Source organism: Tamandua tetradactyla, chromosome 16 (genome assembly GCF_023851605.1).
Source record: "Tamandua tetradactyla isolate mTamTet1 chromosome 16, mTamTet1.pri, whole genome shotgun sequence".
Classification (NCBI taxonomy): domain Eukaryota; kingdom Metazoa; phylum Chordata; class Mammalia; order Pilosa; family Myrmecophagidae; genus Tamandua; species Tamandua tetradactyla.
The window spans coordinates 19897547-19969635 of record NC_135342.1 but is presented as its reverse complement, the minus strand read 5'-3'; the positions used below and the strand labels follow the sequence as shown (position 1 = coordinate 19969635).

Sequence of the window (72089 nt, the reverse complement as noted above, 5' to 3'; positions counted from 1 at the left end):
ACATGGTGGTGTCTGCTGGCTTTCTCGTGGCTCTACAAAAAGGGACTCTATCCAAAATGTTTCCTCTTTTAAAGGATTCCAGTAAGCAACTCCACCTTCAGTGGGTGGAGACACACCTCCATGGAAATCATCTAATCAGTAGTTACCACCCACAATTGGGTGGGTCACATCTCCATGAGAACAATCAAAATGCTCCCACCCAGTAATACTGAATGAGGATTAAAGGACATGGCTTTTCTGGGGCCCACCACAGATTCAAATGGACACAGTTGTTTATCCTTGGGGTTTTAGAAAGTGACAACCCCATCTTTTCCAAGGGCCCATGCACTAGCCTTGCTTTTTTTCCAAATGCTGAGCTGGGTTGGAACACTGGGGCATGTTAGAGGGACTACCACTTCTTGGCTCTACTCTCTCCAAGCTTTGGGGCAGCACCTGGGATTTCTGCCATCTCCAGGGCCCATGCTCAATCCCTTGAGAACAATGTGGGGGCAACCAGACTCTCCCTAGCCCCAGCTCTTCCTGAGCAACAAAGTGGAAGACCCACCTTCTGCTTATGGGGCAAAATCACCCTTTCCATGTGTATGGGTGGGTCTGCTCTCCTGACCTAAGATTTCCTGGCTCCAGACCTTAGCTTCTATGGTCCTGCCTCTGAAGCCATTTTTTTTGGTTCGATTTGTCCCTTTTCTGTCCATTTTAGTCCAGGCTTGCTGTGGGTCTGTGCATACAGATCTTGCAAAAAAATTGTTGATTTCCCATGTAATGCAAAGATCAAAGCCATCAGACAACAGGATTTTCCACAGTTCCTTTCTGGATAACTCCATCTCTAACCCTCGCTTGTCCTACAATGGGTGGCTTTTGCTTCTACATTTGGTTAAGTCCTCATGTGGTGCCCTATTCACTGGGTATCACTTTCCGGAAGTCCAGAATTTTCCAGACCATCAATTTCTGTTTTCTTTGTAACCAAAAGTTCAGTTCCCACCTTATTTCATTCTATCACATTTTACTAAAAGCTGCAAGGAATAGTCAGACTACATTTTCCACATTTAGTTTGGAAATTTCCTCAGCTAAGTAAGCCAGGTTTTTGCCTTTAAATTCTAACCTCAATTCAACAATAGTACACAATTTTGCAAGATTCTGTGCCACTTTAAAACACAGGTCACCTTCCTTCCAATTTGCAATGGAACATTCCTCATTTCTATCTGTTCTAGTTTGCTAGCTGCCAGAATGCAATATACCAGAAACAGAATGGCTTTTAAAAAGGTGGAATTTAATAAGTTGCTAGTTTACAGTTCTAAGGCTGAGAAAATGTCCCAATTAAAACAAGTCTATAGAAATGTCCAATCTAAGGCATCCAGATAAAGATACCTTGGTTCAAGTAGGCCGATGAAGTTCAGGGTTTCTCTCTCAAGTGGAAAGGCACATGGCAAACATGATCAGAATTTCTCTCTCATCTGGAAGGGTATATAGTGAACACAGCATCATCTGATAGTTTCTTCTCCTGGCTTCCTGTTTCATGAAGCTCCCTGGAGCCATTTTCCTTATTCTGTCTTACAGCTGCATAATATTCCATCTTATGTAAATGTCACAGTTTGTTTAGCCAACTGTCTGTTGATGGACATTTTGGCTGTTTCCATCTCTTGGTAATTGTTAATAATGCTGCTATAAACATTGGTGTGTAAATGTCCATTTGTGTCCTTGGCCTCGTGTCCTTTGAGTAGAGACAGCATATAGATGGGTCTTGTTTTTTAATCCATTCTGCCAGACTATGTCTTTTGATTGAAGAGTTTAATCTATTAACATTCAGTGTTATTACTGCATGGGTAGTACTTTCTTCTACTATTTCGCCTTCTGGATTTTATATGTCATATCTAATTTTCCTTCTTTTTACATTTACTCATAGTCTTCCTTTCTACACTCTTCTCCACACCTCTCTCTTCTGTCTTTGTATCTGTCTCTAGTGTTCCCTTTAGTATTTCTTGCAGAGCTGGTCTCTTGGTCACAAATTCTCTCAGTGATTTTTTGTCTGAAAATGTTTTAATTTCTCCCTCATTTTTGAAGGGAAATTTTGCTGGATATAGAATTCTTGGTTGGCAGTTTTTCTCTTTTAATAATTTAAATATGTTATCCCACTGTTTCGCCTCCATGGTTTCTGCTGAGAGATCTGCTCGTAGTCTGATTGGGCTTCCCTTGTATGTGATGGATTGCTTTTCTCTTGCTGCTTTCAAGATCCTCTCTTTTTCCTTGACCTCTGACATTCTGATTATTAAATGTCTTGGAGTATGTCTATTTGTATCTATTCTCTTTGGGGTACGCTGCACTTCTTGGATCTGTAATTTTAAGTCTTTCATAAGAGTTGGGAAATTTTCAGTGATAATATCCTCCATTAGTTTTTCTCCTCCTTTTCCCTTCTCTTCTCCTTCTGGGACACCCACAACACGTATATTCGTGCGCTTCATATTGTCTTTCAATTCCCTGAGTCCCTGCTCATATTTTTCCATTTTTTCCCTATAGTTTCTGTTTCTTGTCAGATTTCAGATGTTCCGTCCTCCAGTTCAGAAATCCTATGTTCTGTCTCTCAAAATCTACCATTGTAGATTCCAAAGGTCGCTGGCTGGTGGACTCTGCTTCTCATGGCTAGGTCATTCTCTGCTCTCTCAGAAATCTCTCTCTGAATCTCCCAAAATGTCTCCTCTTTTATAGGACTTCAGAAACTAGTCAAGACCCACCCAAATGGGTGGAGACACATCTCTAATCCAGTTTAACAAACACTCTTGATTGGGTTATATCTCCAGGGAGATGTCCTAATTACAGTAAGTATTGAATAGGGATTATTCTGCCTTTACAAAATGGGATTTAGATTAAAACATGGCTTTTCTAGGGGACATACATCCTTTCAAACCAGCACACTCTTTTATAGGATTCTAGTAAAGCAATCAAGATCCAGATGGAATGGGTGGAGACACGTCTCCACCTATTAAGTTTAATACCCACACTGATCGAGTCACATCTCCATCTAACAAAATTTTCAACTTTATAGATGAAAACAAAGTTTTCAACATACAGTACAGAAAAAGGATTAGATGAAACGGCTGCCTTTACAAAATGGGATCAGGATTAAAACATGGCTTTTCTAGGGTACATACATCCTTTCAAACCAGCACACTGTCTTTAAAGTCCACATTTCTACCAACAGTCTCTTCAAGGCATTCTAGGCCTTCTCTATCAAGATCCTCATAACTCTTCCAGAATATTCCCCTTATCTGTTTAAAAAGCCATTCCAACATGTTTGGTATTTGGAAACTGCAGCAACCCACTTATCTGGTACCAAAGTCTATATCAGTTTGTTAAGCTGCCAGAATGCAATATACTAGAAATGGAATGGTTTTTAAAAAGGAACTTATAGGACTTCCGGGTCAAGATGGCGGCTTAACAACATGCACATTTTAGTTTGTCCTCCAGAACAACTACTAAATAACCAGAAACAGTACAGAACAGCTCCTAGGGCCACATCAGTGACCAGACACACAGTGTACCCCAGTCTGGACCAGCTAGACTGGCTGCAAGGACCCCCCAGAAACGTGAGTTCCCAAAGCTGTGGCGGCCAGCACCCTTCCTCCACAGGCTGCTTCCCAGAGGGGAAAGGAAAGGACTTTACCAGCAGCAGGGGCTGGGCACAATCAAACGACAATTGTGGAATTAATTAACAAATTCTGACTACTAAAAATAGGCCCCCAGCTTAGGTGAACCTGATCAAAGTGGAGGTTGCTCATTTTTGCCCTGGTGCCAAGGGGGCAGGACTGACAGAAAAAGGGGGAAAAAAAGAGAAGGAAACAGAGGTTTTTGTGGCTGTGTATCTACAAAGGCTTGACTGCCTCTGGATACAGTGGCAGGACTTTTCAGGCTGCAACTGCCCCAGGCATAGGCAGAAGTGAGCTCTTTTGGGGGCTTATCTGGAGCCTGTGCCTTCCCCAGGGGAGGGGTGATGCCCCACCCAGGAATTCAGACACCAGGGCTTGGTAATTTGAAGCCATTAAAACCAGTCTACAACCTCTCCTCTGTCTCCACCACGCCTCCAGCAGGGAGAGTCTGCCAAAATTAAAGGTACCGCATCATCTTATGCTGGTGGGACTGCAGTCAGACAAGCATCACATACTGGGCAGGATAAGAAAAACAGAGTCCAGAGACTTCACAGGAAAGTCTTTCAAACTGCTGGGTCTCACCCTCAGGGAAAATCAATGCAGGTGACTCTTTCCTCCTGATAGGAGGCCAATTTGGTCTGGGAAAATCTGGCTGGGGTCTATAATATCTAATTAGACCCTCCTAAGTGTGTGTGGGGGAAATGCACCACACAGCAGGGCAAGAAACAAGAAAACAAGAACTGAAAAATTTTCCTCTGTTAAACAAAACTTAAGCTAAAGGTCCAGATAAAGCCGAATGGAATGTCAAAGAACAGATAGACAACAAATTCATCCAGCAAGAAAACCCCAGGTAAAAGCAGTGCAAGCAATCTCCAGAATAAACTAATTAAGGTAATTAAATGCCTAGATGCCAGCAAAAAATAACAAATTACACTAGGAAAATTGAAGATACGGCCCAGTCAAAGAAACAAACCAACAATTCAAATGACATACAGGAACTGAAACAATTAATTCAGAATATACGAACAGACATGGAAAACCTCATCAAAAACCAAATCAATGAATTGAGGGAGGATATAAAGAAGGAAAGGAAAGAACAAAAAGAAGAAACTGAAAGTCTGAAAAAAACAAATCACAGAACTTATGGGAATGAAAGACACAGTAGGAGAGATGAAAGAAACAATGGAAACCTACAATGGTAGATTTTGAGAGACAGAACATAGGATTTCTGAACTGGAGGACAGAACATCTGAAATCTGACAAGAAACAGAAACTATAGGGAAAAAATGGAAAAATATGAGCAGGGACTCAGGGAATTGAAAGACAATATGAAGCGCACGAATATACGTGTTGTGGGTGTCCCAGAAGGAGAAGAGAAGGGAAAAGGAGGAGAAAAACTAATGGAGGATATTATCACTGAAAATTTCCCAACTCTTATGAAAGACTTAAAATTACAGATCCAAGAAGTGCAGCGTACCCCAAAGAGAATAGATACAAATAGACATACTCCAAGACATTTAATAATCAGAATGTCAGAGGTCAAGGAAAAAGAGAGGATCTTGAAAGCAGCAAGAGAAAAGCAATCCATCACATACAAGGGAAGCCCAATCAGACTACGAGCAGATCTCTCAGCAGAAACCATGGAGGCGAAACAGTGGGATAACATATTTAAATTATTAAAAGAGAAAAACTGCCAACCAAGAATTCTATATCCAGCAAAATTTCCCTTCAAAAATGAGGGAGAAATTAAAACATTTTCAGACAAAAAATCACTGAGAGAATTTGTGACCAAGAGACCAGCTCTGCAAGAAATACTAAAGGGAACACTAGAGACAGATACAAAGACAGAAGAGAGAGGTGTGGAGAAGAGTGTAGAAAGGAAGACTATGAGTAAATGTAAAAAGAAGGAAAATTAGATATGACATATAAAATCCAGAAGGCGAAATAGTAGAAGAAAGTACTACCCATGCAGTAATAACACTGAATGTTAATAGATTAAACTCTTCAATCAAAAGACATAGTCTGGCAGAATGGATTAAAAAACAAGACCCATCTATATGCTGTCTCTACTCAAAGGACACGAGGCCAAGGACACAAATGGACATTTACACACCAATGTTTATAGCAGCATTATTAACAATTACCAAGAGATGGAAACAGCCAAAATGTCCATCAACAGACAGTTGGCTAAACAAACTGTGACATTTACATAAGATGGAATATTATGCAGCTGTAAGACAGAATAAAGTTATGAAGTATGTAACAACATGAATGGACCTTAAGGACATTATGCTGAGTGTGATTAACCAGAAACAAAAGGACAAATACTGTATGGTCTCACTGATATGAACTGACATTAGTGAATAAACTTGGAATATTTCCTTGGTAACAGAGACCATCAGGAGATAGAAATAGGGTAAGATATTGTATAATTGGAGCTGAAGGGATACAGATTGTGCAACAGGACTGAATATAAAAACTCAGAAATGGACAGCACAATATTACCTAACTGTAATACAATTATGTTAAAACACTGAATGAAGCTGCATACGAGAATGATAGAGGGAGGAGGGCTGAGGCATAAATGAAATCACAAAGAAAGATAGACGATAAAAACTGAGATGGTGTAACCTAGGAGTGCCTAGAGTGTATAATGATAGTGACTAAATGTACAAATTTAAAAAATGTTTTTGCATGAGGGAGAACAAAAGAATGTCATTACTGCAGTGTGCTGAAAATAGATGGTACTTAATAGTTTAAAATTTCAGTTAATGTGTGAGACTAAAGCAAAAAAATGTTTATTTGGTACTAATCTATACTTTGACTAGTGCATCTCCTAATATAACTTATATAGATAGTTGATTGAATACCTTAAGTACATTGAACTTTGTATAGGACATGAGATTTTGTTAGTTTGTCCAGGTGATGCCATGATGAATCCCAGAGCAATCTGATCAGTGAGGGGAAAAATATTTGCAAAGTCCCCTTCAGGGAATGGCGAGAAAGGGGGAAAACTCAACTTCCCCAAGTTGAATTCTTGATATTCTCACAAGCAGTGTGGACAATCAAAGCTATAGGCTGAGCCCCAGTCTTGGGGTTTGTTCATATGAAACTTAACCCCACAGGGGATAGGTCAAGCCTACTTAAAATTAAGCCTAAGAGTCACCCCCAAGAGAACCTCTTTTGTTGCTCAGATGTGGCCTCTCTCTCCAGCCAACACAGCAAGCAGACTCACCACCCTCCCCCTGTCTACATGGGACATGACTACCAGGGGTGTGGATCTTCCTGGCAGTGTGGGACAGAAATCCCAGAATTAGCTGAGATTCAGCATCAAGGGATTGAGAAAAACTCTAGAATGAGCTGAGACCCAGCATCAAGGGATTGAGAAAACCTTCTTGACCAAAAGGGGGAAGAGTGAAATGAGACAAAGTGTCAATGGCTGAGAGATTCCAAACAGAGTTGAGAGGTTATCCTGGAGGTTATTCTTATGCATTAAGTAGATATTACCTTGTTATCCAAGATGTAATGGCGAGGCTGGAGGGAACTGCCTGAAAATGTAGAGCTGTGCTCCAGTAGCCATGTTTCTTGATGATGATTGTATAATGATATAGCTTTCACAATGTGACTGTGTGATTGTGAAAACCTTGTGTCTGATGCTCCTGTTATCTACCTTGTCAACAGATGAGAGGAACATATGGAATAAAAATAAATAATAGGGGGAACAAATGTTAAAATATATTTAGTTTGAAATGCTAGTGATCAATGAAAGGGATCAAAGTAAGGGGTATGGCATGCAAAATATTTTTCTTTGTTATATTTTTCTGCTGTCTTTTTATTTCTCTTTCTGAATTGATGCTAATGTTCTGGGAAATGATCATGATGATGAATATGCAACTATGTGATGATATTGTGAATTGCTGAGTGTATGTGTTGGGAATGTTTGTGTTTCTTGTAATTTTTTTTAATTAATAAAAAATTTTTAAAAAGGAACTTATAAATTACAAATTTTTAGTTCCAGGCCTATAAAAATGCTGAAACTAAGGCATCAAGGGAAAGAGACCTTAATTCAAGAAAGGCTGATATGTCAGGTACACCTTGGTCAGCTGGGAAGTCATGTGGCTGGCATCTGCTGGGGTCTTTGGTGGCTTCTGCTTTCAATCAGTACCCATGAGCATCATCTTTCTTCATCTACAAAAGTCTCTGATTGTGTGGACTCTGTCATTTTCACTCTGCAAACGTAGGCATCTGCTCAGCTGTAAGCTCTCTCCAAAATGTTTCCTCTTTTAAAGGCTCCAGTAAACTAAACAAGACCCATCTTGAATGGTTGGAGTCACATCTCCATCAATGAAAAGGTCACACCCACAATTGGATGTGCCACATCTCCGTGGGGATAATCTAATAAAAAGTTTCTGCCCTACAGAATTGAATCAGGATTAAAAGAAAAGGCTACCCTCACAAGATAGGTCAGGATTAAAACATGGCTTTTCTGGGGTACATGATCATTTCAAACCCGCACCCCTAGGAATGCCGTAGACTTAATATTTTCTATTTTCAAAAAATATTTTCATTGACAAATCTTTACACACACACACAATCAATGGCTCACAATATCCTCACATTGTTGTGTGTTAATCATCATGATCATTTTTTTAGATCATTTACATCACTCTGGAAAAATAAATAAAAAGAAAAAAGAAAAAACTCATACATACCATACCCCTTACCCTCCTCTCATTTACCACTGGTATTTCCATCTACAGTTTATTTTTCCCCTTATCCCCTCTATTATTTATTTATTTTATCCATATTGTTTTACACATCTTTCCATACCCTAGATAAAAGGTGCATTAGACACAAGGTTTTCACAATCACACAGTCACATTGTGAAAGTTATATCTTTATATAATCATCTTCAAGAATCAAGGCTACTGGAACACAGCACAACAGTTTCCCTCCAGCCACCCCAATACACCATAACTAAAAAGGGTTATCTACATTATGCATCAGAATATGCATCTCAGTCATGAGATCTATTGAAGAATACCTATTGTATGAATACGGCCAGCATTTCAAGCAGAGCTCTAATTATCAGAGTTATCAAGAGAATACATAGCAGAGAAAGTTTATAAACAGGATTTCATATACAACAGAATAAGGTCAGAACTTAAGCAAAAGTATAGTGATGGACATAACAAAATCCATGTGCACTAAATGTAAGCTCCATAAGGGCAGGGACTTTGTTTATAGCTCTATTACCATGAACTCAGTGCCTGAAACTAGTGGGTGCATTTTTATAATTGCTGCTTTAAAATCCAAAAAAACAGGCACCTGTTGATTGTCTTTTCTCATTCAACTTATTATTCTGCTTCTTGGTAGGAATGGTGTTTTTTTTTTAAATTGTGTCCTGGATATTTTGGGAATTCTGGTGTGAGAGTTTGGGTCTCATTTAATTCTTTGTTGACACCTGATCACCCTGGATGAAGCATGCAGACCCTGGTGGAGGTTCAGCTCTAAGGGTCCCACTGATATTAGGGGAGGGAGTGAGCAGATTCTTTCTGACACTAGTGAAAGTGAGGGGGTAGGGATTGTAGCTGACAATAGTGAAGCTCTGGTGGTAGAGGTTGTAGTAGAGGGCTGATTCTTTTTTTTTTTTTTCATGGGCAGGCACTGGGAATCGAACCCTGGTCCTCTGGCGTGGCAGGCGAGCATTCTTGCCTTTACAAAATGGAGTCAGCCCGAGGGCTGACTTTTGACACCTTGTTGCTGCTGAGTAGTAGTGAGATTTCAGCTCCCCATTCAACTCTGATGATACCACCATGGTGAAGAAATTTGAGTGCTGACTAGGTCCTCTTTGTTCTGCCGCATAACTGCAGTGGCGGAGTGGGGGCTGGACGGGTGGAAATTCAGCTCTCCATTGCCCTGCTTACACCATCCCTGAGAAAGAAGTGTCAGCTCACATTATTTCCTTGCCACTAGATGGGAGTGTTGGTCTGAGCACACTTTGGAGTCAGTCAACCTAAGGGAGGCTGGTAAGGGATTGCTGACCTGCACCACATTGTTGCTGCCAGGTTGGAGTGAAGATTCATCTCCCCATTGGAAGCTTCTGATGTCACAGGGCATAGGGGAAAGGTAGTTTTTCTATTAATGTTTGGCTACAGCAGCATTTGTGTTACCAATAAAGGGTTTCTGCCTGCTAGGCCACTCTTTTCACCATATTTTTCTTGAAGGAGCCGGAATATTTTTGTCTTGTCTTGACCTATTGGTTCCCAGTCGCAGACCTCTCTAGCACCTCACCTGGGATAATTGCTAGGTAAACTCACTGCCATGCCATTCCTTGAGTCCCTATGTCTCTAGCCAGTCCACCTTTCTATTCTTTAGAGTCTTCTTATATTTATTTGTTGTATTATGCTAGGGCTTTACAGTTTGAAAAGGGAGCAATGGGCTACTCCATGCAAGCTGGATCAGCTCACTTATTTGAATCAGGAGCCAAACAGTCTACACATGACTTTTGTTTGTTCTGTATAGTAATTTTCTCTTAGTCAAGAGCAGCTTATTTTTTTAATATCTTTTTCCCTACCATTGAATATGAGTCATTTATTTTGCATAATCTCTCACACTTGGGATGTGTCTTTTTGCTTCTTTGTGCAGTTATTTAACTTTTTCCTCTACCTCAATAAACGGAAGTTATATATATGACATTTTGATTAAATATAAATTAGGCTTTTGACAAGAATATTTCAGAGATTGTGCTATGTACTCAAATGAGGATTTTAAGATTTTGCATTCATAAGTGTTTACAGGGTATATAAAACATTTTTTAATCTTTTTGTTTCAATTGTAAATGAATAGAACTCCAGGGAAAATGTACCTTCATTCCAATACATTTATTTTTCCTCAAATATCTGAAGAGAGAATTTACTTGGTTTCTTGCTTGAATTGCCCCCCCATAGCAGATGGGGCTGAAAATTAATTAATAGAAACTTTAATTTCTATTAATTAATTTTATAATTAATATGTGATTATATTATAAGGAGCTATCCTACTGGCAAATTTGAAAACAAGGACCAGTAAATTCACTGATACATCATGAATTTCTAGGAAATTGTTCCCAATATATACAAAATGATGCTTCTCCACCATGAGTAAGCAATAGGGTCTCAGGTTTTTTTGAAATGACAAGTATAGTAAATATCCAGAAAAGACAATAAATAAAGTTATTCTACCTTTGCATGTTAATATAGGAGTCCCTAACCCAGAGTCTTGGAGAAAAGCCTGTGTGATGATTAAGGCCCAGAATTTTCAGAGACAATATAAAGGAATCCATTTTGGAAAGCAACTCTGTGAATTTGATTGGCATAACAACAGTTTCAATTAGACTTCACATGATTTTGATGGTTCCCAAAAAGCACAGAGGAGAAAAATCTTGTAGATACACTGACTCTTAGAAAGATTTTATGAAGTCATCATGAAGACAACATATTATGGTCCATGTAGTGCTAACCCTATATATATGTAATGACTTGTCAAATTAGGTTTAGTAATGGTTCATGTCTCCATACTCAATTGAGAGTTCTCAGTAGAGAAAGATTTTAGAGATGTGACTAATGTGGAAAAGACTCCAGAAAGAGTCTTTCATTGAGGCCTATAAAACTGAGTTTATACTTTTTCTAAACATCAATGTATTCCCTCAGGGAAGAAACAATATAAATATAATGAATGTGGCAATGACTTTAGAAGGAAATTGTCTCTTCATAGCCATCATTAAATTCACCTGGAGAGAAGTCTTACAGTGTGATGTGCATTATATGGACTTGGTTTTAGGTCACTTATTTGTGTTCATTAGGGATAACGAAGAAATTCTATGCAGAGGAGTATAGGGAGGGATTTGATCAGGGCTCCCATATGGTTCACTGGGAGATATACATTGGAGAGTGTGTTGGACAGGGTTCTCTTGAGAAACAGAATGAACAGATGTATGTAAATATGAGATTTATAAAAGGGTCTCATGCAACCATGGGGATATGAGTCTAAAATTCATAGGGAAGGCTGTAAGCTGTCAACTCCAAGGAAGATCTTCAATGAACTCACTAGGAGTAGCTGGCTGGATGAAGTGGAAAGAGAGATTTTCTCTTCCGAATTTTCCTTAAAAGCCTTCAGGTGATTAAGTGTCACACATTGCAGAAGACATTTCCTTTAGCTGATTGAAGATGAAATCAGCCATGGATCCAACCAATGTGCTCAGGATTTAAGTCCATGGAATGTCCTTACAGCAAATTATAGGCCAGTGCTTACTTGAACAGACAACTGGGCACCATCACCATCACAGTCCATCGCTTGTCAACTTGGCAGCTGTACACATCACCTTAAACTGTACTTAATCTCTAAATAGAAAACAATAACTGTTTTTTCACCTAGCAATACTCAACTGTCTTGTGTACAAGTGGAAATGCACTGAATCTCTGCATAATAGGGTGCAGGTCCTTGGGTAATATTCCTTCTTAAATTTAATATCCTATAGCTTAAATAATTTAACATGAATAATTTAATTTATGTCACATGATAAAGGGGATAAAATACAGAGGAAAACAATAAACAACAATGGCATGGTCCCCTTTAGAAAGTGCTTACAAGAAAACAGGGGAGGAAGGGCCAAGATGGCGGCTTAGCAATGTGTGCATTTTAGTTCGTCCTCCAGAACAACTACTAAATAACCAGAAACAGTACAGAACAGCTCCCAGAGCCACAACAGTGACCGGACACACAGCGTACCCCAGTCTGGACCAGCTGGACTGGCTGCGAGTCTCCGGAACCGTGAGTTCCCTAAGCCGCAGTGGCTGGTGGTCGGTGCCCCTCCCCCACAGGCGGCTTCCAGGAGGGAAAGGAAAGAGACTCTAACAGTAGCAGGGACTGAGTCCGACCAAACACCCATTGTGGCATTAATAAACAAATTCTGACTACTAAAAATAGGCCCCCAGCTCAGGCGAAACCAGTCAAGGCGAAAGTCGCTTTTTGGGCTAACTGAAAAAGAGGAAAGGCGATGAAACAGGTTTTTGTGGCTGTTTCTACGGAGGGTTGGCTGCCTCTGGATTCAGCGGTGGGACTACTCGGGCTGCAACTGCCCCAGGAATAGGCAGAAACAGACAGCTTTCAGGGCTGTCTCCCACGTGTGCTTTCCCCAGGGGAGGGGTGAAGCTCAACTTAGGTGGAATCCCTCTCTCAAGGAATTCAGACCCCAGGGCTTGGTAATTTGAAGCCATTAAAACCAGCCTACAACCTTTCCTCTGTCTCCACCACGCCCCCAGCAGGGAGAGCCTTCCAAAGTTAAAGGAGCCACAACATCTTTTGCTGGTGGGACCCGCAGACAGACAAGCGCCACATACTGGGCAAGATAAGAAAAACAGAGCCAAGAGACTTCACAGGAAAGTCTTTCAACCTGCTGGGTCTCACCCTCAGGGAAAACTGAGGCAGGTGACTCTTTCCCCCTGATAGGAGGCCAGTTTAGTCCGGGAAAACCCGGCTGGAGTCTGTAATACCTATGTAGACACCCCTAAGGGTGGGGAGGGAAAAGGCACCTTACAAGCAGGACAAGAAACAAGAAAACAAGAACTGAAAAATTACCCTCTGTTAAACAAAACTTAAGCTAGAGGCCCAGAAAAAGCTGAAATGAAGGTCAAAGAACAGATAGACAACAAACTCATCTAGCAAGAAAACCCTAGGTAGATAAGTGAAAGCAATCTCCAGAATAAACTAATTAAGGTAATTAAATGTCTAGATGCCAGCAAAAAATAACAAAACACACCAGGAAAATTGAAGATATGGCCCAGTCAAAGGAACAAACCAATAGTTCAAATGAGATACAGGAGCTGAAACAACTAATTCAGAATATACGAACAGAAATGGAAAACCTCATCAAAAACCAAATCAATGAATTGAGGGAGGGAGGACATGAAGAAGGCAAGGAATGAACAAAAAGAAGAAATGGAAAGTCTGAAAAAACAAATCACAGAACTTATGGGAATGAAAGATACAGTAGAAGAGATGAAAAACACAATGGAAACCTACAATGGTAGATTTCAAGAGACAGAGGTTAGGATTAGTGAACTGGAGGATGGAGCATCTGAAATCCAAAAAGAAACAGAAACTAAGGGAAAAGAATGGAAAAATATGAGCAGGGACTCAGAAAATTGAATGATAATATGAAGCGCACAAATATACATGTTGTGGGTGTCCCGGAAAGAGAAGAGAAGGGAAAAGGAGGAGAAAAACTAAAGGAGTAAATTATCACTGAAAATTTCCCAACTCTTATGAAAGACCTAAAATTACAGATCCAAGAAGTGCAGCGTACCCGAAAGAGAACAGATCCAAATAGACGTTCTCCAAGACACTTACTAGTCAGAATGTCAGAGGTCAAAGAGAAACGAGGATCTTGAAAGCAGCAAGAGAAAAGCAATCCATCACATACAAGGGAAGCCCAATAAGACTACATGTAGATTTCTCAACAGAAACCATGGAGGCGAGAAGACAGTGGGATGATATATTTAAATTACGAAAAGAGAAAAACTGCCAGCCAAGAATTCTATACCCAGGAAAATTGTCCTTCAAAAATGAGGGAGAAATTAAAATATTTTTAGACAAAAAGTCACTGAGAGAATTTGTGACCAAGACCCCAGCTTTGCAAGAAATACTAAAGGGAGCACTAGAGACAGATATGAAAAGACAGAAGAGAGAGATGTGGAGAAGAGTGTAGAAAGAAGGAAAATTTAGATATGACATATAAAATACAAAAGGCAAAATGGTAGAGGAAAGTACTACCCAAATAGTAATAACACTAAATGTTAATGGACTGAATTCCCCAATCGAAAGACATAGACTGGCAAAATGGATTAAAAAACAGGATCCTTCTATATGCTGTCTACAGGAAACACATCTTAGACCCAAAGATAAACATAGGTTGAAAGTGAAAGGTTGGGAAAAGATATTTCATGCAAATAACAACCAGAAAAGAGCAGGAGTAGCTATACTAATATCCAACAAATTAGACTTCAAATGTAAAACAGTTAAAAGAGACAAAGAAGGATACTATCTACTAATAAAAGGAACAATTTAACAAGAAGACATAACAATCATAAATATTTATGCACCGAACCAGAATGCCCCAGAATACGTGAGGCAAACACTGCAAATACTGAAAGGGAAATAGACACATCTACCATAATAGTTGGAGACTTCAATTCCCCACTCTCATCAATGGACAGAACATCTAGACAGAGGATCAATAAAGAAACAGAGAATTTGAATATTACAATAAATGAGCTAGACTTAACAGACATTTAAAGGACATTACACCCCACAACAGCAGGATACACCTTTTTCTCAAGTGCTCATGGATCATTCTCAAAGATAGACCATATGCTGGATCACAAAGCAAGTCTCAATAAATTTAAAAAGATTGAAATCACACACAATACTTTCTCAGATCATAAAGGAATGAAGTTGGAAATCAATACTAGGCAGAGTGCCAGAAAATTCACAAATACATGGAGGCTCAACAACACACTCTTAAACAACCAGTGGGTCAAGGAGGAAATTACAAGAGAAATCAGTAAATATCTCGAGGCGAATGAAAATGAAAACACAACATATCAAAACTTATGGGATGCAGCAAAGGCTATGCTAAGAGGGAAATTTATTGCCCTAAATGCCTATATCAAAAAAGAAGAAAGGGCAAAAATTCGGGAATTAACTGTCCACTTGGAAGAACTGGAGAAAGAACAGCAAACTAACCCCAAAGCAAGCAAAAGGAAAAAATAACAAAGATTAGAGCAGAAATAAATGAAATTGAGAACATGAAAACAATAGAGAAAATCATAAGACCAGAAGTTGGTTCTATGAGAAAACCAATAAGATTGATGGGCCCTTAGCAAGATTGACAAAAAGAAGAAGAGAGAGGACGCAAATAAATAAGATCAGAAATGGAAGAGGAGACATAACCACTGACCCCACAGAAATAAAGGAGGTAATAACAGGATACTATGAACAACTTTATGCTAATAAATACAACAATGTAGATGCAATGGACAACATCCTAGAAAGGCATGAACAACCAACTTTGACTCAAGAAGAAATAGATGACCTCAACAAAGCAATCACAAGTAAAGAAATTGAATCAGTCATTATAAAGCTTCCCAAAAAGAAAAGTCCAGGACCAGATGGCTTCACATGTGAATTCTACCAAACATTCCAGAAAGAATTAGTACCAACCCTGCTCAAACTCTTCAAAAAAATTGAAGTGGAAGGAAAGCTACCTAATTCATACTATGAAGCCAACGTCACCCTCATACCAAAAACAGGCAAAGATATTACAAAAAAAGAAAATTACAGACCAATCTCTCTAATGAATATAGATGCAAAAATCCTCAACAAAATTCCAGCAAATCGAATCCAGCAACACATTAAAAGAATTATACATCATGACCAAGTAGGATTCATCCCAGGTATGCAAGGATGGTTCAACATAAGAAAATCAATTAATGTAATACACCATATCAACAAATCAAAGCAGAAAAATCACAGGATCATCTCAATTGATGCAGAGAAAGCATTTGACAAGATTCAACATCCTTTCCTGTTGAAAACACTTCAAAGGATAGGAATACAAGGGAACTTCCTTAAAATGATAGAGGGAATATATGAAAAACCCACAGCTAATATCGTCCTCAATGGGGAAAAACTGAAAACTTTCCCCCTAAGATCAGAAACAAGACAAGGATGTCCACTATCACCACTGTATTCAACATCATGTTGGAAGTTCTAGCCAGAGCAATTAGGCAAGAAAAAGAAATACAAGGCATCAAAATTGGAAAGGAAGAAGTAAAACTATCACTGTTTGCAGATGATATGATACTATATGTCCAAAACCCTGAAAAATCCACAGCAAAACTACTAGAGCTAATAAACGAGTACAGCAAAGTGGCAGGTTACAAGATCAACATTCAAAAATCTGTAGTATTTCTATACACTAGTAATGAACAAGCTGAGAGGGAAATCAAGAAATGAATTCCATTTACAATTGCAACTAAAAGAATAAAATACTTAGGAATAAATTTAACTAAAGAGACAAAAGAGCTATACAGAGAAAACTACAAGAAACTGTTAAAAGAAATCACAGAAGACCTAAATAGATAGAAGGGCATACCGTGTTCATGGATTGGAAGACTAAATATAGTTAAGATGTTAATTCTACCTAAATTGATTTACAGATTCAACACAATACCAATCAAAATCCCAACAACTTACTTTTCAGAAATAGAAAAACCAATAAGCAAATTTATCTGGAAGGGCAGGGTGCCCCGAATTGCTAAAAGTATCTTTCTCACACTGCCTGACTTTAAGGCATATTATGAAGCCACAGTGGTCAAAACAGCATGGTACTGGCATAAAGATAGATATATTGACCAATGGAATCGAATAGAGTGCTCAGATATAGACCCTCTCATCTATGGACATTTGATCTTTGATAAGGCAGTCAAGCCAACTCATTTGGGACAGAACAGTCTCTTCAATAAATGGTGCCTAGAGAACTGGATATCTATATGCAAAAGAATGAAAGAGGACTCATATCTCACATCCTATAGAAAAGTTAACTCAAAATGGATCAAAGATCTAAACATTAGGCCTAAGACCATAAAACAGTTAGAGGAAAATGTAGGGAGATATCTTATGAATCTTATAATTGGAGGCAGTTTTATGGACCTTACACCTAAAGCAAGATCACTGAAGAAAGAAATAAATAAATGGGAGCTCCACAAATTTAAAAACTTTTGTGTATCAAAGAACTTCATCAAGAAAGTAAAAAGACAGCCTACACAATGGGAGACAATATTTGGAAACGACATATCAGATAAAGGTCTAGTATCTAGAATTTATAAAGAGATTGTTTAACTCAACAACAAAAAGACAGCCAATCCAATTACAAAATGGGAAAAAGACTTGAACAGACACTTCTCACAAGAGGAAATACAAATGGCCAAAAGGCACATGAAGAGATGCTCAATGTCCCTGGCCAATAGAGAAATGCATATCAAAACCACAATGAGATATCATCTCACAACCACCAGAATGGCCATTATCAACAAAACAGAAAATGAGAAGTGCTGGAGAGGATGTGGAGAAAGAGGCACACTTATTCACTGTTGGTGGGAATGTCAAATGGTGCAACCACTGTGGAAGGCAGTTAGGCAGTTTCTCAAAAAACTGAATATAGATTGCCATATAACCCGGCAATATCATTGCTAGGTATCTACTCAGAGGAAATAAGGGCAAAGACACAAACGGACATATGCACACCAATGTTTATAGCAGCATTATTTACAATTGCAAGGAGATGGAAACAGCCAAAATGTCCATCAACAGACGAGTGGCTAAACAAACTGTGGTATATACATACGATGGAATATTATGCAGCTTTAAGACAGAATAAACTTATGAAGTATGTAACAACATGGATGGACCTTGAGAACATTATGCTGAGTGAGACTAGCCAAAAACTAAAGGACAAATACTGTATGGTCTCACTGATATGAACTGACATTAGTGAATAAACTTGGAATATGTCGTTGGTAACAGAGACCATCAGGAGATAGAAATAGGGTAAGATAGTGGGTAATTGGAGCTGAAGGGATACAGACTGTGCAACAGGACTGGATACAAAAACTCAGAAAAGGACAGCACAATACTACCTAACTGTAATGTAATTATGTTGAAATACTAAATGAAGCTGCATGTGAGAATGATAGAGGGAGGAGGGCTGGGGACATAAATGAAATCAGAAAGAAAGATAGATGTTAAAGATCGAGATGGTATAATCTAGGAATGCCTAGAGTGTATAATAATAGTGAAATGTACAATGTACAAATTTTAAAAATGTTTTTGCATGAGGAAGAACAAAGGAATGTCATTATTGCAGGGTGCTGAAAATAGATGATAATTAATACTTTAAAATGTCACCTTATGTGTGAGCCTAAAGCAAAAAATGTTTATTTGTTACAAAATTTATATTTTGACTAGAGTATTTCCTAATATAACTCATGTAGATAGTTTGGTTGAATGTCATAAGTGCTTGGAATTTCAGGTAGCAGATGAGATTTTGTTGGTTTGTCCAGAGTGATGCCCTGATGAATCCCAGAATGATTTGATCAGTGACTGGAAAAGTATTTGCAAGCTCCCTTTGGGGAATGGTGAGAGTGGGGAGAAATTCAACTTCCCCAAGTTGAATTCTTGATACTCTCAAAAGCAGTGTGGACAACCAAAGCTATAGGCTGAGCCCCCAGGCTTGGGGTTTGTTCACATGAAACTTAACCCCACAAAGGATAGGTCAAGTCTACTTAAAATTTAGGCCTAAGAGTCACCCCCAAGAGAACCTCTTTTGTTGCTCAGATGTGGCCCCTCTCTCCAGCCGACACAACAAGCAGACTCACCACCCTCCCCGTCTATGTGGGACATGACTCCCAGGGGTGTAGACCTTCCTGGCAGTGTGGGACAGAAATCCTGGAATGAGCTGAGACTCAGCATCAAGGGACTGAGAAAAACCCTAGAATGAGCTGAGAATTAACATCAAGGGATTGAGAGAAACTTCTTGACCAAAAGAGGGAAAGAGTAAAATGAGACAAAGTGTCAATGGCTGAGAGATTCCAAACAGAGTCGAGAGGTTATCCTGGAGGTTATTCTTACGCAGTAAGTAGATATCACCTTGTTGTTCAAGATGTAGTGGAGAGGCTGGAGGGAATTGCCTGAAAATGTAGTGCTCTGTTCCAGTAGCCATGTTTCTTGATGATGATTGAACAATGATATAGCTTTCACAATGAGATTCTGTGAATGTGAAAACCTTATGTCTGATGCTCCTCTTAGCTACAATATCAACAGAAGAGTAGAACATATGTAATAAAAATAAATAATAGGGGGAACAAATGTTAAAATAAATTCAGTTTGAAATAGTGGTAAATGAAAGCGAGGGGTAAGGGGTATGGTATGTACAGTCTTTTTTTTCTCTATTATCATTTTATTTCTTTTTCTGTTGTCTTTTTATTTCTTTTTCTAAATCGATGCAAATGTACTAAGAAATGATGAATATGCAACTATGTGATGATATTAAGAATTACTGATTGTATATGTAGAATGGAATGATATCTAAATGTTTTGTTTGTTAATTTTTTTTAATTAATAAAAAAAGTTAAAATAAAAGTATAAAAAAAAAACGGGGGCCTAGATTGTAAGCTTGTAGAGCAGGTACATTAAGTCCAGAGTGGTGATTACTATTTCTGGATTTTGAGAGGCTGTTTTATATATATATAGCCTGATACTTAGAGATAAGAACAAAGCCAAACAGGTTGGGGTTAAAGTAATTCAGAACATAGCAGTTAAAGAAGACAGTGTCTGTATTTTAGAACCTTACATACTCTTTGGGACCAATGGAAGAAAGGTGTATTTGATCTGGAACTGAAATTTTCTGCAGTGCATAATCTAATTCAGCCTATTTGTAAAGCTGATTTGAACAACTGAAACACAGGAAGCACAGAATAAGAAAGAGATTCTTTAATCCTGTATAGATTATTGTAATGCCTGGAAACATTGTAGAGTATATTAATCGAATAATCAAAAAGTATTGGCAAAGTCCCCTTGAGGGAGGGGAGAAAGACTATGGAACTATTAAACCTTACCATCCGGGAATCCCCTGATACTCTGTCAAACTTTAGGGATACCCAAATCAATAGGCCATGCCCTCGATCATGAAGCTTACTCTTGTGAAGCTAATGTAGGTAGCGGAGAAGCTTAAACTACCTATAGGCATGCCTAAGAGTTACTTCTGGAGGACCTCTGTTGTTGCTTAGATATGGCCTCAGTTTCTCTAAGTCCAACTCCAAACTCTGCAAGTGAAATCATTGCCCTCTCCCTTATGTGGGACATGACATCCAGAGGTGAAAGTCTCCCTGGAGACCTGGGAGAGGACTCCTAGGGATGAATCCAGACCTGGCACCATGCAATCAACAATTACATCTTGAACCAAATGGGGGAAAAGAAGTGTAATTATTAACGTATCAGTGACAGAGAGAGTTCAAATAGAGTCGAGAGAGTTTAAATAGAGTCAAGAGGCTACCCTGGAGGTTGCTCTTATGCAAGCTTCAGGTAGACCTTGCTACCTATCATAACCTGCCAACCCCCAACCAGGACCATTCCAGTCAATCCTAAAGAACACCAGGGGCAATATATAAGATTCCACAAGGGTTCCAGGCACTAGAATAACTTGCCAGAAATATACAACCTCCAGATGGGTCCCTGGTCCAGATAAGTTCTGAAACCTAGCCCAGCCTCTCCAGAACAACAGATAGTTCCATCTCCCTACCCCATATTTGTGACAGACCTTTCCAATATCAAAAATTTAGAATTGCCAAAGCCCAGACAACCCCAAAGATAGGTATGGAAAGATCAAAGGTGACGGTGGAATTATCCATAGGAGATAGGACTTAACAAATGAATATGAATGCAGAATCATTAAATTGATATCTCTTGCAGTCTCCAGTATTTTAGAGCAGCTAGAAATGAAAACCTAAAATTGTGAAATTGTAACCCATGTCAAAGTCTGAAATATGTTCTCCAGCTAATTGTGGTGCTGTGTTTGGAAATTTATAGCTTTTTTGTATATATGTTATTGTTCACAAAAAAAGAAGGAAAAAAAGTTGATTGTGATGATAAAAAAGTATTTAATCCCTCTAGCCTCCTATATTCTGGAGCAACTAGAAGGAAAAATACGAAAGGATCGTATGGTAGCCCATGACAAACTCTGAGCTCTATCCTGTAACCACATTTTGAAGGATGCTTTGAAAACTATTGCTTTTCTATTTCTTTGCTTTGTATATACATTATACAATACACTAAAAATTTTTTTAAAAAGTAATGCCACTGAATTGTATTATTAGAAATGTTAAAATATAAAATGCATTTTGTATGTATTCATACATAAACATAATAAGTCACAGCTAAATCAATGGTGACAATATATTAATAATAGTTGAATCTGGAGGATGAGGGCATGAGGGTTCATTTTATTATTTTACTTCTTTATAATAGAATTTAAAATGCTTTTATGAAAAAAATGCTTTTATATCCTTTCTCAGTAGAAAGGTGGGACACGAACACTTTCAGGGGATGGATTTACTAGTTTTCTGGACAGAACCCCCATCTCCATCCCCACCTTTTGAATAACTGTGGCTCCTTGATTACAGTCAGTTTTTAGAAAATCCGACAGTCTATTGTGTTTATGATATCTAGAGCAGGATAGATGCAGATTATGAGATGTTTGAAGCTGAATTCAAGGAAGAAACCGATTCAAGATATATGCCGGGTTCTTTTTTCCAATTACAGCATTTCCTTCAGTTTCCTGCCAGGGCAGAGCCTTTCATTTGCCGGAAAACCAAGTATCAAAATGAGCAACTAAAGACTATAGAAGTTGGAAACCTTCTGTTATTTGTTTTGTGGCCTGATCAGAGTCTTTAGCATATTGGTGTGAATAATTCATGTTAGAGTTTATTATCAGAGTTCTTGATACAACCAGTCACATGTAAAGGAAAGAAGGTAATGGAAACAAACCTAACCTGAGATGCTGTTCCTTAAATTCCATGTTCAGCACAAGCCCAACTCAGTCCCTTTAAGGGTCTCCACTTTTTTATCTTATACATCCCTTCTCTGTTAGATAGGATTTTATTTAGTGATGGCAAGCTTCACTTTTCTCTACCATATGGCCACTTTAACTTTACAGATGTACTTATTAGTACAGTAATTTAAATACCGAGAAAATGAAGAAAAGCAGGAAGAAAAGAAGGGGGGAGGAGGGAGACAAACGGAAAGAGGAAAGAAAAATAAAACCAGAAAAAAAGAAAAGAAATAGGAAAGAAGGATAAGGCGCCAGCAGCACCTGTCAACTGTGAACTAAACCTGCTTATATTAAAAAAAAAAAAAAAAAAAAAGTGAACATCGAGCGTAAGGCCTACTTTGCCAAGGGTTCTGGGAATTGTAGTCCTGGCGCTGCCTCGGTTCCCAGGTACTTCCGCTGCTGGAGATCTAGGCCACTGTATCAGACCCCTCAGGAGGGTGAGTAAGCGGGTCCTCCGCGTCCTCTTGGAGCTGTCCTCTGGCTGAGGCGTGGGCTCCGCAGGTGTCGGCCCTCGCTCTCGGGGAAGAGAAACCGCGGCCAGCGGTGGAGGATGCAGTCAGGTGGTGGGGGCAGCAGTTTGCGCCTATTGGTGTTTGGGGCGGTTCACGGGTCCCGGGTTGGGGGCGGGTCCAGATCGTGGCTCTCCGGGTTTTAGGGTCTTCCCGGCGCTCGCAACCCGGTTTCACCTCCCTGCACCATCCACACGCTCTGCTGACTTGAGCGATATTATCTTTCAAGAGTTCATTTCTCTGTCTTTCCACTGTAAATCTGCTTAATTGTATTAACCCACAAGGGTGTTGCGAGAGTTACGATTATAAACAGAAAAGTGCTTAGAACCGACCCTGGTGCATACTGAAAAGTGGTCGTTTGTCACCATCTTTATCTCTTCCCCGATGAGCGTTCTGTCACTGAAAGCTTTTGTGAACATGGGATGGCGTCGGAACTCAGCTGTAGCGCATTGGCCTTTCTTCAACTCCTGCAGGAAGTTTCTTCCAGCCCAGCACAACCTTGAGGCAACTTGCCAAACAGAAAAATACCCATGAGTTTTAATTTGGTGCTTATGGGAAGGAGAAAGATTGGGGCCGGTTGGGACATGAACTTTAGTACTCCGCGCCAAAAACCAAAAGCGGAAAGAGAAGGGGCGTCCTAAGGGGGCAGTGTGTAATGTTTAAGAGTTCCGCGAGATTTGGGTTAGAATGGATTTCATCAGAATCTGATAGATTTGGTTCAGTAGAGTCTCCGCCAGAGTTGGAGTGAGCAGGTCCTTGACCTTTGACATCTGTCCCCATTGTGTAGGCAGGTCTGTGCAATAACTTGCTCTTGATATGGGGGAGGGGACGCGGCCCCTGATCCTGGGTCCTAACACAGTGGGGCTGTTGAAGGATTCCTAATGATTTTCCGCTCCCCCTTCTCCCTTTTTTAAAGTAAGGATTGGATCTCACCCACTATTAATCATGGGCCAGAGACACAATTGTGGTGTCTCCAGCTTCCTGAGCCCTGGGCCCTGACTTCTAAATCAGGCTGCAGAGAGGAGGAGAGAATTACCTTTTGGGTTGCCGGATTTGGGTTCCTAGGTTCTTGGCCATGCCGCAAGAAAGAATTCAAGGGCACAGCACAGACTGAGTAAGCAGGTAGAAACTTTATTAAGAACACATGTGAGAGGACATGTGCGTACTCTGCCAAGAGAAGGGGTGAAACGCCAGAGGCTGGGCACTGTGGGGCAATCTGCTTTTATAGATTTGTGTTCCTTTTGTAATTTTTATTAACTATTTTTACTTCCCCACCCCCTTTTTCTTCCCTTGATGCGTGGCCTTAGATTGACTCACTCAGGTGGGGACAGTTGGCTCCACTTTTCTCCCTTTAGGATGCTTGATGCTAGATGACTCACTCATTCAGGTGGGGTCGATTGGCCCCCAGGTGCTGTTTACTACTGTTCTCAGATATCTTTTTCTTTGGGGCCTGACCACTTGTTGAAATTTTTGCTCATCAGCCAGCCACCACCCTAATTCTAACCTTACCTTGGTCACACTGGCCCATCCTAAGAAGTCTTAACATGCTGTGTGTCATTTCTTTCTGTCAGTAGGATAAATTTCTTTTACCCCTTAGCAAATTCATCCAGGAAAATATTTAAATTTTTGTAAAGTAAACTGGAGATTGGATGGGAATTATGTTGATGAATAAATAATAATAATTAACTTGTTGAGTGCCAGGTATTCTAAGGGCTTTGTATGCATCAGTTAGCTTAATTCTCATAACAGACCTGTGACATAGTATTATTATTATCCTCATTTTACAGATGATATGGAAAGATCTTAAATTATTTGCCCAAAGTCAAACAGCAGGGAGAAGGTGGAACTAGGATTTGAACTTAGACTGCCTGGTTTGATAACCTTTATGTCCTTCAGTCCTAGGAAATGGGGGTCCCTGTGGAAGGGAGAGAGTGTTATTTGATAATAAGGAAAGTAATTGGGACTTTATGTGTGCTTATATGGAGAATTTGAGAAATATCTGAGGAAGAAAACTAAAATTTATCTGTAATCCCAGCATGTAGAGATAACTGTAAACATGCTAATGTTTTCCTCTTTAGTTGTTTCTGTGTTTATTTATCTCTATGTTTTTAAATATTAGTTTCATACTTACAGTACTTTTATGTTTGTTAAATTATCATTATGAAATTCCCCAACATATACAAATGTGGAGAGGATGTCGAGTTCTCCTGTAACTTTCAACTTTTGTCCACCTTCAACCATTGTCAATATTTTGTGAATCTTGTTATATTATCTCCATCCCCAGCCCCCCCATTATTTTGCTTGAACATTTTAATGAAAAGCTCGATCTTTTGAGTGAAGAGAACTTAATATGAATTATCATAAATACATAGAGTCCAAGCGGTAGGAAACAGTTAGGACTCCAGGGTTTTCAGGTGATAACCAGAAGGATGGTAATTATCCAAGAAAGCTAGGGGACTCAGAAGTGTTGCAGCTAGACAAGAGAAGAAGATAAATTATGTTTCCTTATTTGGAATTTAGCTTGTTTTTGGTTTCTGATCAATCTCTGTTCCTAGAATGATGATTCCTATGTTGTGGGGACTGTCATTTTCTTTCTGACTTCCCCAGCTCTTAACAACGAGGGTTGGCAGAGAGGTGTTACTCACTTAAGCGTGGTGATTGATGCAGTTATTCAGTTCGCAGCAGAATGTAGAGGCAACCTGAAGTTCTGAGAGATTGTTGCCTGGATTCCTGAAAACAGATTTTAGGTGACAGAACAGGAAAAGAACGATACATATGGATACTTCTTACTCCTTGTTTTGCTTGCTTTGGGCTAGATACAGAAGCTATAGCTTTTGCAGGGTATTCAAAACTTCATACGCTGTTTTTGATTATACTTACATGTTTAGAAGCAAGTTTCCTTAGAAACAAGCCGGGACTAATACATTTCTTTACTTATCTCCAGGTCATAAAAACAAAGGTGATATAACAATAGTTGACATTCATTGCAAGCTTATAGTGAGTCAGGCAGAGTTTCAGTGCTTTTCATGTATTCCTAAATGTAGGCTGTGTTACAGATGAACCACAAGAAGAGATCATTGATTTATAAAAGGTCATTCACTGTAACAGACAGTGCCAGAATTGAAACTCTGGCAGCCTGATTCTGGAACAGTCTTTTTGGTCAAAGTGTCGAAGTCATTAAAGACAAGGAAAGACTGAGAAATTTAGTGACTGGAGGAAGACTAAGAAAAAATAACCAAAAGGAATCTTGGTAAGGATCCTGAGACAGAAAAATATATTAGTAGGAAAACTGACAAAATTGAAGTAAGGTCTGAAGTTTAGTTAATAATACTGTACCAGGGCGGGTCACGGTGGCTCAGCAGGCAAGAATGCTCGCTTGCCATGCCAGAGGACCCGGGTTCGATTCCCGGTGCCTGCCCATGTTAAAAAATATATATATACTGTACCAGTGTTAATTTCTAGGTTTTAATCATTGCATTATAGTTATATGAGGATTAACATTAGGTGAAACTGTACTATTTTTGTAGCTGTCCTACAAATTAGTTAATAAATTAGTTTCAAATTAGTTAAAATTAAAGGGTTGTTTTAAAAAAGAAAAGATTCAGGAACAAAATCTGGACTGCCCTCATTTGAAACGTACCTCTGGTACCTACTGGTTGGGTAACTTGGGGCAGGTCACTTAACCTCTTTGTGCCTCAGTTTCCTAAAATAAATGTAAAGATCATATTAGTATCCACCTCATGTAAGGATTAAAAAGGGAAGTGTATAAAAAATTTGTAGAATAATGTCTACCACACACTGAGTGCTCAATCAGTATTAGTTCTATATAGTGGAATACAGTATACATCCAGCACAGGAGAAAGGAAACCAAGGATTGTAGGGGATACACAGTTGTTCTTTTCTCCACCCCTAGTTCTTTCTTTGAAATTTAACTCTAACCTACATCTGAACAAGTATGAATATTCGGTGTTATGATCATTATTTAATATTACTTTGCTTGTCTTTTGAATTCACAAAGATCCTGGGATAATTAGGACGATTCCTATTGCCTGGGCAATGTTAAATTTTAAAAGCTCCCCAGTAATATTCATCTGCCTGATTTTTGAGAGCTATGTAGCAATTAGGAGCATGCGCTCCTGGCTAAAACCCCATTTCTTTTGGCTTAATGCGTAATCATGAACAAGTGGCTTAACATCTCCATGTCTCCTCAACTATAAAATGTGCATAAAAAGTGCCTCTACCTTTAAGGTTGATGTACCGTTTAAATGAGTTTTCCATGGTAACAGACTTCTAACAGTTACCTGTTTTTATGATTTTAAGGCTCAGGCTTCTAAGTAGAACAGGTTGCTAGATTGCTCTTTACATTCCTTTTGGCTGTTACCTTGCTTCTGATCCCATTTGTGCGAATTGGAGAGAAAGAGGCTCTTCCAAGCTCTTGTATCTGTTTTATATTATTTTTCTTTAGACACATGCTCTGATAAGTAAAAAGAGTTGGAGCCTGGCATCTGAGGGGCTTGTTAGAGAAAATTAGGACCTTAACTAACTTTCTCAGTGTGGCTGACTCTACAGGGTTGTTTTGAACTGATGGTAAAGAAGAGCCTCAAGGTCTTTGCACTTTTTTGTTCCCTCTTTCTGGGATCTAGACACTCTAGATCTCACTTCCTCCACACACCTGCATAGCTCAGACCTGCAAACCTCTAAAATTTCTGTTCAAATATTACTATCCTATCTAAAACAGCACATTCTTATCTCTCTCTCTCTTTTCCCTTGCCTTATTATTTTCTTTCTTAAACTTTTTATTTTGAAATAATTTCAAACTATAGGGCAGTTGTAAAAATAATACAAAACCCAAATAGACAACTCCCATCTGACCCTTCTCTCAGATGCCCAGATCCACCAATTTTAACATTTTGCCATATTTGTTTCATTCTTTTTATTTATCTACCCATCCATGTAGGTATCCATCTGTCTTTCTATCTCCCTATCTATTTTCTAAACATTTGAAAGTAGACTGCATACACCATATTCCTTAAACACATAATACTTCCATGTACATAAGAACAAGAATAATCACTTTTGTAACCACCTTAAGTACAGTTATCAAATTCAAGAAATGTAACATTGATATAATGCTTACAGTCTGTATTCCATTTTTTCATATGTCCCAATAATGACCCTTTGGGTCTTTTCTCCTCCATTATCAGTTAGTGCAGATCCATGTATTGTATTTAATAATCATTGTCTTTTTAGTTGCTGTTTTTCTTTTTAATTGTGGAAACTTATGCAACAAAAATCGCCTGCCTTGTGTCTATCACCAGCTGACACATTGTATACTTATATAAGTTGGTTTCTTATTACTGTTTTCCTAACTGTAATATCAACTTCATGAGAGCAAGGACTTTGTTTAATTCACTTTTTTTTTTCTTTCTTAATTCAGGTACTTTTTTTTTTTTCAATTTTATTGAGATTATTCATGCACCACCATCCAACATATACTCACTAGCTCACAGTATACATGGTTGCACATACATCCTCATGCTCAGTTTTAGAACATTTTTATTACTCCAGAACAGAAATAAGAATAAAAAATAAAACCCAAATACTCCCATACCTTTTATCCCTCCCTATTGTTGACCCATAGTATTGGTATAGCAAATTTTTTTTTCTGTTGATGAAAGAATATTAAAATATTACTGTTAACTATAGTCCACAGATTGCAATAGCTATGTTTATTCTCATATATCTCTCTATATTTTTTTGCATTTGTAATAGTTCATGCCAGAACTTATTTACATATGTGACTTTAAAGAACCATTTTCAATCAAATTCACCTATAATTCATCACTATAATAATCCCAATAACAAGTTGCCATCGCCTCTATCCATTCCAAAAATGTAAGTTCCACCTCCTTATAATTTTGTACATATTAGGTAACAGTTCCCCCTTTTCTAGCTTCTGTCTATCTCTAAATACCCTGTGTTCTACATTTTAAGCCTCCGAGTTTACATATTCTAATTAGTTCATATATGTGAAATTGTAAAATATCTATCCTTTATGTCTTAGCATTATGTTCTCAAGCTTCATCCGTGTTGTCACATGCTTTAGGATGTCGTTCTTTCTTACAGCTGTATAATATTCTATCATATGCATATTCCACATTTTGTTTATTCCTCTGTTAATTGACTGTTGATTGTTCCATCTCTTGGCAATTGTGAATAATGCTGCCATGAATATTGATGTGCAAATGTCAATTTGTGTCTTGCTTTCAGCTGTTCTGGGTATATACCATAGCAGAATTGCTTGGTCATAGGGCAACTCTCTATTTTTGTTTTCGGAGGAACTGCCAAACTGCCTTTCGCAGTGACCATACCATTTTACATTCCAACCAGCAGTAAATAAGTCTTCCTGTTTCTCCACATCTTCTCCAATGTATGTAGTTTCCTGTTTGTTTAATAGTGGCCATTCTTATGGGTGTGAGTTGATATCTTATTGGGGTTTTGATTTATAGTTCCCTAATTATTAATGAAGATGAACATCTTTTCCTGTGCTTTTTAGCCATTTTTATTCCCTCTTTGGGGAAGTGTCTGTCATATCTTTTGCTCAATTTATAATTTGGTTGTTTGTCCTTTTATTTTTGAGTTACAAGATTTCTTTATATATATTTGATAGCCAACCCTTATCAAATACGTGGTTACCAAATATTCTCTCCCATTAAATTGACTGCCTCTTCACCTTTTTGACAAAGTCCTTTGAAGTACAGATGTATTCAGTCTTAAGGAGTCTCCATTTATCTGTTTTTTCCTTTCTTCTACTTATAAGTACATCTGCCCCATCTCTTGGGATGTGTGATTAGAAATAGCCTGGAGACAAGATGAGGATCTCAGGCTCTGAAGTCAGAGCTGGATTCCAATGCAGTCTCGCCTCTCACCAGCCTTGCAACCTCAGGTAACTTATTCTCAGTAGTGTTCAGCTTCTGCATCTGTTAAATGAGAACAGAATTATTGTAGCATCACTTACTGAGAGCTTACATAATATTCTAGGTGCTGAGCCAGGCTTTTTTCCCTCTGTTCCTTTAACTGAGATATAATTCATATATTATAAAATTTATACTTTTTAAGTGTACTACTATTCAGGGCTTTTTAGTATATACACAAAATTTTGCAGCCATCACCACAATCTAATTCCAGAATGTTTTTATCAGCTCAAAAAGAAGCCTCACACTCCTTAGCTGTCACCTCCCCCCATTTCTTCCTCTCCCAACCCTGCACAACCACTGATTTGCTTGTTTTCTCTATAGATTTGCCTAGCCAAGGCTTGACTAGAGTCACTCACAGATCCCCAAAGCAACCCAGGAGTTAGGCTCTGTAGTTATCGTAGGGCGAGACCTTCCAACTTTGGTTTAAAATGAAAAAACCAGCAGAGTCATATTTTATTTTATTTTTTTTTAGAGTCATATTTTAAATTAGCTTTCCTTAACATGGTGTGTATGGGAGGAGAGAGGAGGTACCACTGAGACACTTCTGGTTATATGAAGTCAATTCACAACTCTCGGTACATTTTAAGAACTCACATGCTGATGTCAATTAAATGGAACTCCAGGATGACACATTTTTAAGTGATAGAACCAATTTAATGACTTTTTGAGGGAAAGATAAGACAAAGCACTGGATAGTCTCTAAAATGTGGATGTCATGAAAGACTCCTTTATATAAAAATGATGACAAATCATATCTCCCAAAGAATTGAAAACAGGTATTGCAACAGATACATGTACATGAGTGTTCCTAACAGCATATTCACAATAGCAAAAAAGTGAAACAGCATCAGTGGGTGACTGCACAAACAAGTTGTGGTACACCCATACAGTGGAATTTTACTCAGCCATAAAAGGATTGAAGAACTGATAGATGCTCCAACTGGGATAAGCCTTAAAAACATTATTGCTAAATGAAAGAAACAAGGCACAAAAGATCACAGAGTGTGTGATTCCATTTATATGAATATTCGGAATAGGTAAATCCATAGAGACAGCCTGCAGATTGGTATTTGCCATGGGTTGAGGGGATGGGGGAATGGGGGAGCAACTGTTTAATAGGTACAGAGTTTCCTTCTTCAGATAATGAAAATGTTTGGAGGTTATATAGAGTTGGTGGTTGCACAACATTGTGAATGTACTAAATGCCAATAAATAATTCACTTTAAAATGGTTAATTCTATGTTATGTGTATTTTACCTTAATTTTTAAAAATAATAAAAGTCATCAAGGATAATTTTATGATTCACAATAGTCTGCTTCTTTGTAGCTGCAGAGAAACCAGAGTTTTCCACCTACTCACATGTTTGACCCTCACAATATCCCTGTGAGGTAAATAGTACTCTTCTTATTTTGCAGGTGATAGACTTGAGGCACAGGAAGGTTAATTAACTCAACAAGGATTAGTTAGTAGCAGTTCCAGTATTTGACTCTAGACTTTCTGGCACCACTGTTGTCACCGGTACATTCTACCATCTTTCATTTCCCATGATGCCCAGGATGAGAATAATATTATGTTAGTTGCTGCAAAGGGCTTTTGTCTTTGGCTGTCTGCTTAGAATTGGGCAGGTTGTTCACTACTCAAGGGCCCCTGGCTGAGAGGTCAGTTTTAAGTACTGAAGGAAGGGTCCCTTTTTAAAAAAATCATACGGACAGGGCTTGTGTTTCATGAGTCCTTTCTGTACTCCCAGCTCTACCCACCCAGGGCTCTTACCTCTTCCAGAGGAGCAAAAGAAGATGACCAGGTTTCAGGTGAGTTCAGTTTTGATTTTTGTCTCTTAAAATGACATGTCTTTTTTCAGAAATTAAACACATTCTTTTATCTTATTTATGAAAGATAAAGGAGGACAACAGATATTTGTTTTGTGGTAGTTTTTTGGTTTTATTCATTCTATGTTTTGTTTTCTAAGTAGCTTTTTTTTTTTTACATGGGCAGGCACCGGGAATCAAACCCGGGTCCTCTGGCATAGCAGGCAAACATTGTTGCCTGCTGATCCACCGTGGCCCGCCCTTCTAAGTAGCTTTTATTTTGTTTTTAGGATTGGGTTTTTTTTTTTTTTTTCATCTTCTCACTCATAGACATCAGAAATGAAATGAAAAACAAAACCCTCATTATTACACAGCTTGCCAGTTAGTTATTTTCTCTACTATATGCAAGAATAGCTACAGGAAGTTCTCTAAACAGAAAGGTAAGAGAACAAAAGGATATTTGGACTTCAGGAAGGAAGGAAGAACAATGGAATGGGTAAAAAACAGGTAAATACAGACTTTCCTCCTGAGTTTTCTATTGTGTTTGATGATTGAAGCAGAAATGATAACATTTTCTGATGTGGTTATAGATATATGTAGAGGATATATATAAGAAAAAATTTTAAGTGGAGTAGGGTAAAGGAACTTAAAGGGATATAATGTTTCTACATGTCCCTCGAACTGGTAAAATGTTGACACCAGTAGACCGTGATGTGTATATATCATGTAATACCTAGAGCAACTACAAAAAGCTACAAGAGAGATTCAAGGAAAAATGCAAGATAGTTAGAGGTCTCCCATACTCTGCTTTGTGGTGTCTCCCAGCGATTACACCTTAAGCACCTATAGTACGATATCAAAACCAGGAAATTGACGATGATATAATGTACATGTACAGATCTATATCATTTTAGCACATGTGTAGATTTGTGTGGCCAACACTTGTAATCAATATACAGAACTATTCCTTCACCACAAAGATCTCCTGCAGCCCCATTTAGTCACATCCACACTCCCCCTTCCACCACCCCCCTCCACTGACAACTACGAATCTATTGTCCAAATCTAAAATTTTGTCATTTTGAAAGTTTTGTGTAATGTAATCATGTAGTATTATATAAAATTGACTTTTTTTTCACTCAGCATTATGTCCTTAACGTCCATCCAAGTTGTGCCTGTATCAATAATTTATTAGTTTTTATTACTGAGTGGTATTCCTTATATCTGGTATATCATGTTTAACCATTCACCCATTGAAGGACATGGATCAGTTCCAGTTTTTGGCCATGAAGAATAAAGTGGCTGTGAATAGTCATGTACAGGTTTCTGTGTGGATGTGTTTTTATTTCTCTGGAATAAATAAATAAATGCCCAGGAGTGTGGTTGCTACTGGTACTGATTACATTTTTACATTAATTTTAGCCATTCCTGCTTTCTTTTGATTAATGTGGCAACTGCAACCAAGAAACTGAATTTTTAATTTTATTTAATTTTTAATTGATTTAAATGTACATAGCTTCATGTAACTAGTGGGTACCAAATTGGACAGCACAATTCTGAGAACTTCATGTGTATTCATTCATTAAATCTCTAGAAAGATCTTATGAGATGGGTACATTATGCAGATGAAGAGATTGAGAGTTTAAGGAATGTCTCCATCTAAGGTCATGCAGTTAGTAAGAGGCAGAGCTTTGGAACTTAAACTGAGGTGTTGTGGTTTGAAAAACTGTGGTGTTCACTTCAACACTCTGAATGATCTCATAGATGATTGTCGTAGATAGGTGGCATGTGCCTTGAGAACATAGAGAATGATTTTTGTATCTCCCAGGAAGGGTGACTGAAAGCCTTTTGATTTGTGAAAGGGTAACAAAGTGACATTCCCAGGCTTAGTGGATGTATGAGTGAGAAAGGAAAGATGCAAATTATTAGACCCTGTGGAAGCTAAACTGACCCGACATTTCTGTGATAATTGGTAGTATCAGTCAAATTGTGAAGTGTGTATACCCTGCGGTTCAAGAGTTACAGTTCTCTGGGACTTGTAGGAATACTCATTGGTGACACCAAATTAAATATACAGGATTTGTTTTTTAATTGCACAAACTTTTGATATGACTGTGGAAAAGTCATATGTGGAGTAGGAAAGAGGAGGAAATTACTTAGAGTTGACTCAGTTTTTCCAGAATCCAGAACAGCTTCCCATACATCTTTCATCTTCTCAGTGCTGACCTTTTTCCAGTGGATGGTGGTTGTAAGATTGATGTGTTGTGTGTTTGCCACTAAAGGAGGCAGTTACACTCAAGGATGTAGCTGTGGTCTTCACCAAGGAAGAACTGGGGCTGCTGGATGCCGCTGAGAAGAAATTGTACCAAGATGTGATGGTGGAGAATATCAGGAACCTGCTCTCTGTGGGTGAGGAGAGACTTCTGTCATTAAATGTCAGCTTACTGGAGTGTCTTTATGTCCTCTCACATTTAAGACATTGGGACGCTTGAAATGCTTCCCTGTACTTGAGAAACTGAGTTTTCTAATTCCTGTGGGACATATTGTCAATAACTTATCTGTTTTTTCAAATTGCAGTTGTGGTATATTGGGTTTTGGAATCAGTGAGTTGCATCATTATTGTGATTGATGAAATATAATAGAGAAATAGCATAGCTTCTTCTCCAGAACTACACATAGTGCAACAAAAATTGTGATTACAGCAAGGAAGGAGGGGGTGCAGTCGTAGTTCAGTGCTAGAATTCTTGCCTGCCATGTGGGAGACATGGGTTCAATTCCCAGGGCATGCACTTCCCACCAAACAAACAAGCAAAACAGACCAAAAAAACCCCCAAAAACAAAAATTCAACAAATGGTGCTGCAATAACAGGATACTCACATGGAAAAATAATGAAATGTGACCCCACCATACAGCATACAAAAATAAAAAATTAAAACAAAATAAAACAGAGAAGGAGGTGTGATAAAAATAATGGTGTGAATCAGATCATTTGATGTGATTGATATGCAGTGATGTACGTTTGGATTTTGTGAATTGGATCACAACATAAAACAGAAGGTATTTATTACAACAGATCGCAATCAAATTTTTAAAAAATACTCATTATTGCTTATATTAGTTTCCTGGTGCTGCCCTAACAAATAACCAGAAACTTAAGTGGAATAAAACAACAGAAATTTATTCTCTGATAGTTGTGCAAACCAGAAGTCAAGAATCAATGTGTCAGCTGGGCCACACTGCCACCAGAAGTTCTAGAGAATTCTTTCTTGACTCTTCCAGCTTCTGAAGGCTCCTGGCATTCCCTGGCTTGTGGCAGCATCACTCTAGTCTCTGAGTCCATCTTCACATGGTCTTTTCCTCCCTGTGTCTTTTTTTTTTCACTCCTGCCTGGCTCTCTTCTAAGTTCACAGATAATTAGATTTAGGACCATCCCTTATCCAGGGTGATCTCCTTTCAAGACTTTAATTACATCTGCAAAGACCCTTCTTCTAAATAAAGTCACACTTGGAAGCTATAAGTGAAAACACCCCTTGGGGAACCATCAATCAACTGACTTCAGCCCCATGAAAATTATGTGATTAGAATTAAAATTTAACTAATTTTTGCCTTTGATGTTTTCACTTTACACATATGCCATTTCCTTTCACAGGAGATCAACCCTTCAAACTAGATAAATTATTACATTTGGGAAGAGGAGAGAGACTTTTGATGATGGAATCAGAAATTCAAGATGAGCATTCAGGTGAGAACTGTCCAGCCAAATCCTTGGAATTAACAATCCCAGATTCTCTGCTTCTTATCATCTTTTTGGCCACCACCCAGCCGAAGCCCCCATCTTTCACTACTCTGCTTTGATTAGAACAGCTTTCTCAGTGCATCCCTATTTCCACTTTTGCCTTCTTACAGTCCATTTCCTACACACTTCTTACAGTCCTTTAAGTGTGATGTTAGTCATTCCTTGGCTCAAAACTGTCCCATGGCTTCCTGTTTCACTTAGCAAAATCCAAAATCCTTACAGTAGCTTCCAAGGACCCTACATGACCTGGCTACCCACTAACTCGCTGAATTTATTTCCTATCCTTTGCTCCTTGCTCAGTACCTTCTAGCCATTTGGACTAGTTCTGCTAAGAAGACTTGAGATATAATGTCCTTGAGTCTCCCTATTTAATTGAAAGGAACCCTGAGGCCCACACTTAAACTGTTAGAGGGCCTCATATCTGATTGAAGAGTACTCTGAGCTTTGATCTTTCTGAAGTCTCAGAATATTTTACAGTCATGCCTTTGACTTTATCTTGATACCATGTTTTCCTGAGAATGCCCTGGATTTAATCTTTACTGAGAAGCTATTTCCTAATTATAATATCATTTGCCATCAGTGTATCCTGATCAGGATATTTAAAACCAACAATTATTGAGTCTTCTTTTTTCAACAGTCTTTCCTTTAGCTCATTTTCTCTTCTGACATTTAGTTATAAGCAGGAAGAAGAAACTAGGCAGCACCTTCAACACTGGCTGGCTAGAGCACCTAGTTTGTTAAGTATATTTTTACTTTCCACATAACTGTAGGCACCAGTTTCCATGTAACTGCAGGTACCAGTGTTGCTAAATTTTCTGCCACTACATAAGGACCCCTATTCTTTTTTTAAAAAAAAAAACATTTCTATTGACACATCCTCCCACACATACATTCCATACGTGATGTATAATCGCTGGCTCACAGTATCATCACATAATTGTGCATTAATCACCATGATCATTTTTTAGAACATTTGCATCACTCCAGAAAAAAAAATAAAAAGAAGAAAGAGAAAACTCGTATATACCATACCCTTTTCCCCTCCCTCTCTTTGAGCACTAGTATTGCCATCTACCCAATTCATTTAACCCCTTATTGCCCTTATTACTTAATTTTTTACTCATCAGTCCATACCCTGGATAAAAGGGGCATCAGACACAAGATTTTCACAATCATACAGTTACGTTGTAAATGTACATCTTTATACAATTGTCTTCAAGAATAGAGGCTACTGAAACACAGCTCAACAGTTTCAGGTACTTCCCTCCAGCCACTCCAATATAGCATAAGCTAAAAAGGGATAGCAATATAATATACAAGAATAACCTCCAGGGTAACCTCTCAACTCTGTTTGATATCTCTCAGCCACTAAAACTTTATTTTGTCTAATTTCTGTCTTCCCCCTTTTGGTTAAGAAGGCTTTTTCATTTCCTTGATGCTGGGTCCCAGCTCACCCTAGGAATTCTGTCCTACATTGCCAGGGAGATTTACACCCCAGAGAGTCATGTCCCACGTAGGGGAGGATCTCTCTTCCAGTTTCCAGTAACATTTCTTCACTTCCCTTTAAACACAGCCTCCCCATAGTCCAGATTCCTACCAGAAGACTTAAGGCACTTTATTAAAACTCCCCTAAAAGGCTTTCCAGCTTCCTCCTGCTGCTTGGTTCCAAAGCTGCCTTCACAATTTTGGGTTTGTTATGAAGGTATCCTAAGTTCAAAGTCTATATTAGTTACTGTTGCTATATAATAAATTATCCTACACCTTACCTACTTTTTACAACAAGTATTTATTATCTTACACAGTTTCTGAGGGTCAGAATTCAGGAGCACGTTTGTCTGGCTTAGCATTTCATGAGGTTGCAGCCAAGAAGTTGACTTGGGCTGTAGTCACTTGAAGATATGTCTGGGACTGAAGGATGTGCTTTGAAGATGTCCTCGTTCACCTGGTTTAGGGCCTGAGGCTTCATTTCCTCACTGGCTCTTGACAGCAGGCCTATCCTTGCTAAGTGGGCCTCTTGTTAGAGCTGCCTAGGTCTCCTTGAATCTGGTAACTGATTTCCCCCAGAGCAAGTGAGCCATAGTGTAAATGGCAGAAGCCACATGTCTTTTATGACCTAGGTTTGGAGGTGACATATTGTCAATAGTGTCATATTGTATTGATTTCACAGACCAATTCTGATAAAAGTATGGGAGGGGACAAAAGGATGTGAATACATAGAGTCAGGAGTTGTTGGGAGTCGTTTTATTTGCTGACCGCCACAGCATATTTTGGTATTTATAGTTAAATGTCTGTGACTTCTAGAATATAATGTTAGCCATTCAGATTTAGCCAAAAATTCAGAAAACTTAAATAGCAAAAATTATCATGGATTCATTGCCATAGCAAGTATGAACTATGGGAATGAATTTCCTAATTGTTTTTCAGGTTATATGTTTACCAGTTGAATATTGTATACTAGGAATTTATTAAAATCAAAGGGAAATGCTCTCCAGTTTTCTCATCTGGCTTCTTGATTTAATGAGTAAATTAAGAGAAAAAAGGCACCATCTTATATGCTTATGGGATAGAGAGGAGATTTTCCTTTTGTCTGAGGATATATTCTCCCTTTGTCTGAGGATATCCCCTCCTCTTCTCTTTGGGAATTCTTGGCATCGCATGATTATCTGTATGCAATAAACGATCAGTTCAGGCTTTTCCAGACATTTTGCACTTGCTTGCCACATACAAATGCGTAGGTTGTACTAAGCAGCCCTGGCTTTGAAGCTTATAAATAGCCAGAATTACATAGATCCCATAAAGCTGCACGAAAAAGAGGAAGGGATGTTTAATTGATTATTTTTGTGGACAAGGAGGTAAAGTTTTTCCTCTATTAAGTCTTTTAGGACACCTTTTCTTTGCAATGCAATCTCCTGATTTCTAATTTTAACTAGTTGCGTATGACTTGGTATAGTTTTAAATGAAATTCATTCAACACTTAATGAATAGGAGCTTAGTGACTACTTCTTTGTTTGCATAGGCATGTAAAACAAATGTTAAAGTCAACCTGAACTTTCCATTCATTTGAATATGGTCTCTCAGTGTGGTTTACATGTGAAATCACTTTTTCTCTGATCAATTACTTGTCCTTATTATCATCTCTTAATTCCCTTATCCTTCCAGAATACAGGAATGAAAACGAAATAGAGACTCTTCAAGAAGTAGCATTAAGATACCTCTTACGTGAAGATCTTACAAGCTTGCAGATGAGGGAACAATTTATAAGTAAATTAACCAAAAATCAAGATGTGATAAATCCTCAAGGCAAGTGGTCTGAGTTACTAAAACAAGTTGATTCCCCATCTCACATGTGGGCAGGGGAATGTCTTGAGGTTTCTGAAGATGAGAAATATGTAATGAAGCTTCAAGGGGAGAGTTCCAGTGAGAATCAGAATACAGAATTTCCAAATATGACCACCTGGGATTTTGGGAGAAAAATATATCTGAGAGAGTCACAGAACTATCAAATAGATGTAAGAAATAAACTGTGTAAAAGTGACTGGTGTATTTTGAGAAGAGTCTGTCATCACCATGATGGCCATGGAGTGAACAGAAGAGTAAAAGCATTTAGCCATGGTAGTTGTGGGAAAGACTCAAAATCATCACAGCATAGTGTAATCCATTCAGTAGAGCAAACCTCTGATAAGAATGGAAAAGGCATCAGCATTGGCGCTAGTCTTAAACTCCATCAGCAATTGCACCTGAGAGAGAAACCTCATATATGTATTGAGTGTGGAAAGGGCATCAGTTATACCTCAGTGATTCCCATTCATCAGAGTGTTCATACAGGAGAGAAATATAAGAATGATGGGTGTGGTGAGGGCTTCAGCCATAATTCACATGTGCAAACTAATCAGAAAATCAACACAGGGGAGAAACCCTACAGATGTCAGGTATGTGTGAAGAGCTTTAATCAGAACTTTTCTCTTCCCATGGATAAACTTATTCACACAGGGGGGAAGTCATGTAAGAGTGACAGGTTTGAGAATGGCTTTAGTCATAGCTTAGCTCTTAATATTCAGTGTGTAGAAAACACTGGAGGGAGAACCAATAAATGTGATGTGTGTAATAAAAATTTCAGTCAGACATCACAACCTCAGGCCCGTCAGGGAGCCAACAGTGGAGACAAAACATACAATTGGGAGGCATGTGATAGAGTATGTAATCAATATTCTGGTCTTCACCAGAGAGTCCACACTGTAGAGAAATCACATCAATGTGAGGTGTGTGGTAAGGGCTTCAGTAAGGTTTCAAATCTTCAAGCCCATCAGAGAGTCCACACAGAACAGAAGCCATACAAATGTGAAACATGTGGTAAGGAATTCAATCAGATTTCAAATCTTCAGGCTCATCAGAGATTTCTCACAGGAGAGAGGCCATACAAATATGAGACATTTGGTAAGGGCTTTAGTCAAAGTTCACATCTTCAAGATCATCAGAGAGTCCATACGGGAGAGAAACCTTTAAAACATGTGTGTGGTAAGGCCCTCAGCTGGAATTCACATGTTCATGCCCAGCAGAGAGTCCATACAGGAGAGAAACTCTATAAATGTGAAGAGTGTGGGAAAGACTTTATTTTGAACTCTTATCTTCATGTTCATGAGAGGATCCACAAGGGAGAGAAGCCCTATCAATATGAGGTGTGTGGTAAGGTCTTCAGAAGGGCCTCACATCTTCATGGCCAACAGAGAATACACACTGAAGAGAAACTGTATAAATGTCATGTGTGTGATAAGAAATTCAGCCGTAATTCCTATCTTCAAATCCACCAGAGACTCCACACAGGAGAGAAACCATACAAATGTGAGACATGTGGTAAGGATTTCCATCAGATTTCAAATCTTCATGCTCATCAGATAGTTCACAGAGATGAGAAGCCATACAAATGTGAGACATGTGGTAAGGGCTTTTGCCAGAGTTCATATCTTCAAGCCCATCAGAGAATCCACACTGGAGAGAAACCCTACAAGTGTGATGTGTGTGGTAAGGGATTCAGGTGGAGGTCGTATCTTCAAGCCCATCAGAGGGTCCATACAGGAGAGAAACCCTACAAATGTAATGCATGTGGTAAGGGATTCAGGTGGGGTTCGTATCTTCAAGCCCATCAGAGAGTCCATACAGGAGAGAAACCTTACAAATGTGATGCATGTGGTAAGGGCTTTAGATGGAGTTCACGTCTTCAAGCCCATCAGAGAGTCCATACCAGAGAGAAACCCAGAAAAGTGAAGAGTATGGGAAAGGCTTCAGTTTGAACTCTTATCGTCATTTGATCAGGATTCATATGTGAGAGAAACCCAGTAAGTGTTGCATTTGTGGTAAGAGCTTCATTCAGGCCTCACAACTTCAAGCCTATCGGAGTAGCCATACTGGAGAGAAACCACACAAAGGTTTTGTATGTAAGGGTTTTAGTCAAAGTTCATGTGTTGAAGATCATCAGAGAGTCCATAAAGGTGATAAAACCAATACATGGCATGAGTCTGGTAAAGGTATTCTTCGGAATTTCTCACTTTCACCAGAAAATCCACAGGAGATGATATTTTTGAAATGAAGTTTTATAAGAATTCAAGTATGTGCTGTTTTTCAGTCGTGAGCTCTATTGAAGAAAACCTATTGTCATATGAATATGGCCAGTATTCCAAGCAGAATCCGGATTGTAACACTTAGCAAGAGAACACACAGTAGAGAAACCCTACAATAAGGGTTTCACATTCAACAGTCTACACAGGAGAAAAACCTTAAAAATAATGAGTAACTTCAAGACTTATGCACAGGTGTAAATGATGGACATGACAAACTCTATGTGCACTAGAATGTAAGCTCCATGAGGGCAGGAAGTTTGTTTACTGCTCTATTGCCATGATCTCAAATCAGTGCCTGAAACATAGGAGGTGTATATTTGTTTTAGGAGGTGCGTTTTTGTGATTGCTGCTTTAAAATCCTTTTCAGATCATTCTAACATCTGAATCTCTTGGTATGGCATCAGTTGTCTTTTCTTGTTCAGTTTGTTATTATTATAGTTCTTGGTATGATGAGTGATTTTTTATTATTATCCTGGATATTTTGTATGCTGTTGTGAGACTTTGGGTTCCATTCAGTCCTCTTTTTTGTCAGGCAGTTACTCTGGCTGTAGCATAAGGTCCAAGTGGGGATTTGTCTCCTTACTGGTCCCACTGGACACTGGGAGAGGGAAGGAGCAGAGTTCAGCCACTTTACTACTGCATGAGAATGGAAGTTCATTTCCTTGCTGGACTGCTGACACTAGCAAAGGTGAGGGAGTCGGGACTGTAGCAGAGGGCTGAATGGTGCCACCTTGTTGCTGCTGAGTAGGAGTGAAAATTCTGCTTCCCACACAACACTGACTGACACCACCCTGATGGAGGAATTGGAGTGCCGACTAGCTCTTCATTCTGCCTTACTACTGCAGTGGAGGATTGGGGGCTGGATGGGTGGAAATGCAGCTCTCCACTGCCCAGTTTACACCAACTATGAAAGAAGGGCCTACTCACTTTACTCCTTGCCACTAGATGGGAATAGAGGTTCAGCACCCTATTTGTAGTCACTGAAACTAGAGAGGGGGAAGTGGAGGGCTGACTTGTACCACTTTATTGCTTCCAGGTTGGGGTGGAGAATCAGCTCTCCACTGGATGCTGCTGACATCACAGGGGGTGGGGAGAGTTAGTTTTACCGATGGGGTTTGGCTAGAGTAGTGTTGGTGTTATCAATAAAGAATTTTTGTTCTGCTTGAAGGAGCAGGATTTCCTTTTTCTTGTCTTTACCTATTGGTTCCCAGTTACAGACTTCTCTTTTCCTTGTACTTTTGCTTAAAGGAGCAAGATTTCTTTTTTCTTGTCCTTGCCTGTTGGTTCCTAGTTAAAGACTTCTCTAGCAATCACCTGGTGAGGCAAACTCACTGCTGTGTCATTGTTCACTTCCCGTTACTCTGGCTAGCCTGTCTTTCCATCATTTAGAGTCTTATATTTGTTGCATTATGTCCAGGGTTTATAATTTTCAAAGTGAGGGGTAGGAGGTTACAAGGGTAGTTCAGTAGTAGAATTCTTGCCTGCCACGCAGGAGACCGGGGTTCAATTCCCGGTCCATGTACTTCTCAAAAAACAACAAGCAAAACAAAACCAAACAAACAAAATTCAACAAATGGTGCTGCAATAATGGGATACTCACATGAAAAAATAATGAAATGTGACCTTACCATACAGCACATGCACTTGTGCACACCCCCCTGCCCACACACACACACAGACGCACACACACACAGTGAGGGATGGGTTACTCCATGTTAACTGGACCAGTTTACTTATTTGGGTCAGGACCCTAAGAAGGTCTGTATGTGACTTTTGGTTGATATGTCTTTTAAAGTTCTCTTAATCTAGAGCAGTTTCTTTTTTTTTTTTAGATCTTTTTCCCCTCCCATTGATTTATTGCAGAATCTGGTCATTTGTTGTATAATGGCTCACACTTAGTTTATGTCTTTCTACCTCTTTTTGATGTCATTTAGCCTTTTCCTTTACTTCAATAAATGGAAGATATATATCTAGAGTTTTTATTTAATATAAATTGGGCTTCTGACAACAATAGCTCATAGGTGGTACTGTGTTCTGAAAATGAAGATTTAAGATTTTGTATACTTCGATGATAATGAGGTGTATATAGTCATAAATTTTTCTCTTTTTTGGATGAAGATTGTATATGAATAGATCTCCAGGGAAAACTCACTTTTATTTCACTACGTTTCTTTTTCTAAAAATGCCTGAACAGAAGATTTACTTATTCTCTTGACTGATTTTTTCCCCCTTATAGCATGTGGGACTAAAAATCGATTGATGAAATCTTTAAGAAAAGAGATTGAATAATTACTTACATTAGAAGCTGTCCTTCTGGCAAATGTGAAAACAAGAGGACCAGTGAATTAATGATTCATCATGAATTTCAAGGAGCTGTTTTTTGATATTTAGAAAAGGATCTCTCTCCACCATGAGTAGACAGCAGGGTCTTTTCCATTTTTTGAAATGGCATGTGTAGTAGATATCCCAAAATATGATAAATGAAGTCATTCCAGCTTTGAGTGCCCAGATAGAGTTCTCTACCCAAAAATCTTGGAGAAAAGCCAGTATTAGAAGATGTAACAGAATCCATGTAGAAAAGCAACTCTATGGGTGTGATTAGTAGGGTTACAGTTTCAATTAGACTTCACATGATTTTGAGTGTCCCCACACAGAGGAGAGCAGTCTTGCAGCTGCAATAACTCTTAGAAAGATTTTTTGAAATCAACATGCAGGCAACATATTATAGTCCATGTAGTGGTAAACCCTGTAAGTGTAATGACTTGTGGAATTAGGTTCAGTAATGATGCATACCCCATACTCAGTTCTCAGTAGGGAAAGATTTAGAGATGTGACTAGTGTGGAAAAGATCCCAGAAAGAGTCTTTCATTGAGGGTTACAAACTGAGTTTATGTATTTAGTAAGCATCAGTTTTGGGGAAGGAAATGATCTAAATAGAATGAATATGGTAAGGACTAGAGAAGGAACTCACCTCTTCATAGCCATCATTGAATTCACACGGGAGAAAAGTTTTACAAATGTGATGTGCATGATAGGGATTTGGTTTCAAGGATAACACACAGGAAAGAGATCCTATACACAAGAGTGGGGAAGGATTTAAACAGGGCTTCAATATTGTTCACGAAAGATACACACTGGAGAGAAACACTAAAATGCAGTGAGAGTGGAAAGTGCCTCAGTTTGAGCTGTATCCAAGTTCACTGTTGTTAGCACTCAAGAGAGGCCTTCTGTGTAAGAGTAGAAAGATTTTCATGGAGAAAATGCCATCACATTCATTAGCATTCACAAACAGGAGAGATTCCATGAGTTATGTGCATATGTGGGAAGGATTTTGCATACAGTTGAGTTCTTCACACTCAGTTGTCCCAGGTTTTCTATAAACACAATAAATGTGATGAGTGGACAGATTTAGGATTTTCATTTGAAATTCAGGTATTTATGTCTGTCTCCTGAAGCTATAAGAAAGAGACCTCACAAACATAAAAATATATGTTAAGGACTTCTTTTGGAACTCATGTATATATTTTAAAATTTATTCTGGTTAGCCCAATATATCCTAAATTATTTCAACGTGTAATCAATATAAAATTTAATAATATATTTTACATTCCTGTCTTCATACTGTTGCTGGATTTGGGTTTCTAGGTTCTTGGCCATGCCATGATAATTCAAGGGCAAACAGAGTGTACATAGGCAGAAAGTTTATTAAATACGCATGCAGAGAAGGGACATGCAGGCACTCTAACAAAGGAAAAGGTGAGGCATGAGAGGCCCCTGGCCCTGGGGCAATCTGCTTTTGTAGATATTTGTTCCTTTTGTAATTTTCATTAACAATTACTACCATTTCTTCCTCCTTTGTGGATGCTGACCATAAATGGTGTACTCAGATAGGGTCAGTTGGCCCCACCCTTCTTGTATATGACTCAGGTGGCGTACATTGTCCCCCAGGTGCTTTTTATTGCTGTTCTTCTCAGAGATATCTTTCTCTTCGTGGCCTGACCACTTCTTGAAATTTGCCCTTTGTTCATCAGCCATCCACCACACTATTTCTAACTCTGCATCACTTACCCCCTCAGAGAATTCTGGCCCCCCTTAATCTCAAGGAGTGTACTGATGTGAAATTGATATGTTGCTCAGGAAAGCTATGTTCTTTTATTCTTAATCCTGTCTTGTGAGTGCAGATTTATTTGGTTTTTTGATTAGGTAGTTTATTGGAGATGTGACCCACCCAATTATTGGTGGGACCTTTCAATTAGATTTTCATTGAGATTCAAGTGGGTCTTAATTATTTTACTGGAGTCCTTAAGAGAGCTCACAGAGAGAGAAAATGCTCTCTGTGAGAGATAGTAAGATGTCTGGAGATGCAAAAAGGATATACCCTACGGGAAGCTGTTTGAAACCAGAAGCTGGAAGAGAAGGCCAGCAGCACGTTACTATGTGCCTTTCCATGTGACACAGGAATCCAGATAAAAGTCAGCTACCTTTCCTCTGAGAAGGTATCCTCTGGTTGGTGCCTTAATTTGGACATTTTCATGGCCTTTGAACTATAAACCTGTAATTTAATAAAACCCCTTTATAAAAGCCAATCTATTTCTGGCATTTTGCATTCCATCAACTTCAGCAAACCAAAACAAGCGGATTTGGGCAATTGGACTGTCTTCTATAGCTGCATCAAGCTGTCAGTGGGTTACAGGCTCTACTTATGGGAGCATAAAAGTCTTTGGCTGTGCTATTGCAGGTGGCTGGTTGAGCATGGGGAATAGAAACATCAACTCTGGCAAGGAGGCTTATGTTGGTCTACTCTGGGAGAAGCAAATTGGGAGAGAAATTCTAGTATATAGAAACTGAACAAAATCAGGAGCAAGATGGAGCTCAGGGTATTTTTTTGGGGGTTTTAAGGACCACCTTTGGGTGGGGCTTTGCATACTCGGGCAGTTTGCAATATTTGGCTGAAATTTGCATATTTAAAAAACTTATTTTATGATGTAAAGGCCAGGCTTATCTTTGGGAGTCATGTTTCAAGTTGCTAGGGAGACTTACTCCCTCAGGATATCATTTCCCATGTTGGGGGTGGGGGGTGGCTGGGAAGGTAGTGAGTTTAATTGTAGTTTGTCAACAAAAGAGGTTTTCTGGGGGTGACTCTTAGACATTAATTAAAAGTAGGCTTAGCTTTGCCATTACAAGGGTAAGTTTTGTAAGGGCACACTTCAGGATCGAGTACTTTGCTTATTAAATAGGAAGGTATAATTGCTTAAGAGAATAACAAGCAGGCGGGCCATGGTGGCTCAGCAGGTAGAGTTCTCGCCTGTCATGCCAGAGACCCGGGTTTGATTCCTGGTTTCTGCCCATGCAAAAAATAAAAAATAAAAATAAAATAATAAAATAAAGAATAGCAAGAATTCCCCAGGTGGGAAAATTTAGTAGTTTTACATTTTTATCTAGTCTCTTAAGGGACTTTGCAAATATTTTTATTTTTTTGATGAAGATTTTATTCTTTTTTTCTAGGTTCCATGTCAAATAAAGCTGAATTAGGATGTTTAAATATATTATACAGGTGCTACATAAATTTAAATTTGGGCAGTGAGAACATTGTTAAGTTTTTAGGAATTCTATGCAATCTCTAAATACATGAATAACAATTTACCCATGCAAATTTAGCTAAGAGAAGGATAGAAAATCTCTTTAATTATTGTGATACTTCCTAAACACGTTATGTTTGGTGATTCTTCAGAGAAGTAAATGTTGAGTTGCCCTATAAGCCTGCAATATCAATACTCAGTATATACTCAGAAGAGCTGGGGACAGTGATGGGGACAGACGTTTGCATGCTTATGTTCATAGCAGAACTGTTCACAGTTGCCAAAGATAGAAACAGTCCAAATGCCCATCAACAGTGAAGTGGACAAACAAAATGTGCTATATATATATGATGGAATGTTATGCAGCAGATGAAATGAGGTCCTGAAGCATATAAGAATATAAATGAACCTTGACAATACCAAGTGGAATAAATCAGACACAAAAGGATTGATACTACATGATTCTGCTATTATGAGTGGTAAAAGTAATTTCAGAGGTTGCTGTAGAATAGAGCAGACCTAGAGGTACATAAAAGCTAGAGATGGAGGAAAGTCTATCCTAAGAGTTTGAACCTAAATGCAAGGGAATGGATAGAAATGATGGTAACTAATTAGCAGGATTATAAGTAACATTGCCATATTGGAAGTGAGTATGATTGAAAAGTGATGTATAATGCCAAGTATACTACTGATTAAATCTACAATTATAAAGAAGCTCTCGCATGAACTATCCCAAAGTTCAATAGTGGACAAAGAGTCAACAGTAGAAGGGTATAGGGGTAAACTAAATGAATGCTATGGCCAATAGTTAACAGGAAGTCATCAACAGTACCTCAGCACTACAAGGGGCAACTAATTGATGGGGGGGAGGGACGATGATAAGAGGTGGTTTTGATTTGATAATAGGTGATGCTGTGATTCTCGGATCATTATCATTAAGAACCAATGGATATTGTCTAAAATTGAGAGTGTTGCTGATTGTACAACCAAATGAGGATACTGTAAGACATCATTTGTTTATTTTGAACATTACCCATGATGTCTAATGGATGGAGGGAGCTGAAGGGTACAATGACTGAAAAGCAGAATGGTGAACTGTGATACATTTGTATGATGGAATATGATATGGTTACAAAAAGGAACAATGTGCAGGGACATGCCACTAACTGAGGTAACCTTGGGGACAATGTGTTGTACAAAATAAGCCAAAAACAAAAGAGCAGATATGCTAAGGTTTCTTTCAGAAAACCAAGAAAATTGGAGCCTAGTTTGTAAGCCCTTGTAGTAGCCACATTTAGTCTGAAGTTGTAAAGGTATTTCTGGATGCTGAAATTCTGCACTATATGTGTATCAGCTAGCATACTACATGAGTATTAGCTGATATTTCCCTGGGACTTTGAGTAATTCTGTGACACCTGGGACCCAGAGATGGAGTACTGCAGCCCTGAAGGTTGTCATAGCTATATATAATAACAGTTAAAGTAAGGGGAGATTAGGCCTCAATTATAGTTAAAAACAAAGCAAGTCTGGGTGGGTCTAAGGTAATCAGAATATAGGGTAAAAGATGATAGTATATGTACTCAACCTTCACCTATTATATGGGACCAGAGGCAAAGAGGTTATGTTTAGAACCTAGATTTTCTGTACCACATAATCTAAATCAATCTGTCTGGATAGCTTATTTGACCCGGATTCCTGGGGTCCAGAATAGGAATGAGGCCTTGAAGTTCTGTATAGCTAGGATTCATCTCAGACTGTGGTGGGCTGATAATTGAGAGGTGTTGGTGGTTGTCCTGAGGGTTCAAAGGAAAAATAATGCACACATACACATACATATCTCTCTCTCTCTCTATATATATAGATAGATATGGAACTATTGAACTTTCTCATCTGTGAAGCCCTGGGTACCCCCTCAACCATTGGGGACTCCCAGAAAAATGGGCCAGGCCCTTGATTTTGAGGCTTGCCCTTATGAAGCTTATTTCTGTGGGGAAGATGCTATAACTGAATATGGTGAAGCCTAGGAGTTGCCTCCAGGAAATCTCCTTGTTGCTCAGATGTGGCCTCTTTCTCTCTAGGCCCAACTCTGAAAAGAAAGTCATTGCACCTCCCCTGCATTGTACAATGACATTCAGTGGTGAGGGTCTCTCTGGCAGTGTGGGACATGCCTCCTGGGGATGACTGTGGTCCTGGCATCATGTTGACAATACCTTTGGACCAAGGTTGGGGGTGAGGGGGGAAGAAGTGTAATAAAATAAGGCATCAGTGACCAAGAGAGAGCAAATGGAGTTGTGAGGCTATTCTGGAGGCTGCTTTTGTGCAAGCTTCACTTAGGTAGTGCTGATTGTCATGGTTCCCTAAAACCCCATCCAACATCATTCCTGTTAACTCTTGAGAACATCTAGGGCTCAAACTGAGACTGCATAGGAGTTTCATGCACTAAGTTTGCTTTTCTGGAACCTATAATTCCCAGAGGGTTCCTGGGTCAGGTGGGTCCTGAGGCCCACAGGGACCAGTTTCTCCAAGATTACCAATTAATTTCATGCCCCTATCCTTTAGTGTTGACACCCCGTCTCAACTTGAAAAAGTCAGAACTGGCATTACCCAAAGATCCCTATTGATTAAGAGAAAGAGGAGGTATAGCAGAGAGAAAAGGATTTGGCAGATGAGTATGGTTGCTGAAACATTATGTTAATATTCCTCCCAGCACCCAGTGTTTGAGAGCAACTGGGAGGAAAAATCTGAGATCATGGAATAGTGACCCATGACAAACTTTGGGGTCTGTTCTGTAGCTACTTATTGAAGTGTGCTTTTAAGATCATTGCTTTTTCTTTTTTTGTTTTGTATATATGTTATATTTCACAATACAAAGCATTAAGTAAATAAATAGATGTATAACATTTTATCCATGCAAATTTCGCTAAAAGAAGAATAGAAAATCTCTTTTAACTGTTGTATGACTTTGTAAACACTTTTTATGTAATATGTTAAATTATTTTAGTACCTCACTTTTACAAGGTGAAAGAACAAATCCTTGTAGGGGTACATAATATTTTCAAAATGGTACTGGGATCATATACAGGCATAACATAAGACACACATGCTTCCAAGATCCTTGATTTGATAGAGAGTTATAAGCAACTGGGCACAGGGAATCTCTGACACTTTTCCTTTCTTTTACACACTGGAGGATGCTCTTGTACTTGAGAGTCCCATGGAGGAGTATATGTCCCCATCTTTTCATTGAATTAAGTGTTGGCATTTCCCATTTTCTCTAGAAAAGGAAACGAGACTCACTAGTGCCAGTGTGGCCACTTGGTGCCTCTCTGTGCCCATCAGAGCTGGGCATTCCTCTCTCTGTGAACCCAATCTTTCATAAACATGAGGATAATGTGCATTTCCAGCACACGTTTCTTGGGTATATCTGGACCTACACTTCTGGGGGGTTCCTGGGTCTTGCCTGGAAGAATTCCAGGACAGTGCTCTTGAGAAATCCTTCCTCTACACCATACCAATGTCTTGGGAGCACAGGGAGCAAAGCTACTGGGTGTCCCCAGAACATTCCTCTCAAGGAGATACCTAGATCTATGCTCCCTAGGTGGGCGCAATTACCCCACCTGAGATAAGTCTAGGGCAATGCTCCCAGGAATACCTTTGTCCTTTACTTTCCTGTATCTTGTGGGCTAAAAAGTGAGCATGTTCTAGAAGAAGGAAAGATTTATCTTTAGCCCCAATGATTCTCAACAGACTAAACAATCAAGGCCTGAAGGGGAAACTTTCCTACTGGAAAATGCCAAATTCCCAGAGTATAGATTAGGGGCATCTCCCTAGAATATTAAATAAAATACCTTGTTTGGTGCAAGAATCCTTAGCTCAGAATCCTGAAAGATGGAATGTTAAGAGAGGTGGAATGTCTCAGAAGGTATTGAAAACCAGACAGAGGAGAAAGGAAACTCTCATGGAGGGAGGGGAGAGGATGAAAAGAGAAAAAGATTCAGCAGAAAGAAGATTCTGAGTCCCCAGAGGAGAGGAATGGGGAGAGAAGAGGAGAGTGTTGATAAGTCTTGGAGAGCTAAGGGCAGAGAGGGAGAGAGAGAGACGAGGGAGGGAGGGAGGGAGGGAGGGAGAGGAGAGGGGGGGAGGAGAGAGAGGAGAGAGAGAGAGAGGAGAGAGGAGAGAGAGAGAGAGGAAAGAGAGAGAGAGAGAGAGAGAGAGAGAGAGAGAGAGAGAGAGAGAGAGAGAGAGAGAGAGAGAGAGAGAGAGAGAGAGAAAGAAAGAGAATGAGAGAATGATTTGGCTTGTGTTGGACTCTTGCATGACATGGGGTAAAGTTCCCAGTCAAATCTCAAGAACAGGATCACCCCCCACTCTTAGTCTCCTTGATTCTGCATGGCATGGAAAGATGTGTGCTCAGAAAAGGCAGAGGGGATTCCACACTTTTTTTCCCCATGGGTTTAATTTAGTCGGAGGACTAAACCCTGAAGGAGCACACCAGCCAACACAATTTGCAAAGCCTGAAAGACATTTTGCTTTGGTTTGTTTTTGTTACCAACTGGCACTGAGAGGAATATCTGCCATATCACCAGCTGCATACAAACTTAAGAATCAGACATCTCAGGGAGTAAATTCAAGAGCTAGCACATTAGAATATTGAAATGTATAGTATGCAATGAAAGAGTATGAGACAAAGTAACATTTAATGAATGCACAAACAAGGAATAAGATAAAACTTCAGAAACTATCTTTAAAAATGGTTTTTAATATACTCAAATAGCTCAAGTAAAACATAGGGAGGGAACTAAAGGATATTGGGAAAATTATAATGACATGCTCTTCAACTCCAGTAATTCTGTTTAGTTCCTTTTCATAGTTACTGTCTCATTATTGAGATTCTAATTTTGTCCCTTTATCATTTCCCCAAATTCCTTTAGTTCCTTGTCTATGTTTTCCTTTAGTTTTTTGAGTATTTTAAAGATCACATTGTCCTGGGCATGCATTCATGGCTTTAGAAATTGTCTCCATTTACAGAGGTTGGAATGCCCCTTCTACTTCTTATGGAATAGACTCCCCCCCCCCCCACTGGGTGTTCTATTTTATGTCTCAAATCAAGTAATATTTGTCTCCAGGCCACTTCAATTTGATTGTCTTACAGCTGCCCACAAGTTGCATCTGCCTACTAGGCAAATTTTAAAGAGCTGAGCCAGAGATGAGTGGTCTCATTTGGTCCTTCAGGCTGCTACTGAGTAGATTGGAACTAACAAACAGGCACCCTAGTATGCACTTGTGATGTATGTATACCCTATTGTTCTGGGGTGCAATGATCTATATATATCTGTTAAGTCTAATTCATTTATCATATAATTTAGGTTCTCTATTTCCTTATTGATCCTTTGTATAGGTGTTCTATTTACCAAAGAGTGGTGTGTTGAAATCTCCCACTATTGTTCTAGAGATGTCTATTATTCCTTTCAGTTTTGCCAGTGTTTGCTTCATGTACTTTGGAGCACATTGATTAGATGCATAAATATCTATGATTGCTATTTCTCCTTGACCCCTTTTATTAATATATAATGTCCTTCTTTGTCTCATAACATTTTTGCATTTAAAGTCTGTTTTGTCTGATTTTAGTAAAAATCTATCCCAGCTATTTTGGTTATTTCTTGTGAGGAATACCTTTTTCCATCTCTTCATTTTCAACCTATTTGTGTTTTTGAGTTTAGAATGAGTCTCTTGTAAGTAGTGTATAGGTGGATCATACATTTTTGTCCGTTCTGCCAATCTGTGTCTTTTTGTTTGGGTAATTTAATCCACTGAGGTTCTCTGTTATTACTCTCCCAGAGAGTGTGGTCATCATGTAGATCAGCCCTTAGGTGTTCTTTTGTCTCTTAGAGATTCTTAGTATTTGTGTTATTCCTTTTTAAAGGGTTCCTTCAGGGTACTGTGCTAGTTTGAGAGTATTATGTACCCCAGAAAAGCCATATTTTAACCCTGATCCAATCTTGTTGGAGCAGCCATTTCTTTTAATCCTGATTCAATACTGTAGGTTGGGAACTTTTGATTAAATTATTCCCTTGGAGATGTGATACACCTAATTGTGGCTGTGATCTTTTTATTAAATGGTGATGTGACTCCACCCTTCCAAGGGGGTCTTGATTAGTTTATTGGAATCCTTTAAAAGAGGAAATATTGTGGAGCGAGTCAGAAATTATAGAATCAACAGAAACTTCAGAGCAGAGCTGACACAGATGCTGACACTTGGGAAACAGAGACTTGGATATTTGGAGATGGTTGGAGCCCAGCAGATGTCACCATGAGATGTTAAGCAAGACAGAACCTAGAGAGAGCCCAGGGAAGCCAAGTGATGAAAGCGAGACCCATAGAAGCAAATTGAGGAACCCCCACAGAACAGAGGCTGAAAGCAATGGAGCCTAGGAGCCAGGGGCTAGCAAATGCCAGCTACATGACATAGGTATTCCAGACCTAAGGTCCTTTTCTTGAGTGAAGGTAACCTCTTAACTTTAAAACTTTCACTTCCTTAGGACTATAAACTTGTAGCTTACTAAACTCCCCCTTTAAAAATCTGCTCCAGTTCTGGTATATCACATTCCAGGAGCTTTAGAACTAATGCAGGTACTGAGGATTTCAAATCCAAATTCATTGGAGTACCACTCTACTGTCTGCATGAGAATGAAGTTAATAACTAGACAAGGAAAGGCAGGAGACAACTGTATCCAAGAAATATGAAGTGTACTTTCCAATTTTGTAGAATCAACAGTAATGTAGCTCAGTCTTTTGCAGTCCTCAGCTGTTGGTTGGTTATGCTTGAGAATCATTGTTGTAAAATTGTATGTCTTGTGGGCGTCAGAGCAGTTGAATATATCTGGCATAGTCCTTTCCATGGGTCTCTGAGACAGTCCTTTTTGTTGAAGATAAAACAGTCTGGCCTGTAGCTAATTGCAACTATTTTAGTGAAGCCTAAGAATAAAAACTATTGGTGAACAATGAAATCCAGAGAATTGAGTAATGAGCATATAGGACTCTGGTAGGTACCTTCACCTAGTTGAGTTGCCCTTATGGAGTTCAACAACAACAACATTTGATGCCATCTGGGCCATGCTCCCTCCATAAGGCTCTTCTAGCTTTTGATGGTCCCAGGTGATCCCTGGCTTATGGGAGCATCACTCCAATCTCTGTCTCTGTCTTCACATTACCTTCTTGCCTATGTATCTCTGTTCTCTTTCATTTTTGAATTATATTTTTGTGGAATATGGAATTCTAAGTTGACAGTTTTCTTTCTGCACTCCATTGTATTTTGGTTTACATACATTATGATGAGGAGTGTCTTGTCATTCTCATCTGGGTTCCTCTGTACTATGTCTTCTTCAGTCTGCCTTCAAAATTTTTTCTTTATCTTGGATTTTTTTTTTGCAGTTTAGATATATATGTAGGTGAATTTTTAAAAATCTTTTTAAATTTTGAAATATTCAAATATAAAACATAAAATCCACAGAAAAATACTAATATATATAAAAAGTCTTTTGTTACTTACTAGTTAGACTACTCAGATAACAATATGATAAAATATGTGGCTTCAAACTCTTATCTCTCCACAGAAACATTGTAAGAATCCTGCCAGAACTCTGGAAAATAAAGGTCTGTATAGACCAAATGAACACTGAATCAAGAAAAAGATAACTTAAAAATGACAGAAAACATTTGTAGCATTTTTATTTGCTCTTGCCCCACTCCCTACTCAGTCTAGCAGCAGGTTTCTTGTTTTTTGAGAAGTTGTGGATGTACAAAATAATCATGCAGAAAATACAGGATTCCCATACACCAACACTTGCATTAGTGTGGAAAGATTGTTACAATTGATGATAAAACTTTTTTTGTAATTCTAGTTTTTTTTTATGCAATTCTATTGAGGTATATTCACATGTCATATAATCCACCCAAAGCATACAATGTTTCACAGTATCATCATATATTTATGCATCCATTACCACAATCAATTTTTTAACATCTTCAGTATTCCAAAAATAAAAATTAAAATAAAAAACATGCAAAACATCACATATCATTTATCCCACTATTATTGATTTATTGTCTTTATTTTCTTACTCATCTGTTCATACACTAGATAATGGAAGTGTCAGCCACAAGGTTTTGACCACACATAGTCACACCATAAAAGCTATATAGTTATACAATCATCTTCAAGAACCAAGGCTACTGGATTACAGTTTAACAGTTCCAGGTATTTCCTTCTAGTTATTCTAATACACTAAAAATTTAAAAGGAATATCTACATAATGTATAAGAATAACCTCCTGAGTGATATCTTGACTGTATTTGAAATCTCAGCCATTGAAACTTTATTTTTCTCATTTGTCTTCCTCTTTTTGGTCAAGAAGCCTTTCTGAATTCCGCAACACCTGTGCCAGACACTATATATTAATAAAAGGGACAATTAATCAAGAATACATAAACAATCACAAAGATTTTTGCACTAAGGCAGAGGACCCCCCAAAATGAGGCACATTCTGACACCACTGAAAGGGAGAAGTAGACACCTGTACAATAATAGATGGAAACTTCAATACACCACTCTCATCAATGGACAGAACATCAAGTCAGAGGATCAATAAGGAAACAGAGATTTTGAATAGTAGGTTAAATGAACTAGACTTAACAGGCATTTACAGAGCATTATACCCCATTACTGCAGAATATGCATTTTCTCAATTGCTTATGAATCATTCTCTAGGATGGACCACCTGTTCAGTCACAAAGCAAGTCTCAATAAATTTAAAAAGATTGAAATTATACAAAACACTTTCTCAGATCATAATGGAATGAAGTTGAAAATCAGTAACAGGAGGAAGGCCAGAAAAATTGCAAATATATGGAGACTAAACACAATTTTTTAAAAAATTAAAAATAATTTTACTTACTTATATACATATATAATAATGCATAAATGGGCTCTTTTTGTTTACTCTCTTTTCTTGGCTCTCCTCTACCTACTTTCTGTATTTATATAATCATATGCAAATGTAACACTCATGCAAACATATAGGGTTTTTTTTTTTTGCCAAAATACATTTTGCAAGAATATGATTATCTTTTCTTCTTTCTTTTCTTCCTCAATAGTGTCTCCTGAAAATACCATCAATAAATGTCTGTGGGACCATTTATTTCTTCTATTGGCTGCATAATAATCCAAAGGGTGGTTGTGTTATAATTTATTCAAAGCGTCATTGTCATGGAGAATTGTTCACATCTCTTCCCAACCTGGCATTTATTGACATCAGGCTGGTAGCTTGAAATTAGGCATGCTGGAAATATTTACACCATGGAAATCTGCAAACATTACTGACCAGGACATTTCCCTCCCAGAGGACTGGCTGCTGCATATTAACTAGCACACCACTGGTCCCTATTAATGGGCATTCCTTTTGGGGGGGGCACCACAAATAAACAGTGTTGTTACCTTATGTGTTAATGCTTCATTTCTAAGGGACAGAAGAGTGGGATTGAAGGGTCAAAGGGATTTCAATTTCCCAATTTCAAAAGATGTTGCCATGTTGTTTCCAAAAAGCTGTAGAAATTTATATTTCTTGCAGCAATGTAACACTGTTTTTCCTACATCCCTTCTGTATTAGCCTTTGTTCTCTAGAGAAACAGAACCAACAGGAGATATCTGTAAATATGAGATATATAAAAGTGTCTCATGCAACTGTGCGGATGCAAGAGTACAAAATCCATAGGGCAGGCTGTAAGGCTGACAACTCCAATAAAGTGTATTGAACTCCATAGGAGAGGCTTACTCCTTGAACAGACAGTGAAAATTCTCTCTTCTCCATTAAAAGTCTTCAACTGTTTGGATCAAATCCAAATGATTTGATTCTCTCATTTGTGGAAGACACACCCTTAGTTGATTGTAGATGTAACCAGTCACACATGCAATCAACTGACTGATGACTTAATAAACCAGCCTTCTGGTTTATCACCTAGCCACAAAATATCCTTGCAGCAACAGCTAAGCCAGTACTTGGCTGATCAGACAACTGGGCACCCCATCACCTGGCCAAGTTGAGACCTAAACCAAACCAACACAGTTCACCCCTTGACAACTTGGCAGCTATACACATCCCCTTAAACCATACTTAACTTCTAAATAGAATAAAATAACAGGCATGTTTCACCTAATAATACTCAACTGTCCTGTGTATGACCAGAAATGTAAACAATACAGTCTTTTTTCTTTTTTTTTAATGTTTATTTTAACCATATCATGTAGTCCGATTTAGCACTTAACTGGTGCTTGCAGACCTTCATTCCAAAGCATATAAACTGTCAGGAAATGAAATTTCACTTTATCCTTTGTCTGATAAAAATGGGATCTTTGAGTCAGGTGGTATATATATATAATTTTTTTGCATGGACAGACTCCAGGAGTCGAACCTGGGTCTCAAGCTTGGCAGGTGAAAATTGTTGCCACTGAGCCACTGATGCACTGCCTGAGTGAGGTGGTATTTTAAGTTCCTCATTAGTGGTTAGTATTTTGGCTAGTCCCTGTTCACTTTCATGGAATATTAAGCTGGTCAGGATATTGTACCCTCAATAACAGTGCCTAGGAGATTGCCAGTCTCATTAAGCTGCCTGGTAGAATGTGCAATGGAAAGGTTTAATCAACTTCAGAGAAGGTGCAGGTAGGTTCATAAAATCCACCTGTCAGGCTACTGATTGGTTTTACACAGGCTCATCAATAATGACATACTTACCATGACAACAAGTGTCAGAAGTTCTCAAGCCTTGGGTTTTAAGAGTGTGCTATATTTTTTACTACAGTAAGAATAACTCGACAACTAGACTTTAAGAAATGGCCAGGTGTTGTCTACCATTGATTTTTTTTTTTTACTTTTAGTTAATGTGAATTTAATTCTTTTGTTTTTTAAAATTGTTTATTTTTTGTTGAGAAAAATAACATATATACAAAAAGCAATAAATTTCAAAACACACTGCAATAATTAGGTGTAGAGCAGATTTCAGAGTTTGATATGGGTTACAGTTCAACAATTTTAGATTTTTCCTTCTGGCTGCTCTAAGACACTAGAAACTAAAGGAAATACTAATATAATGATTCAGCAATCATACTCATTTGTTAAAGAGTGTAACTTCTCTATTATAACTCCGTATTTTCCTTTGATTTTTCTCCCAGTATTTAAGGGTCTTTGGGTTATGCCCATTCTAATTTTTTCATGTTGGAAATTGCTGTCAATAATATGGGTTGGGGATGTGGAACTAGTTGTTGTTCTGGAGAGGCTGGCCCCTCTGGGTTTCAGGGCATATCTGGCCTAGGAACATATCTGGAGATTGTAGGTTTCTGGAAAGTAATTATAGTGCATAGAACCTTTGTAGAATCTCAGATAAAGCCCTAGGTTTTCTTTAGGGTTGGTGGGAATGCTTTTGATTGGGGTCCAACAAACCATGATGAATAGCAATACCTAGCTGAAACTTTCATAAGAGTAACCCCCAGAGTAGCCTCTGAACTCTGTTTGAACTCTCTAAGCCACTGATATCTTATTTGTTACAATTACTTTCTCCATTTTCATGAGGAAGGCATTGTTGATCCCATGGTACCAGGTTAGGCTCATCCCTGGAAGTAATATCTCATGTTGCCAAGAAGACTTTCACCTTTGGATATCATGTCCCATGTAGTGGGGAGGGTTATGCTTTTCCTTGCAGAGTTGGACTTATATAGAGAGAGGCCATATCTGAGCTAAAATGAAGGTCCTTTAGAAGTAATTCTTAGGCATAACTATAGGTAGGCTTAGTTTCTCTGCTTCATAAACTTCACATGAACAGTCCTCAACAAAAGAGGTTTTCTGGAAGTAATACTTAGACATAACTATAGCTGGACTTAGCTTCTCTGCTACAGAAATAGGCTTCACAAGAACGAGCCTCAAGATCAAGGACTTGGCCTATTGACTTAAGAGTTCCTACTGTTTGAGGTAGTATCAGGGGTTTCCCCTGTGGTAAAGTTTAATAGTTCCAAATATTTTCTCCTATCCCTCAAGGAACTTTGCCATTCCTTTTGAATTACCTGCTCAACATACTCTGGGATGTATATGGGTATTACATTAAGCTATGCAGAATTACCAGCCCTCATTCCCATTCTGGGCTCCCTGTGTTTGGGTTGTTTAATTATGTGCTACAGAAAATGTCCATTTTGGATAAAATAAACATCTCTTCCTTTGATCTCATAGAGTAGTTAAGTTCTAAAGTGTATGCAATATCCTCCTTACTGCTGTATTCTGATTTACCTTATTCCTTACCTGATCAGCTTCCTTCTTATCTCTAATTGAAACCTGACAGTTGTATGAAGTAATTTTCTAAATGAGACCATGCAATATTTGCTCTTTTGTTTCTGGCTTGTTTTGGATCACATAATGTCCCACAGGTGTATTCACAATGTTGCATGCCTCACAACTTCATTCCTTTCATTTTTTTTCTTTTGTATGCTGAATGGTGAGGTCACATGTCATTCGTTTTCCATGTGAGTATCCCCATATTGCAGCACCATTTGTTGAACTTTGGTTTGGTTGGTTTTTTGTTTGTTTGTTTTTTGGGAAGTGCATGGGCCAGGAATTGAACCCGGGTCTCCTGCGTGGCAGGTGAGAATTCTACCATTGAACTACCCTTGCACCACCAACTTTGTTTCTTTCTGCAGCAGCACAATTTTCAATCATATGTATTCACCACAGTTCACCATTCTACTTCTCAGTCAGTGTATCCTTCAGCCATCTCCACCCATTGGGCATCGTGTATAATGTCCAAAGTCAACAAGCCATATCTTACATTATCCATACTTATCCATAATCATCAACACTCTCAATTTTAGACAATTTTCATTGCTCCCAAGAGAAAAATACCCAATAAATACACCTTCACCAAATAAAGAATCCAAACCTCATCTTTAATCTTATTGCCCCCCATTATTTACCCATGGTATTGCTGTGGTATTATTGATGTCTTCCTGTTAAACATAGCCCGTAGCATGCAATAGTAGTTTTCCCTCTATACCCTGATATTATAAACTCTTTGTATGAGATTCATACCTTTGAAGTAATTCATGCAAGAACTTATTTATATTGTAGTGTTAATTGATGGATACATGGCTCTATACAACCTCTATCAATCATGTTCACCTTCAATATGGCAGTATTACTTCAAGACCTACTAATGAACTGCTTCACCTCTATTCATTCATTTATACTTAAGTTCAACCTCATTAGCTAACTGTTCTAGTTTGCTAGCTGCCAGAATGAAACATACCAGAGACAGATTGGCTTTTAATAAAAGGGGATTTATTTCATTAGTTCTTCAGAGGAAAGACAGCTAACTTTCAACTGAGATTCTTTCTTATGTGGGAAGACACCAGATAGTCTCTGTTGGCCTTCTCTCCAGGCCTCTGGGTTCCAACAACTTATCCTGGGGTGATTTCTTTCTGCATCTCCAAAGGCCTGGCTGAGCTGCGAGTGCTGAGATGAGGTATGCTGAACTGCTTGGGCTGTGCTACATTGAGCTCTCTAATTTAAGCACCAGCCAATTAAATCAAACATCATTCATTACAACAGGCATGCCTCTTAGCCAACTGCAGATGTAATGAGCAACAGATGAGGTTCACGTACCACTGGCTCATGTCCACAACAATTTAACTAGGCATCTTCACCTGTCTGAGTTGACAACTGAATCCAACTACCACACTAACCATTCCCCCATCTCTAGGTTCTGTGTATCTATCTCTAGGTTTCCTATATTCTGTATTATAAGCCTCTGAGTTTACATTTACCAATGTCATAAAAACAAAATCATACACTATCCTTTTGTGTCTGGCTTATTTCATACAGCATTATGTCCTCAGTGTTCATTGATCTTGCCATATGCTTTAGGATGTTATTTTGTTTTACTGTTGCATAATCTATTGTCTCTCTTCTTCCTTAAAAGCCTCCACCTGATTGGATTATCTCATTTTAGGAGACATGTCTTAGTTGATCACAGATGTAATCAGCCACAGATGCAATTAACAGCCTGATGATTTAATATAGCAGCCTTCTGGTTTATCAACCAGCCATGAAATATCCTTTCAGCAATAGTCAGGCCAGTATTGCTTGACCTGAGAACTGGGCATAATCACTTGGCCAAGTTGACACCAGAACCTAACCATCATAGTACACTGCTTGTCAACTTAGCAGATATATACACATCATTGAAACATGTTTAATTTCCAAATAGAACACAATAGCAGGCATATGTTTCACCTAACAATACTCAACTGTCCTGCATACAACTGGAAATGCATTTCATCTCTCCAGAATTTTAGGGTACAAGTCCTTGGGTAACATTCACTCTTAAACGTCATATCCTATGACTTAAATACTATAATATGAACAATGCAACTATGTCATACAATACGAGGAAAACAAGATTTTTGCTTATGTACAAATGCAAATATACTCATAAAAAACAAGGAAGGAATATTTATACAATTACAGTTCTCATTTCTGTAATGAGTCACTGTGGTCATAGTTCATATTTATCACAATCCTCTTCCCCTACCCATTGCCTGTTCCCTTTACCCTCAGCAAGTACTTTAGCTGGCCATGGTTCTTTACCAGGTAGGGTGGCCCAGACTTTCATTCCTAAAGTTGAGCCATTGGTAGTCCTTTCTAGATTGGCTGTTGCAGTTTTCCATTGACTTTAATCACAGGCCATAATAATATTAAGAGATACCCTAGGGATTCTCTTTACCAGGTAAACTCTTCTTTACCTCCATTATGTAGTTGCAGTCTTATTTCCCCTTGATAGTCAGGATCAATTACCCCAGAAAGAACAGTAATCCCCCTTCATGCCTGTTGCTTCAATGGCATGGCAAGCCCAATGTGGCCAGGTGGCAATTCTAACTTCCAGTTCAATGGAATCATTGTTTTTTCTTCTGGTAGGAGCACTCCTCCTTTTGTAACTAAGAAGTGTAGACCAGCAGAGTTTAAGGTTTCTGGGACAGGAAGCAAAATCTTCCTAGTAGATCACTAGGGGTGATACTGAGTGGTACCACTTCTGTTTCCACCCCTTGATTCTAGGACCCATGAATCCTGACTTTGGAAGAAACAGCACCACAGAGTTGACTCTGATTCAGAGTTCTCCTGGGGAACATTGCCTCAGCCCTACAAGGATTGCCACCTGGTTGGCACTGTAATTGGGTCTCCAAAAGGCCATTCCACAGTTTTATCCATGCTGCTGCCTCTGGATGATGGAAAACATGGTAAGACCAGAGAGTTTCATGAGCATGTGCCCATTCCCACACTTCATTTGCTGTGAAGTGGGTTCATTGATTAGAAGCAATGCTGTTGTGGAAGGCCATCACAGTGGACAAGGCATTCTGTAAGTCCATGGACGGTAGTTTTTGCAGAAGCACTGCATGTAGGGAATACAAACCCATATCCAGAGTATGTGTCTTTTCCATTTAGAACAAATCACTGCCCCTCCCGTGATGGAAGTTTTCCAATGTAATCAACCTGCCCCTATTTGGTCTCTGCTGCTGGAATATTGGACATGAAGCACTGGCCAGAGGCAGATTGGCCTTAGTGAGCAGAGGTCCATGTTGCTAGGTGCAATCAGCATGATATCATCAATGTAACAGACCAGTGTGATGTCTTGTGGGAGAGAGAAATGTGAACAAGATTATGATAGAGACTGGAGGGTTGGCATATCCCTGAGGCAGGATAGTGAAGGTATACTGCTGGCATTGCCAGCTGAATGCAAACCATTTCTGGTGGTCTTTAATAACAGCTATTGAGAAAAAAGTTTTGCCAGATCAATAGCTGCATACCAGGTACAAGGGGATGTGTTGATTTACTCAAGCGATGATACCACACCTAGAACAGCAGCTGCAATTGGAGTCAACACCAGGTTAAGTTAATAATAATTTGCTGTCATCCTCCAAGTCCCATCTGTTTTCTGCACAGGCCAAATAGGAGAGTTGAATGGGGATGTGGTGGGAATCACTACCCCTGTATCCTTCAAAGTCCTTAAGAGTGGCACTAATCTCTGCAATTGCTCCAGGAATATGGTATTGCTTCTGAATCACTATTCTGCTAGTTAGGGGTAGCTCTAGTGGCTTCCATTTGGGATTTACTACCATAATAGCCCTCACTCCATGAGTCATGGAGCCAATGTAATTCTTCCAGTTGCTGAGTATGTCGGTTTCAAATATGCATTGTGGAACTGGGAAAATGACCACAGAATGGGTCAGAGGACCCACCGTACCCACTGTGAGATGAACCTGAGCTAACACTTCATCAATTACCTGATCTCCATAAGCCCCTACTCTGACAGGTGGACCAGAGTGATGTTTTAAGTCTCCTGGCATTTGTGTCACTTCTGAGCCAGTGTATAATAATCCCCCAAATATCTGATCATTCCCTTTTTCCCAGTGCAGAGTCACCCTGGTAGAAGGCCATAGATTTCCTTGGGGAAGTCTGGGAAGAAAGTCAGCAGTATAAATTTTAGGCAGTGTAAAATGATACTTCCCCAAGTGTACCCAGCCCTCCCCTCATTCGAGGGGCTTTGGGTCTGTAAGTTGTCTCAAGTCTGGGAATTGATTAAGGGGCCATGACTCTCTGATTTTGTAATTCAAATTGGACTTCTGTACATGTGACCTAGAATTCTGCTTATACAACTTAAAAATTTAGTAGAGTGCCAAACTATTTTACTTCTAAGTACCATGTGATCAACACTGCATGTCTCTGTGACTCAGGTTATTTTGACTGTTGCTTTGAGTCTGCTGTCCATTATGGTGACCCAGCTCACCTTGTCTATGGTGATTGTGGTAATTAGGTTCAGGTGCAACTTAGCTAGGTGAATGTGACTAGTTCTATTGCTGTGGGCATGAGCCATTGGCATGTGAACCTCATCTGTTGCTGATTACATCTGCAGTCAGCTAGGAGGCATGCTGGCTGCAATGAATGATATCTGATTTAATTGGCTGGTGCTTAAATGAGCGAGCTCAATGTAGCACAGTCAAGCAGCTGGGCATACTTCATCTCAGCACTCACAGCTCAGCCCAGGCCTTTGGAGATGCACAGAGGAATCACCCCGGGGAAAGTTGTTGGATCCCAGAGGCCTGGAGAGAAGGCCAGCAGAGACTATCAGGTGCCTTCCCACATAAGAAAGAACCTCAGTTGAAAGTTAGCTGTCTTTCCTCTGAAGAACTATAGGTTAACTAAATAAATCCCCTTTTATTGAAAGCCAATCCATCTCTGGTGTGTTGCACTCCAGCAGCTAGCAACTAGAACAGTGATTAACTGTCACCACATGGCTTCTGACAACATGGGATCCAATCATCCCCATTGTGTTTAAGGATTCCAGCTCAATGACAACAGTTCTCACAGTAATATCTGACCTACAGAAAAGGGTGACTACAGAGCTCTTTAGTGATGATGGAGCTAGTCTCACGAATTTCTTTCTCCTGGTTCTGGTGAAAGATTTGTCCTCTGGACGTTCCTGGGGTATATGAGAAGGACTTTCCTGATAACTCCACTTTAACATTCCAATCTCTCTAAGCCTCTGGATCTAAGCCTTTTGGAGTATAACATACCTCCTCATGGGCCACACTTTGTACCTTATCTTTCAGGGCCTGTTGGGATGGTAGTCTAGTTATATTTATGAATAAAAGAGGGGTGGTGGGGTGGGTAATGAAAATAAATAGAACTATCTTTGAAGCCAATTACCTCAGGGCATTCTGTTGCAGTTCCATCTGGTGAAGCAGGATTAGTTGCTCCAGACAGAGGACTGAGGGCTGATTCCCCATTGGAGGTGGAGAAAGGGTTAGCAAGCACTTAAGGGTTAATCTTGTTAGATGGAGTTTGGATGTCAGGCTCCTCTGGAGAGACTGGAGGCCAGGAAGCTGTTTCCTCAAGGTAGGCCAGAGGTCAGGGAGCTCTTTCTTCAGGGCAGTCCATTATAGGATATGCTACTTTGAATCTATGGTGTACTTCAGACAGCCATGTCCCTTAATCCTCATTTAATATTGTTTTGTGGGAGCTTTTTTTGTTCCCGTGTAGATGTGACCCATCCAATTGTGGGTGGTAACTTTTGATTAGATGGTTCCCATGGAGATGTGTCTCCACCCATTCAAGGTGGGGTTGCCCTTCAAGGTTACTGGAGCCCTTTAAGAGGGAAACAAAGCTACAGGCTGAGCCCCCAGTCTTGGGGTTTGTTCATATGAAACTTAACCCCACAAAGGATAGGTCAAGTCTACTTGAAATTTAGGCCTAAGAGTCACCCCCAAGAGAGCCTCTTTTGTTGCTCAGATGTGGCCTCTCTCTCCAGCCAACATGACGGGCAGTCTCACCACCCTCCCCCTCTCTGTGTGAGACATGACTTCCAGGGGTGTGGACCTTCCTGGCAATATAGGAAAGAAATCCTGGAATGAGCTGAGACTCAGCATCAAGGGCCTGAGAAAAACCCTAGAATGAGCTGAGAATTAACATCAAGGGATTGAGAGAATCTTCTCGACCAAAGGGGGAACAGTGAAATGAGACTAAGTGTCAATGGCTGAGAGATTCCAAACAGAGTTGAGAGGTTATCCTGGAGGTTATTCTTACGTGGTAAGTAGATATCACCTTGTTGTTCAAGATGAAGTGGAGAGGCTGCAGGGAACTGCCTGAAAATGTAGAGCTGTGTTCCAGTAGCCATGTTTCTTGATAATGATTGAACAATGATACAGCTTTTACAATGAGACTCTGTGAATGTGAAAACCTTGTGTCTGATGCTCCTTTTAGCTACTACATCAACAGAAGAGTAGAACATATGGAATAAAATTAAATAATAGGGGGTAACAAATATTAAAATAAATTTAGTTTGAAATACTAGTGGTAAATGAAAGTGAGGGGTAAGGGGTATGGTATGTATAATCTTTTTTTCTCTATTATCATTTTATTTCTTTTTCTGTTGTCTTTTTATTTATTTTTCTAAATTGATGCAAATGTTCTAAGAAATGATGAATATGCAACTATGTGATGATATTAAGAATTACTGATTGTATATGTAGAATGGAATGATAGCTTAATGTTTTGTTTGTTAATTTTTTAAATTAATAAACAAAGTTAAAAAAAAAACAAAAAGAGAAAAAAAAAGAGGGAAACATTTTGGAAAGTGCCACAAAGCCCATGCAGCCAGAGACCTTTGGAGATAAAGAAGGAAAAATCCCTGGAGGAGCTTCATGAAACAAGAAACCTGGAAATAAAGCTACAGATGTCGCCATGTTTGCCATGTGCCTTTCCAGTTGAGGAGAAACCCTGAACATCATCAGCCTTCTTGAACCAAGGTATCTTTCCCTGGATGCCTTAGATTGGACATTTCTATAGGCTTGCTTTAATTTGGACATTTTCACAGCCTTAGAACTGTAAACTTGCAACTTAATAAATACCCTTTTTGAAAAGCCATTCTGTTTCTGATATATCACATCCCATCAACTTGAAAAGTACAGGTTTATCTAGTAAAGACTCAGCAGATTCCAGGGATCCCATCTCCCCATCACCATCATTATCAAGCCATATATCACATCCCATATTTCAGTATTTTATTCTTTCCCAACCAAACCCTTTACTTTAACACCAGACAGACCACAAGTTTGAGGTTTTAGTTTACATTGTGAATCTGCTACTTGCACAATGAGGCTTTGTGTCTGGTCATTGGAGATCTCAAGTCTGCAGCCACAGGGAATAAGATTTTCTTTCAGGACACACATGGATGCTTTTACATCATTCATATGACACTTAAGGTGCATATTTGAAGACTATGCACTATGTTCATCTATTTCTCTCATCAACATCATTATACTTTTTAATTCCACAGAACTCAGTAAAGGTATCAAAAACATTGTTACCCAGAGCTGTGCCTCATTTATGTGTACAATTAGCAGAATCTAATGGTGATATTTTAAGTATCTCTTTTTGCCAACTCATGCCATAGACTGTCAGTGTCATCTTGATTATTAGAAACAGTCATTAGTGCCTCTGAATCTAGTCAGAGTAGAAAACCAATTGTAAAAACCCATTTTAAAAATTCTGTTTCTCAAAAGCTCGGCACTCCCAGTACTAAGCTGTGTTACTCAGTATTCTCTAGAGAAACAGAACCATCAGGAGATATCTGTAAACTTGAGATTTATGAAGGTGTGCCGCATAACCATGGGAATGGAAGAGTCCAAAATCCATTGGGTAGACTGTGAAGCTGGTGGCTCTGATGAATTGTCTGGATGAACTCCACAGGAGAGGCTTATTGGCTGAAGATGCAGTGAAAGAGTCTCTTTTCTTCCTTAAAAGTCTCCAACTGGTTGGACTATCTCATTGTGGTAGACATGCCTTAGTTGATCACAAATGTAATCAGCCACAGATGCAATAAACTGACTGACTGATAATTTAGTACATCAGCCTTTCAGTTTATCCACCAGCCATGAAATATCCTTGCAATGCTCAGACCAGTGTTTGCCTGACCAGACAATTGGGCATAATCACTTGGCCATGTTGATGCCAGAACGTAACCATCACAGATTGTTTGTTCTTTTGTTGTTGAGTTGTATGATTTCTTTGCGTATATAGGATATCAAACCTTTATCTGATATGTTATTTCCAAATGTTTTCTCTCATTTAGTTGGCTGCCTCTTCATCTTTTTCACAAAGTCTTTTGAAGCACAAAAGCATTTGATTTTGAGGAGTTCCCATTTATCTCTTTTTTCTTTCATTGCTTTTGCTTTGGGTGTAAGGTTTAGGAACCTACCTCCTATTACTAGGTCTTGAAGATGTTTCCCTATATTTCTTCATATTGAGTTATATGGTACTGATTCTTACATTTAGGCCTTTGATCCACTTTTTGTCAATTCTGTATAGGATGCAAATTAAGGGTGCTCTTTCCTTTTGGCTTTTGATATGCAGTTCTACCATGCCCATTTATTGAAGATTATTTTTTCCCAGTTCAGTGGATTTGGGGAATTGATGAAGAACAGTTGACCATAGATTTGGTGTCTATGTCTGCTCTATGGATTCAATTCAATTGGTCAATATTTTTGTCTTTCTGCCAGCACCATGGTGTTTTGATCACTGCACCTTTATAATAAACTTTAAAATCAGTAAATGTTAATTCTCCCACTTTGTTCTTCCTTTTTAGGGTAATTTAAGCTATTCTGGGTCTATTTCTCTTTCAAATGAATTGATAACTAGCTTTTCCAAAACCTCAAATTAAGTTGTTGGAATTCTTATTGGTAGATCAATTTAGATAGAATTTACATCTTAACTACATTAAACCTTCCTATCCATGAGCACAGAATGCCTTTCCACATATTTACATCTTCTTTGATTTCTTTTAGCAATTTTGTTTAATTTTCTGTGTACAGGTTCTTTACATTCTGTGCTGGTTTGAAGCTATTATGTACCCCAGAAAAGCCATGTCCTTTAATCCTCATTCAGTATTGCTGGGTGGAATGTTTTATTGTTTCTATGGAAATATAACCCACCCAATTGTGGGCAGTAACTTTTGGTTAGATGGTTTCCATGGAGATGTGTCTCCACCCATTCAAGATGGGCTTGCTTTCTAGAGCCCTTTACGAGGAATTATTTTGGTAAAAGCTTTAGAGCCATGAGAGCCACCAGAACTGACAGAGCCAACAGAACAGACAGAGCCCTGGGAAAGCCATTGAAGAGAAAGCTAGAGATCTTGCCATGTGCCTTTCCAACTGAAAGAGAAACTCTCAACATTACCAGCCTTTTTGAACCAAGGCACCTTTCCCTGAATGCCTTAATTTGGACACTCTCATAGCTTTGCCTTAATTTGGAAATGTTCATGACCTTAGAACTATAAGCTTGAAGTCTAATAAATTTCCCTCTTTTTTTTTTATCCGTCTTTGATATATTGCATTCTGGCAGCTTATAAACTAGAACAGCTTTTGATACTGGAGAAGTGGAGTGCTGCTTCTATTTGCAAATATCAAACATGTTGGAATGGTTTATTAAATGGATAAGGGGAAAATTGTGGAAGAGTTGTGAGTAGCTTGATAGAGGAGGACTAGAATGATTTGAAGAGACTGTTGGTAGGAATGTGGACCCTAAAGATAACTATGATGAGGTCTTAGACAGGAACGAGGTATGTGTTATCACAAACTGCAAGGAAAGTGATCTTTGTTTTAAAATGGCAAAGAATATAGCACAATTGACCACTGGTTTTAGATAGAAAGCAGATTTTAAGAGCTACAAACTTGGATATTTAGCATAAGTGATTTCCAAATTAAATGTGGAAAGTGCAGCCTGGTTTCTCCTTCCAGATTATAGCAAAATGCGACAGGAAAGAGATGAGTTGAGAACAGAACCCTTGGGGACAAAGGAACTAGAAATTGATGGTCTGGAAAATTCTGGGCTTCCAGAAAGGGAGAGAGACCCCATAGAAAAGTGCCCCATGTGAGGATTTGACCAATCTTGGAAGCAGTCAGCCATTACATGCAAACTAGGAGTTGGGATGGAGTTTCCAGGAAGGATTTGTGGACAATCCTTTTGCCTGATGGGCATGATCCCATCCTACTTCAAAGAAAACCAACAAAGTGTTGTGGGATCTTTATAAACATAACTGCTGCCAGTCTGAACAAAAAGGGGCAGAAAAGGGACAAAGTGGAGGAAAAAATATCTTCAGAGGTAGCTAAGGTCTGAAGTCAAGAACTCATAGGCTGCAAGAGTGGACTCACTCAAGAACTTGGAGAGGGTGAGTTTGCCCCTAAGGCAGAGGGTGGGATTTCCACCTTATTACAGTGCAAGCGTTGTGCCACTTTAGGCCTTGGAGAAAAGTGGAGCACATTCCTTGGGAATTGGGGAGAGCCTAGCTGCCACCCATTGTTTTGGAGGGATTGAGTATATGTCCCAGAGATAGTAGAGAGCCTGGGTGTGGCCCAAAGCTTGGAGATGGTGGAACTGAGAAAAAGGTGGTCTCCCCAATGTCCTCCAAGGTTGCATTCAGAGAGAGGTGGGCTGCTGCATAGGCCCTTGGAAAGGGTGAGTGATACATGACTCTCAAGCTTTGAAATATAATGGAGTTTACCCTGCAGGTGTTTGAAACTGCTTGGGTCCAGTGCCCCCTGTGTTCCTTCCAATTTCTCACTATAAAAATGGGAATAGGTATCCTATAGCTGTCTTGCCTTTGTTTGTTGGAAGCCAATGACTTGCTCTGAGTTTTCCAGGTCCAGAGACAGAGGAGAGTTTTGCCTTAGGACAGACCATGCCAGTAGCTGACTTTGATGAGATTTTTTTAGTTTCTGACTATACTGTGTTTGTATTGTTACTGAAATAGTTTAAGTCTTTCTGATATTGTTACAGCATTAATGTATTTTGCATTTGGAAAGAACGTGTCTTTTGGGGGTCCAAAGTGTGGAATATGCTGGTTTGAAGCTATTATGTATCCCAGAAAAGCCTTAATCCTCATTCAGTATTGCTAGGTGGAATCTTTTTTATTATTTCAATAGAGATATGATCCACCCAATTGAGTGTGATAGCTTTTGATTAGATGGTTTCCATGGAGATGTGTCTCCACTCATTCAAGATGGGATTGCTTACTAGAGCCCTTTAAGAGGAATAATTTCAGAAAAAGCTTTAGAGCCACGAGAGCAATCAGAACCAACAGAGCCAACAGAATAGACAGAGCCCCAGGGAAGCCATTGAACAGAAAGATGGCAGATTTTACCATGTGTCTTTCCACCTGAGAGAGAAACCCTGAATGGCATCAGCCTTCTTGAACCAAAGTATCTTTCCCTGGATGCATTAATTTGAACATTTTCATGGCCTTAGAACTGTAAACTTGCAACTTAATAAATTCTCCCTTTAAAAGCCATTCCATTTCTGGTATATTGCATTCTGGCATCTTACAAAGCAGAACACCTCCCTAGTTAAGTTTATTCCTAAATATTTGATTCCTTTAGTTGCTAATTTGAGTGGAATTTTTTTGCTTAATTTTCTCCTCAGCTAGGTCATTGCTTGTATAATAGAAACATTACTGATTTTTTTGGCCATTAATCTTATATCATGCCACTTTGCTGAATTTGTTTATTAGCTCAAGAAGCTTTCTGATAGATTTCTCAGAATTTTCCAAGTATAGTATCATGTCATCTGCAAATAGTGAAAGTTTTACTTCTTCCTTCCTGATTTGGATGCCTTTTATTTATTTTTCCTGCTTGATCACTGCAGCTAGAATTCCTAATATAATACTGAATAATAGTGCTGACAGAGAGCATCCTTGTGTTGTTACTGATCTTAGGGAAAAGATTTTCAGCCTCTCACCATTGAGTATGAAGCCATCTGTGGGTTTTTGATATATTCCCTTTATCATATTGAGGAAGTTACCTTTGATTCCTACCTTTTGAAGTATTTAATCAGAAAAGGATATTGAATTTTGTTGAATGATTTTTCAGCATCAATTGATACGATCATGTGATTTTTTCCCTTTTGATATGTTAATGTGCTGTATTACATTGATTTTCTTACCTTAAACCACCCTTGCATTCTTGGTATAAAGCCCACTTGGTTATGGTGTATAATTCTTTGAATGTGTATTTGGATTCAATTTGCTAATATTTTGTTGAGAATTTTTGCATCTATATTCATTAGCTTTGCATATATATTCATTAGTGAGATTGGTCTATAGTTTTCCTTTCTTACAGTACCTTTACCCAGTTTTGGTATTAGAGTGATGTTACCTTCATAGAATGAATTAAGTAGATTCCTTTTCCTTAATTTTTTGAAAGAGTTTGAGCAGAACTGATGTTAGTCCTTTTTGAAATATTTGATAAAATCCCCTGGTAAAGCCATCTGGTCCTAGGATTTTCTTTGTAGGAAGACTTTTGATGACTGATTGATTCTCTTTACTTGTGATTGGTTTATTTCTTCTTGAGTCAGTGTAGCTTGTTTGTGTGTTTGTAGGAATTTGCCCATTTCATCTAAATTGTATAGTTTGTTGACATGTAGTTGTTAATATCATTCACTTATGATTTTTTAAAAATTTCTTCAGGGACCATGGTAATAAAACCCCCTCTCATTTTTTTATTTTGTTTATTTTTATCCTCTCTTTTTTGTTTTTGTCAGCCTAGCTAGGGGCCCATCAATTTTATTGATTTTTCTCAAAGAACCAAACTTTGGTTTTACTGATTATTTCTATTATTGTTTTGTTCTCCAATTCATTTAATTCTGCTTTAAACTTGTGGTTTCTCCTCTTCTATTTGCTTTGGGGTTAGTTTGCTGTTCTTTCTCTAGTTCCTCCAGGTGAGCAGTTAAATTCTCGATTTTTACTCTTTCTTCTTTTTTATTATAAGTATTTAGGACAACAAATTTCTCTCTCAGTGCTACTTTTGCCACTCCCACAAGTTTTG

The 72089-nt window shown here is 38.8% G+C and overlaps 1 protein-coding gene across 1 annotated transcript; it reads left to right on the top strand.

Annotated features, from left to right (window-relative positions):
* Nucleotides 1-22711: 22711 nt before the first annotated feature.
* Nucleotides 22712-44922, top strand: LOC143659036 (uncharacterized). Its single transcript, XM_077131539.1, is given in 7 exon segments — nucleotides 22712-22781; nucleotides 29674-29799; nucleotides 31579-31639; nucleotides 33919-34045; nucleotides 35287-35379; nucleotides 38593-40683; nucleotides 40686-44922. Coding segments are annotated over 6 exon segments (2517 nt in total). The 5' UTR covers nucleotides 22712-22781; nucleotides 29674-29725; the 3' UTR covers nucleotides 40757-44922.
* Nucleotides 44923-72089: the final 27167 nt, after the last annotated feature.